Raw genomic sequence first — 64,528 nt, forward strand, 5'->3', positions numbered from 1 at the left:
ACTGCTTCATGCCGCGCACTAGTACGTGATGGAACCACCTCCCTGACTCCATCGCTGCTATCGGCGACAGTAACAACTTTAGGAAAGTGTGCCGCAACCGTGTCACATCTTCCCACTACTCTCTGTAATGCCCTTTGGGCCTTGAGAGTATTGACAATAAGTAAAGTAGGGGTCGTGCCATAGTCGAAAGACCACCTTCGTCATCCGTTTGTCGTCATATCGTCCTCGTCATCTCGCTGTCCTCACGCCGTCGTCCTTACATCATCATCATCATCATCATCATCATCATCATTATTCACTACTGCCATCGCACTGTCGTCATGCCATCAGCGTCAAACCGCTTTTGTCGTTCCATCGACTTCAATCCTTCGTCATCCCATCGTCTTGAATGTGTCGTCGTCCAGTCGGCTACAGGCCATCACGCTTACGGGCGATATTGGCTATCGAGTGCCATAACAGAGTGAGCCGATACCGGAGACGGTGTATGTCGGGTGTAGCCAAGGCACCGGAAATACAAGAGAGATCACCACAGATCTTTAATTATTGTAACTTCAGCAAGAAAGAGTGTCGCTACACTGCTTGAATGCTAATCGTATTGTGGTCGACAATCGTCGTAAGGCGGGTTCTGCCGTAATTTTTTAGTTTCTGGGCCCTTTCTTGCTAATTAGGGCCCCGCAGAACTGCGCTAAGACCATACTGCAATTCCTGGCCGAGGATGGTCTCGAGGCTTATATTAAAATGAAAAGCTAAAGCTTACGGCAGAGATGTCAAAAAATAAAAATATCCTTTCTCGGCAAGAGCTCCCCTTTTTTTAATATACGCTATAGAAGGTGAATTAGCTAACTCCGCTCGGCGCAACACATTTTCAGTTTTAGTGTTCCTTTGAACGGTGAGAGCACAAAGTTCATTTCCACTTCCAGGTTGCCAGCTTTATCGCCGCCATGCAGTACGAACAAGGCTTTCCCAACGATCCAGCTGCCTACGGCCAGTCGTACGACCCGACAGATTACGCGCCAACGCCGTACGGACAGACTCCGTACGGACAGACGCCGTATGGGCAGACGTCGTACGGCCAGGGTGATTTCACACAGGCGTGGCCCACCGATTATGTCCCAGTCGGTGTGTAAAGTGAAACATTGTATCATTGTGGTTGCTTGGATAGTTTACTCATTATTATCACTGTATAGTGCGCGGGGGACGCGCAACAATGTGAAGTAGGACGTCGTTTCCGGTCGTAATATTTTTTTCACATTGTTTCGGATCCTACTGCACCGTCGCGTATGTAAAACGCTGCCGCGCATTGTAAGATCTCATTGCTTAATGTTATGCGAAAGATTTGATTTTGAGAGAGATTTCGAGCGTCGTCGCACCATAGAAAGGCGACCTCGCGGAGGTCTCTAACCGTGCATACCTCGAATGTCCTACTTGCCAGCAGGTGACGTTGCGAACAGACAATGCAATGTTCTTAGATAAGTCAAGTTTGTCGAAGTATCCGCTCAGAGGTCAATGAGGACGTGATTGCAGAGGCCTTCGGCGTTAAGGACAACAGTGGAAAGATTACTGTATCTACGGCGGATAAGAGTAAAATACGGCCGCTGGAATATTAGTGGCGCAAAGGGAGGGAACGCAGACAATAATTTTTAGAGCAATACATTTCTTTAAGATTCCATAGTTTGTTAACACGAACCTCAATTAGCGCCGAAGAGATGTTAGCGAAACCAGCTTATTAGCATCTACCAGCACCCGGTTTAAAGGGAAAATGTAATATCCATCCATAAGCTAGGATATGATCTTTCGTGCAAATGAAGTGGTGTGGAGGTGGAGTAGCGTCTCCTTAATTTGTTGCATGTGGATAACATTGTTTTTGTTAGCGAAGAATCAGTGATATATTGAGTTTCTAGCATCTATATAGAGAAAGCATAACGGATGCTGACGTCATCATGATCATGATGGTGATTGTAAACTCATAATGGTGGTGGTGATGATAATCATAACAGACGGTGAGACAGCAGAATATTATATTCATAAGAATGGTTAGCTTCTTTATCACGGTCATCGTCTGTAGCTAGCTGTTTCACCTTCTGCACTGCGGTGACGACCGGGATGGTGGTGATTATCTTCGACATATTCTGGTGCTGCTTCATGCAAGCTACTTAGACTTTATAATGCGGGAAAGAATCTTAGTGTTGTCCCGCAGATTTAGAAGTTTCTCATGGTTTCTCATAGTGTTATGGAAGTTCTCTCAACGTTTTTTTTTTACTAAATATCGCGTGGAATTCTACGAAACATATCGAGTTGTAGTGAGGCAGAGCTGTTTCCAGTAACTAAATGAAGTGTGTCAAAGACTCACTTAAGTCCGACGTCGTTGCTTTTTCCATGTAGGTGCGATGGAGCGGTAGCAATATGCGTTTGGACTGGTACGAATGGGCACCAAACCAAAGCAAATGCTTATTTTGATTTGAGTGCCTTCAGTCGATGTCGTATTTGCTCTAGAACCGTAAAATTAGCATGCGGCGAATTCTCGAACTAGGTAACGGGAACACGGAACACGGGCAACTAGGAACACGGGAGTTGCATACAGGGATCGCTTGTCCTTGCCGGTCCATTTGTGCCGGTTGTTTTGCCTTCGCGCTGCAAGTAAAGTAGCAATCCAGCTACCCCGTTGCCATGCCTTGCTTAATCCCACGGAGATATCACGCCGAGCTCTTTTCCGTAAACGGCTACTTGTATGTCGATTAGACGTTTCCTTCTTGAATCTGCCGCTCTGTACTCGATGCCGTACTCTTATTGTTGATATAAAACTAGCACGCTGGTATCGCTACATAATGCGCTGTTTTAAATCAATGCAATGTTCTTGAAGAAAATATCTTGGCGTGTTATCTACACGTTTCCGTATAGGGTATGTCAGTGTCTAACCTATTTCTAACCTCTTTTTAACCTGTATCAAGCCTCTTGAATGGGCCGGTCCCGAAGTTGGGGTTGTCTGAACTTAAGTGGCACTGTGGTCACTGGGTACGTGATGACTGTGATGATGATTGAAATCGTAATGATGATTGGGTTTATTGATCATGACGATTGCAATAATGGTGGTTTTGGCAATGGTGATTGTGATGGTGATAATGAGGATGATGACAACTGACGACAAAAACTTGCGCAAGGCGATTCAACCTCTATTTCACGTCGATCAAGCATTGTCCCTCTGGCGCGGATCTCAGAATAAACCATAAGGTTCTACACCCCATTCTCACCTTAAACTCGCTCAAGAAGATATTGTAGTTCATCGACTTCAACATGACGTTGAGTCGCCATCCAGCGTTCTTAACAATGGCAAACAAGCTGCTCAAGCTACTATAGCAGGTCCCATTTCTGTTTCTAACTACGGGACCTCCTCCTGTGTATACTTACAATGTAATTATCCCCATTTTTGTCATGAATAAACTGATTCTGATTCTGAACTTCGCTGTCTTTTCTGTGCATTTTTCTCGCAGAATCGAAGGAGGCCCAACCGTTGTAAGTACATCGACTTATCGTGTACTGCTAAACCTACATCCGTCCGATCCATCTTGGCGATGCATCAGAAAGATGGTTGCTCGAAAAGTTGAAACGTGTCAGTACTTCTCGAACACTTTTAGCGTACTCTGTAGGATCTATGGAATAACGTCATCGCCATTGTAATGAAAGTAATTAAGATACCACCATGAATCCTGCAGGGGCTCTTGATTAGCTTATGGGGGAAAATACACTATCAACATGCGCAGGCGAGTCAGGAAACCTAAGTTACTGAAGACCAGCTAGAAACAAGATCGTCGCTACAGTGTAACGCTGGAGCATATACCGTTAACTTATGCGTGACAACTCATTCAGTGCTCATTATATTTTTAGTTATATGCCTCATAGGCTCCAGGAGTATCGTGTGAGGAGGCGTTTAGGTGCAACCGAGCACATTTTCTAATATGCTGAAAATATAAATAAAAGCCTGGAATAGGTAAATATATTCCTGTTAAAATAATCCTGATAAAGTTAAATTAAAACATTTTGAGCAGAAGGAAAGGTTAAATAGCTAACACCATAGTCACATATTTACATAAAAGTGAGTTACGCATGCCAGTAATAAGAACAAACACAAGCCCTCAGTCAAGGAAGAGACGAGGCAAATATTGCCGAGATATCTTTTTTTTTTACGTAACCTTAAAAGATCATAATTGTGAGTGGTTTTACTGCGAGAACCATACCAATGCATAATGGCGCTTAGCAGAGGAGATTAGGATTCGATCCCGCGACCTTGTGCTCAGCAGCCTAACGCCATAGCCACTGAGCAGCCACGGCGGGTCGGAACTTTTTAGGTTACTCAGCAAGAAAAACAAACAACCAAAAATTGCGAGGTCTGTGTGTGTGTTTGTGCGTGTGTGCGCGTGTGTCTGTGTGTGTGCGTGTGTGTGTGTGAGCGCAAAGAAAGAGGGACAAAAAAAAAGGACAGGACACCACGGACGCTAACTCACAACTGGTTCATTGGGTTGCCCGAGAAAAGTATTGGAAATAATAGATACACATATTATAGCGCATGCGTTCACGTTCTTCACTGCAAAAAAAAAGAGGAACATTTAAAAAGGTGTGCCTCGCTACCAAATAAGCAGATCGACGTGTCGCTAACGCAATCTGTGGCTCTTTTTCCAATGTGATAACCTTCCAAAAGTTCACGAGCAGTAGTGTCCTTACTTCTGCCTAAAGCTTTAAGCTTACGCAACCATGGTTTTCACTTGCAGGGCCAGGCAATGCGCAGGTATATGCATATTGCCTTTATTAATGAGTGACAGTTCTTGCTCCCGCACTCTGTCGTTAACGCACTTCCTGGTTTGACCTATATAGGCCTTCGTACACGTCAGCGGTATCACATAGACGACACCTGTGGCGCATTTAACCCTACGCCCTGGTGTGCTTCTTCTGGCAATCAACCCTTTTTTGTTTGCAAAGAATGCGCGGACGCCACCGGCCTGCTAGTTTGCGCGGCGCCGAAAGTAACCGCTGGTACACCGTATACCTACTGGCGACCTTCTTCATGGACCCCAGACGTACTTCCGGCACCTCAGCCCGAAAAGAGATAAGGGCCGAAGTAGTCCCTTATGTGCATGGGATGTCCCGCATCATGAAGGTCAAAAGTATAGGTACGGCGCACCAGTAGTTACACATCTTTGCCTGCCTGTCACTGTGGCAACCAGGTGACCATATTAGTGCGTTAAGAATGTACCTCAAGTTGCACAGCGTTTCATTGTATACCGCCATGTCGCACGGCTTGCTTCGCAGACGTCACTTTCCTGTGTCTTACGCGTGCTACCACGGGACCCGCGCCCACTTTTCGTTTTTCTGGCGCAGAGGCGGTGGCGCGTGGCTGACCACAGCTGTACTCTGCACCACCATCTTGCTCCTGGTCGGCATCGCACTCGTAGCCCTGGTAGTCACGGCGGGCTTCGGTGAGCGCCATTTCACTCGCCTGCGAGTTTCTTGAGGCTCCTCGGCGTGCTTTGACATTGATGTGAGGCTACAGACACTCGGAATTTGGACTTTGTCATCCTCGATCTGGCCCCCTCTCTCTCTCTCTCTCTCTCTGAGAACGGTGACAATTAGAGAGGAAGCTTTGGTTTGGTGCCAACTCCGATTTCTCTCTTAAAGCACACCTGACACGCAGAAACACTCTGGTTTGAGAACCGCCGGACCGATACGAATAAAATTTGTCGCATTTTAGAGAGAAAGACATTGCGCCAAGCAATGTCGAGGTCGCAGACGTAAGAACGAAAAAAAAAACACCAAATGCTGCTGCATGCAGTGCATGCACGCAGCACGGAGTGGTATGAGCACAACAGTTAAGTCTGGAACGCTACAACGCATGCACGCGCAATGCTTGGCCAACAGCCGAATCCGGAACACTGCCCTGACTGCGGCAGACCCGAATCGAAAAGTGAGAGATAAATAAATTGGCGGAGGCTTAGCTCGGCTAAGCCAGGATATGCGTAGCGAAAGCTAATACATACCATGGTTAGCCTTGGTTAAACTTGATTGCAAGTCCAGGTTAGTCTGGTTGTCTAGCTATGTTGCGGCGTTTAGCCAGTCGTTCGGCACGCGGTTCGTCGGTTTCCTGGGCGATTCGTTTCCTCTTCATCTCGTTCCGATGTCGATTCCAGGGATCCTTCTGCTTATCAGAATTGTCGCCATCCATACTGCCGCCTCAACTGTGGTTGCGGCGCACGCGAGCTCTGCTTTTCAATCCTCCGACATGCTATCAGGCATGCGACACTGCTGGCGAAGCGAGCGGAGGCGAGCGCAACGACGAGGAACGCGGTTTGACGTCATACCAAACGGCGGCGGCGGCAGAAAGGCGCGGCTATGCGTAACGACAGAGCACCTGTGGCTCGGTGCTACTAGTGGCGCATGTGCAGTAGTGACTACGGAGCGAGAGAGAGAGAAATATCCGCGGTGAGGCGCACGTTCTGACGTCAGGTGCCTCCTCGGAGAAGGGCGACGGCGAAATCGCAAGTTCCCCGCCAGTAAAGCTTTCGCTTTACTTTTCTCATTCACACTGCAAAACAACGAAATACAAGAAATAACTCGCCTCAAAAGCATTAGGAGTGCTGGGCTCGCCATCCGGACCATTTGTGGCTATCACGAGTACGTTTACCATAAGAAACACGAACACCGGGAATGCCATTGCAGTTGCTGCCTCAGCGGAGCTACGCGCTGTCTTACAGCACGATTGTCGCTTGCTGAAAGCGGCCTCTACAGTGGACAGAGACTGGTTAAATACAGCAGTTGGGTCCACGTCTCCTCAAATTAAGGTTATCAAATTGCATTGACAAAAGCAGACCGAGCACTCAGGCACTATATATGGTTCTTCCCTGAACAATACGTTTAGTATGGCGACTTCATTACAAAAGTTTTGAAGCCGATGTCCGGATGATGTAAAAGTCACAGTTACAATCCCCATCACAGTGGAGCACGTAAACTACCGATGCCTGACGTTTTCAAAGGCATACGTATGTGAACGGCTGACTCTAATCATTGCGCTGTGGTTCCACAGCCCAAGCTCCTTCCACAACGGAGACGGATCTCGTGTTTATCGGTGGTTCCCCACCTTTGAGACCGGTGGTTCCAGTGGCTATGGCCGAGCCGCCAACAGCGAGAACAATGACGCCTCCTGTCACTACGGAGCCTACGGCAAAGCCTCCCATCAAGGAGTTCACACCGGAAGTGGGCAAGTCAACCGCTTTAAAAAATCTGTGAAATCACGTTCAATTCGTTCGCACTGAGATGTGGCAAAGTGCAAAAACAACTGTGTGTGTGTAAAGTAAGGGAAGCCGGTCGCGTGGTAGAGGTATATATATATATTGCAACTGGCGGTGGTCTGCTCCAGATCATCCTAATTTACACAACGCTCCTCGAAGAGGCAGGACGACATGTGTCGAGTGAGCACCTGAGCAACACTTCTTGCGCTGTGATGAACGCGGTTTAAATCGTGGATCCTGGTCATCAAAGAGATGCGACTTAATACTAACGCATTTCTGTTGGATTTACGGCTAAATATCCGCTGAATGTTTCTACTAGAAATAAAAGGAAGTGAAAAAAATTAGACAACGCTCCTGGCGGTGGTAAGGCACACAAAAAGATATCCATGAATGAACGAACGGATACGTCATTCGGAACGATGATGGTTTAAAAAGCCAGGGTACGCCTCCAATTTTCAAAAATTGTTCAAGGCGCAGTTCTATGCAATTACATTGAGCTGCTATATAGCAAAATTGCTTAGATCTATCTAGCACTTACTGTTAGTGGTTCTTGTTCGTGCAGTTCGTGGCTGGTAAGTTCGTATATTACGAAGCAAACGCGCTTCTTAACTTTTCGTTTTGTCTTGTTTAGCTGTCGAAAAAGAAAAACGCTGACAACTTTAGTTTCTAAATCTGTGACTCTATATAGCGTGGTCACAATTGATGCGTGAGTTCATTACTCTATTGAGGTAGTTAGTTTTCACTGAAGAAGTGGCACTTGAGTATTGAGCCAGAGAGAGAAAATCAAAAGTCCAGAAAATGCAATGCAACTAGCCAATGGGAAGTGTGAATTTATGTTTATAAGGGGGAGTACTCTCCGGCGACCACTTTCGGACATCGTTTCACTTTCGCGAAATTTCGCCGCGCGACTACGACTGGACGCGCGAGAATCTGCCAAATTCTCCCATGTCGAAGTTTCGGACCAATCAGAGACGCCGCAGAAGCCCTCTGAAAGAATCACAGCTGACCAAGTGGCGAATCTTGCACAAGTGATCGCCTGAAAATAGCACCCCCATAACTTCTCTAAACTCTAAAAAGAGAAAATGAAAAGACCACAGAAGAGAGACAGAGATAGAGGGGGAGAGGGAGAGCAAATGATAATTGAAAGGCTGGGAGGTTAACGAAAAAGTCCGTAGGAGGGTAACGAAGCCCATTCTACGCTGAGAGTTACTGTGGGTGCGTTCCAATCCTGGCCGGTATTGGAGACAGTCCACGTTGCAGGTGATAAGACATATTCGAGCAAAAATAGTGGAATGCATCTGGAAATGTCTGGAAGACGTGTCTGCGCCATGGCGCCACCTCGCGTCGTTGAGAAAAAAAGCTAAGAAAACTGATATTATCGCTTTATTTTAACACATTCATGCGCAAATCATTGATACTATGCAGCTATGCATAGTGCGAAAATACTATGCAGCTTACGTTAAGCTCGTACCAAAGCATGACTACGTGGCCCTGTGAGCAGACGTACCTCCCTTCAAGTTTTTAAGGCTTCTCTCAGTCGCCATCTTGTTTTAGACAGCGAAGTTGCCTGCATCGTTTTTGACTTCAACGCTGTCTTCGCGAAGCTGCCTCTTTTGCCGGCTTCGTCAGAAGTGGAACGATACTTAAGATGGTGGCCGGACGCTAAATTGTCCATCTAGCCGTCTGCGGCGTGCATTTGAGCGCAGCCTGCATAGACTGTCTAAAATCTGCGTGAACGTTGAAGTTTGTCGTTGCCAACACTTTTCTTGCGCAGTAACCGACAAGCAGCCCATGGTGTGTACCATGGGCGATAGGATTATCTCGAAGCTGCAGTTCCCGCCCGACAAACTGTGCGATTTCATCTTCTTCGACTCGCTGTACAAGGGAGGCCGTAACGTGCTGACCAACCCAAGTACCTACAGCAAGAGCCTCGACATCTTCCTCAACGACCACCATGATTACCGAGTCACAACCCTCGGCGTCGGCTTCGCGTTCTAGTGAGTGGACGGGGTCATTTTTTACTCACTCTAAAGAGACACTAAAATCGTAGAATAGTTGTTTCGAGGTGTATTAGTAAATCACTCTTCGGCGATAAAAAAAGAAAATAAAGAAAATGCCAGGAGGCTTGCTAAGCCAGAGAAGACCCAAGATTGAAAGAGCAAGCCCCTTAAACTTCGTAAAGTATCGACACTCTCCTCCTCCACCTTCACTCCTCCTCGTTTCTCCTCTCTTTCACGCTCCCTCGTCGGCCGTGGCGCCGCCTACACTGCTCGAGCGTAGCAACGGCGCCAACGTGCGCTCCTCGTCATTGCGTAAACGATTCTCGTGCAAAAATGGCGCTGATGCACGGTGCGAGGGCCCACGTGATTCTATTAAGCCAATAGCGACGCGGCGTCGGCCTCGGCCAGAGCGCACGAAGAGGAGGCGGCGTTTCTCAAAGCGTGCCGCTACTTTACGAAGTCTAAGGGGGCTTTATTTAAAGATGGATCGCAACGCCACCTTGCGGATCCCTCAGCAGCTCTCCGTGAGGTCGTGGATTTTGACGCCGTCGGCCCTGGCCTGAATATTACTTTCCATCTGTAAAAATTGTTCACATCGTATTCAAAAGCGAAAGACTTAACTAGACGATTTGAAGGACTTCTACCGAGGCACTACGGCCCAAATTCGAACATACACCGTACTTAGTCGCTTAATGAAGCGCGACAGGAAAACTTTAATGTAGAATTCCCGATAAGCGCAATTCTCGGGAGCCACGCCTCTGGGCGTCTGGTCGCCAAAGATGGCGTGAACTTTTACGTCAACGTACGAGTAAACCCTACGCCGACGTAAAATGCACTGGAGGCGGCGTAAAAGAAAGTAAACATGTTAGTATTGCACCTAAATTAACGCGTTGCATTCCATGGGGATGTTATCTATTGTGAGGACAAATAAAAAAAAGTAAGTAAGTAAGTGAGTAAGTATGTAAGTAAGTAAAATCTCCGTGTCAGTCCCGCCCCTTTTGTGGCAGCCTATAGAGCGAGTCGTAGGTTCCACGGCGGTCCTGTGAGTGCTGACCGCTGGAATCCGCTCTTTGTAGCCGACGACCTCTTCCTGCTGAAGGAGTCTTCTAAGGCCCAAACAATGAAACGTTCCTTTCCTTCGATCACTTCCTAACCTTACGTGAGCCCTCCTTACAGCGAAGGACCGATGGAGGAAGCAAGCGTACTCTGAAAGCTCCCTTCGGCCGTCCTTGCGCAAGGAACAGTTGCCGCACGTCTGTGTTTGAGTGCATCTCTTGCGCTGTATAGCTTGCGCTGTAAAACCACAATTCCGTACTGGGACTGGTGAGGAGCCCACTATGAAACTATGCAGCAAGCTCTTTCGCCAATACTTTCGACGGAATAGAATGCGCCCGGGAATACAAATACCGAGCCGTTATTTCGCTAAGCTCGTATTCCATAGCGACGTCCTGTGGCGCGTAAGCTTTTAGACGTGAAACGTCTTTCGGTTCCGTCAGCACAGGTGGTCGCCTGCTAAAACCGTATTTCACAAAAAAATGTCATGCTGTTATCACTTACATCTTTGCAGCCGTACTAGCCGCGTGCTTTACTTTGATACCATTGCGTGGAGGAAGATAACACATTACGATACAATGCATGCTTAGCGCGTATAGATGGCGCCGTCGTCGCGCCATTCGTAATGCAGTCGGTGCTAAACTTACCCTCCTCCTCGGCGTTCAGAGTGGCGTACATCGGCAGTACGTTTGTCGGTACGAGAGGGAGTCCATGGTCGCATGTGAGGGAGCTCACTGCCGTAGTAGCTATAGTTCATCAAACTCAAACCTGTCCTCGTGAAGAGTTATAAGGCTTTCAAGTCTGCAATTAGTTGCAGAAATATTACGGTCGCTCGGCTATGGCTCCCATGTGTTCAAAATGCAGGCCCCAGAAATCTTGAAAAGATGTTCGGGCAGTGACACACACGGACGACGATTCGCGCGCCCGCCACCTCTGACCGCGGCGGGCCCACCGTAAGAAAAGGGAGCGAGCACGATTGGCAAGATTAGACTTCAGGACCTCGACAAACCGTGTCGTCAGTTAGGCATCTGAGCCTCATGTTGCACGAATAATTGACACTTGTGTATTTGGCTACGTCCATTTGTGTATACCTTGTGCCCATAGCCCATCCGCAGCACGCACAAGAGACGTTTCACGTACCTCACTGAAGAAACGCCCTGGATGCAGAGTACCCGATTTTTTTTTCTGCAGCTACTTGTCGAAAGTGGAGGAAGATTTGATGGTGAGGAACCCAAGCCCACTAGCACCCTTCTGGAATCGGGGCATTTTCCACGCCGGGATCATCGACACTGCCGCGTCGGCGGCTCGAAATCAGACGAGAGCGGCCATTGCCACACTGAAGGTACGATTCCGCATATCGCGATTCCGCTTGTGGGAAGCGGAAGAAAAGGCGCGATATGATTATGCGATACTGCAGCGAAAGAGTACGACCGTTATATCTACCGCAGGTGCATCGCCTACGTAAAATTATGCCATGTTTCATACTTAGCAGGCAACACTCCGAAATCGATGCAAGTATAGTCCGGTTTGTAGAAGCCTCACTGCGCACATTTCACAGCGAAATCGTTTTCGATCTACGGTGCAGTCTGCGGAATACCTACTTCATAAATTGCAAATAAATAGCTGCAATATTGCAAATACTTGCAAGAGTTGCTAATAGAAAATGTTTCGAAGGTCATGCTCTGCCTTACCCGAGACCATGGAAGACTTGCTTTTCTTCCCCTAAAAACGTAAAGAGAACGTTCTCGCGCTTGCCGCTACGTCGCTTTTACTCGAGTTTTTCAAGATTGCGATCTTCGATTAAAGTACCTCGCATGGTTACTTCGAGATTGTCAAGGAGAAAATGCGAATTTACTGTCGTGCAAGCCTCTGGCTGTAACGTCAAAATAATGGCGGCTATGATGTCGCCTGGCCACTTCCCGGCGTCTGTTGCACGGTAAAGCGTGTCCCGCCAGGTGTGACCATTCCTTGTCGAGGTGTTCGATGCGGACATCAAGACGGGCTGAGAAACGGCAAAGTCGCATTTTCTCCCTGACAAACGAGGCAACTACAGCGCCAAGTGTCAGAAGTGCCATCTTCGTGTGAAATGTCAGTAAAGCAAAAACGAGTTGAGTGACAAAACAGAAAAGAAAGGAAAGGATTTTGATCGCAATCGAGCACATTCTCAATCGAAATTTTCGATCCCACTCGGGCTCGATGCGGTTGCAAACTCAGTGTGTGGCTGCACGTCACGATTGGTCGGTGTGGTGGGACAATTCGTCTCGCGCCGTAAAAGTCGTGACGGAAGCCCCGACGTTTCAATTACGCCGAGCCGCCCGCAAGCGTTGAAAGACGTCTAGGAGACGTCTGGCGTTGAAAGACGTCAGCCTTTGCGCGCGGATGCTCGCCTCTTTACCCTAGGCACGCGAGACACCAACACCACGAGACGTCATGGCAAGACATCAGCGGGCGAGACGGTTAAGCTTCGTGCGTGCATTCCCGCCTACTCCTCCTCGGCGCGGTAGACGCCGGAGGTGTCTGTGTGTGCGTGGGTGCGGGTCAGTACCTTTCCCTCTGCTGCGCCAGTGGCGGTTGCAAAATCCGTTGAGCTTACTTCCACGAAGTGCCATGTGCCGAGATGGGGCAGCAAGCGTGGAGAACGTCCGCCCCATCCTCCTCGTCTGGACGAGGGCGTTTCGAAGAGGCTACGAAAGACGCCCCCGCCAAGCGGACTTCAGCCTTGAGCGCACAAGCTAGAGCGTTTGTGTCGCTCGCCGCCACGAAGCTTGTAAAGCTGACCGCTTCGTAGTGATGTAATTAAACGTCTTTTGTTGATCGTTACGTCGCTGCTCTGTTTTCTGCCTGGCCTCGACTCGTGAGCTACTGAAAAATGGAGTCAGCGGCACAATAGTATCAACAGGGTGCCCATCTTGAACGTGGGGTTAAGGTAGAACTTCAATGCGCCGTAAAATTAGAGTTGTGCATTTTGCCCTTTTTATCATCAAATAACGACTTCGCGCTCGCCGTTGTTCTGTTCTGGCTCAAATTTCACAGCAAGATCCAATTTTATGGCCCAGATTCTTCAACATAGTAATAGTCGCTATTACGCGTCTGCTTTGCCAAAGAAAGAACAATCCGCCTCCATTCTACCATGTGAAATTGGATGTCCAAGGAAGCTGTTGCCGACGTTAGACAATGTTAGACGAGCACCACCACCACAAGTCACGTATGTGACGCGCGCACGCACGCCTGCGGAAGTGCAGCACACATCCTCATTCTTCTAGGCCCTCCGCCAAGCGGAAGTGCCTTGTGGAACTAATTGAATTTCTGAAAGTAAGTAACGTCAGAAAGTTCGCACAGTGCGACTCACACGCAAGCTGTAGACATGGTAGATTCGGACTGTAATTCGAATATACGAGAAAAGATTATTTTGTTACGCAGAAACACAAAGACAAAGCCGCTTTCCAGCTGCCGTTTGAGGTGTGCCCGAGTGGCCGCGACCGATAGCTGGTGGTACATTTATTGGGTGAACACGAGCCCCCGTAAGATCCTGACCAACTAGAGGCTAACAGGTTCGCTGGAAAACTTCATTTTGCCTTCGGATGTGCCCTTCGTGATGTTCACTTCCTATCCGGTAGGCAGTGGACGCCAGTCTCGAAGGCAACGGTCTGGCGTGCAGTGAACGACAGGAATGACCACGTGACGTCATAGCCGCCTTTCTTGGCAGATAATCCAAGACCACAACCTTAGACGTAGAGTTCATTTCATTTCTGCTCTTGAAAACCTGGCAAGTAACAGTGTCAGGTGCTATATCGAGATCTAACAAGTAAAATCCGATCGTGCTGCGAAATTTGAACAAGAGCAAAACAAAAGTAAGGGAAATATAATTATTAATAACTTAATGATATCCAGGGACAAAAACAGTCTGTTTGCTTATTCTGGATTACATTGTAACTCATTGGAAACGACTGTGAACCTCTAAGCAGTTAGCTTTTTGCGGACTTTGTCTATGAGGTTTGGCTACCAAGAGTTGTATAGATGAAATTAAGTAAAAATCTTTTTTTTTTCAGATGGTAAACCGGCTGCTCGACACTCAAAGACAGAGGGGCAACTTTTCAATCACGGCGCTCGCTCTTCCCTATCCACAGTTCGACTGGAGCTTGGCCTTTGCCATGGATTTCAAGTCTGTGTCAAACCACACTTATGGATTTATACAGGGAGCTTATTTTGTTCCCTTCACTCACATCCACGCCCGCAAAGGGGCTCTGAAACACTTTTCTAACTAATAATAAAATGGCCTCACTATTAAATCGTCCCACGAATCTCAGGCCGCAAAACATTTTTCGTATCCCTGAAGTATAAGTGGAGTTATCGCACCGATACCTGCTTTTCTCACTTTTCGTCTACACAGCTACACAGCGGGGAAGCCACGAGGGCAAAGCCCCGGTCAAAAGTGTCGCGGCGGTGACAGTGCTCGTTACGGCACCCCTTGGCGACCGCGGTAGAATACGCTGCGCAGCACCCCGCTGTCATCTCAGAGGTCACGCGAAGCAGGCGCGCCTGCGCCAATTACAAAGATGACATGCCCCTTTTCTTTCTTTTTGAGAACACACACACACACAAACACACACACATATATATATATATATATATATATATATATATATATATATATATATATATATATATATATATATATATATATATATATATATATATATATATATATATACGACGGCGGCATTACGCTCCGGCAGCAGCTGCGCATTTCGCGACCGGAAGGGAGGTGAACTGACGACGCGGCTCAATCTCGCGCACGCCAGGGAGGAAAGCGGGGAGGCTGCGCAGGAGGGACGGAGGGGAGGGGGACGGCTTGGGTTCCGCCAACAAGTGCGTCCTTTGCACGGTCGCGCGCGCCGATTCTTGAAAGGGATCTGCAGACAGCTCACACCTTTGTGAGCGCTATGCTCTCGCCGCTCTTGCATTGAAGCGATTGACAGCACGAAGGTCACTTCGCTCGCTGCGGCTGCCGCGCTTGCTCACACCAGCTTTTTCACAGCGAGTGTCCGCGGTCATCGAGTGTGACGTGTTCATGTTTGCCCGTGCACAATGACACCATTGTCGTACAGTTAGTAAGCGAATCTTTCTAAGTTTATACGGCCGATAAAACTACTATCGTTACTTCGTATAGCTGGCTACTAATTTGCAATCGCAATCGATGCTTCGCGTTTCGGGCGATAATGGGACTTCTTTTTTGCAATGTTGAAAAAGTGTTTCAGGGCCTCTGTAAGAGTCAAAGATTGAATCCCTGATGGGGACAAGGGAAATTTTCTGTTATCGTGACGTTTTCTGGCGAGTGAGTCTGATCGTAGCTTCGACACACGGCATCAAAAATCCACGAAATAAATGTTTATTGTCATCGCTGTCAAACTTCGCTTCAGATATTTAGGTGCGCACCAGGTGGCTGGCATTAACACACTATTCACGGTGGTGTTTGCTTTGCGCACTCCATGAATGTCTTTAGTGAAAAAAAAGGTACAGAGGAGAAAGGGCGCGGAATTTCAATATGGCTCGTTGCAATGGCTCACAGCCGAAATAGGCGCCGTCTAGTCCAGTGATGCGAAAAATATTATCAGGAATGGCTCGCACCCCCGTAAGCAAGCACATATGCAGTGGCTGAATATTAGTGAAGAAACGATAGAAAGAAGGAACGAAAGAACGGAATAAAGACAGAACGAACGAAAGAACGAAGAAAAAAAGAAGAAAGGAACGGAAGAACCATTAGGTAGTGCATTAGGTGCTCGCATGCTTCGTTGAGCAGGTCGACCTACAGCGCCATACGTTTACTTCACACTGCGGCTCGTTATGTCTTGCAAGAAGCTCGACACCTCCGACGGAATAACTTAATGCATTACCACGTGTGCAGCAGGCTTTCGCCTTCACGTGTTACAGGTGCGTAACATGCTGCCGATATTTTCGAAATTCCGAATACCAATCCACTAGTCGTTGGTATACAATTCGTATTCGATTGGGAAATGTGTTATTTGAACTTGCGGGAAATTCGTTTCGCTTAGAGTGTGAGCGATGACAACACTAAAGCGAGTCTACAGAAAGAAAAAAAAAACCTATGCAGGTGGTGACCGTTCCGAGTGATTCTGCTGCAGGGAAGAGTTGCTGCGTAGAAGCGCCAGTTGTTGGGCAAATGCATAGAGCCAGCTAACTTCTCAATAATTTCCTGTCAGTTATTGAGGACGCCTCGCCTTTAGGCAGCTTACAAGTTTTCTTTTCAATTTTTTTTCTCAGTTTAGGCGATGCAGTTTAATACGTTTGCAATGTCGCTGTGCTTGCATCTTTTTGAAATGATGTGCGGTGCTCTAGTAGTACCCTTTGTTTTTTAAACAAGCGCACCACTCTGCTGCGTGCATATGGTGACGTGCTGTTCCTATTTTGTTACGTCACAGCTACTGCGCGCCAGGTGCGATCGCGTGTCCGTAGTTTCGCATTGACAGACGCCTCAGTTCATCGCAGGTCCGGTTGTAAACGGTAGCGCATGTATCAGACGATGGATATAGGCGTTCTTTTTTATTATTTTTTTCAAGTGATTACCACCTGACCTTTATAATTTATACTGCTAAGAAATGGTAAAATATTGTGTGTTTGATTCGATATTCGACGGTAGTTCTTATTGTTTATTCTTACTCGATTCGATTGGGAAATTTCCCTATTCGAATACTACCCGACTTGGTTGCTTAGTGACTATGGTGTTGCCCTGCTAATCACGAGGTCATGGGATCGAATCCCGGCCACGGCGGCCAGATTTCGATGGGGGCGAAATGCGAAAACAACCGTGTACTTAGATTTAGGTACCCGTTAAAGAACCCCCAGGTGCTCCAAATTATTCCGGAGTCCCCCACTACGGCGTTCCTCGTAATCAGATAACGGTTTTCGCACGTGTAGCTCCATAATTTAATTTTTTTTTCTATTCGAATACTACTAGGTATGAAACATAAGGCAGAATAGGGAATTTCCAAATCGAAAAACACATGGCGCTGCTTGTCTTGTTTCTCAACTTGCGTTAAGGATGTCCCGGACTAAGTTCTCTTCGTCTTTATTTATTTTCATCCGTCCTCGCGATACAGTGATCTCCGTTTCACCCCGTACCTGCTTATCGCGTTCGGTCACTACCGGGTCGGCGACAACATGGCCGCGCACTGCTTCGTCATGCCGCCAACGCGTCACCCGGACGACTCGCCGCCGGACGAAATCGCCAGAGACTACAACTTCGACCTGGTTGGCACATGTTTCAATCTACTCTTACGCAGTGCCCAACTGTCTCGTAAACAACGGCGTCAGTTAACTTGAAATATTCAGTAAACTTTTACCGTTTACAATTTACCCGGTTCCCGGAGCTGGCAAGCGCTGTGGCTGCTAGTGACACAGTGACGCTTTGTCCAATCACAACGTAATTTACGTTGTGATTGTACGCAGAAGGCAACAAGCCTCTGTGCATATGAAGATTTATTGTGAATTGTCACTGCTTACAAAACTCTACTTAGAGCAAATATTGATTATAATAAAATTGTTTGGGACCTATACACCATAACTAACTGTTCTAAACTTCACCGAATACAGAGGCTAGCTGCCAGGTTTATATTTAACTGATATCGCCGCATCCATTCTCCGACGGAGTTATGTCAATTAGCTGATCTAGCACAACTTGAGCTCAGAACTAAATACCACATATTTAAATTCCTGTTCGATGTTATTCACAATCAAGTATATAATAAACCAGATGAATATATTGAGCTTCCTATGAACGCGTCAACGGGGCATCGTCATAGCATGTACATTCCTCCTCCACTCGCCCGCAGTGATTGCTTCAAGTTCAGTTTCTTTCGTAGGGTGATAAGAGAATGGAACTTGCCCGACTCTCTTGTAACCTCGATGTCCTTAACTGCCTTTTTGGGAGGTCTTAAGAGCAAAATTTTTTGTAATACCACATAGTGAATTGCCAAATATTTACATGTGTGTCTCTTATTGTGTCTATGACAACGTGGTTCCAAATTGTGAATGGTTTCTTTATTACCTTCCCATGTATGTTGTATTTCATTCGTCTTTCCCATTCTAAGACAAGCTTGGTGAGTCGAAGCTTGTAACTCAGTCGCATTCTATGTTTCTTTTTGTTGTTTTTATTCTCTACTCCTGCAGTAGCCCTATGACAACATGGTGCCAAATTGTGAATGGTTTCTTTATTACCTTCCCATGTATGTTGTATTTCATTCGTCTTTCCCATTCTAAGACAAGCTTTGTGAGTCGAAGCTTGTAACTCAGTCGCATCCTATGTTTCTTTTTGTTGTTTTTATTCTCTACTCCTGCAGTACCCTAAGAAGGCTGACGGTATAAATAAATGAATAAATAAATGCATGTTGCATTCAACGCAGTGTTCAGTTCAACTGTAATCAATTTCTGATCTCGCAAAGCCGTTGTAAGCCATAATGACGAAGTTTAGGCCAGATTCGTGCAGTAACCATCGCGCGCGTGTTGACTGAACCGACATGCTTGCAGCTCCAGTGTAGACACTGTAACTACACAGTTCCCGCTAGTAATTTTTTGTGGTAAGCTCAATGGCCCCTCGCACCCACTGTAAAATGAATTACATCTTCAAAAGTTAATAAGGGCGTCAAGTAGTCTATATTTCACACCGTCAAACCTTTGTGGTGTAAGGCTGTCAGTTATAGACCGATTTACACCGTTATTCACCTTTAAATGTGTAAGTGATTTTGCAGCACCGTGGCCCCGCGGGTGCCCCCTACTCTCGGAGTTTGTGTCGATGAGCCTCGTCGATGAGCCTCGCCAGGTTCGCAACGATCTAGTTTCTGTCGTTTCCGGCGAGAAGTAACAGTGACGCTTTCATCAGATTCGAAATATGAAAACGTTCTCCTTCTGGGAGCTTGTCGTGACTTGCCTACTCGTCTTCCGAACTTAAGATGTTGCGCGGAGATTTCGCTATGTCTGCGCTATCTGAAACCACGGTTGTTCGGTCTAAAATTTTGTTGTAGTTGACCTGTCGTGACCTAGTAATAAATCCACCAGGAATGTTTAAGGAAAACTCCACGTGTAACCATCCCATTGCAAAGGGACGCTCACATCATCATCACCAGCAGCTCTCGGCAAGACCCGCTTATCGCATCCAAAAAAACATTGTGAACGTTGTCGCGATTGTGATAGCGCGACGGACGTGACCAGCCAAATTGGACATTGCTCGGGTAACGTGTGAATAGTGATGCACAATCCTCAGTCTACATGGGTACAACGCATTGGCCTCGAATGTAACGCTGATGCACGTATAAATATGGTACCCACTTGTCCCTCCTGATTAGGTTCGACGAGGGCAGATTAGGCACGCCGGAATTGCTGCTACTTCAATGTTATTTTGTACTCCGATCGCGTGTTCACCGAATATAGATTCTTTATGCCGTCTTTTTTGGCAGCCCTACTGCCTGCTTAGCATCGCTAAACCGTGACAAAATTGTTATGTGAGATCGTGCACAAAAAGGCGTGTGGTCCCAAATAAACCCATTCGATCGATCATGATATAGGGCATACCGTTACTCTTTAATATAGCACAGCTGATGCTACATACTTTCGTTCATTTAAAGAGCCACTAACGCCTTGGAATCGCTTAATTGACTCATGCTTCGTTTTTTGACGCCGAAGGATTATATGCCCAATTGAGCAAGAATCTGTTGAAGTCGGCGTGGCCGAAAGATGGCCCCAAAACATGCTAAAACGCGCTGCTAACCAAAGATTCAACATTACCAACTTGCCCGTTCAGCCACCCTTCAGAAGGATTCAGTTACAGTTCTTGGTTCTTGGGAAGAAGCAAGTTGCAGCTTTGCTTCAAGTTTCACGCTCTCTGAGCCCCAAATAAATATTGCAATTCTTTTAGCCGCGGAATTCAATCACTCCTTCATCGTCTACGTGATAACATGTGCATTATAATTGAAACAATATAACAATTAAATATGTATACACAAACTATGATTCAACTACTCTGCAGTCGACCGCCGTGTCCAGCCTTCGCGAGCTCTACACCATGGGCACGAACACCCGAGGCCTCGTGTCTGTGACCCTGAAGGGGCGTTGGACAGAGCCCATGTTCCCTGATAAAGTCGACTTCTACATGCGATGTGTATCTGACCCAGACATCGAGCCGTTCGGCAGCTACACAGAGGTAAGCGAGCGCCGCGTAGATTTGCCAATATGAAGTGCTCCAACGTCTATGGGAAGCACTCCACACACCATTGTTGACGACGTGGTGTTCTGGCGAAGACACTGGACATTCCAGGGGAAGGTGTCCCGCCTCCTCCTGGAGCGTTTAGTTGACGTGGGCTTGGCCTGTGACGGATAGCGTTTAGCAGACTCATTTCAGGGGGTGGGCGGAGTTCTAGATTAGGAGAGCGTCGCGCGCGGGGTGGTTCAATGGCTCATGTAGTTCACGTGGTTCATGTGGTTCATGGGGCCTGTGGTGGTTCACTGGCTTCTGTCGTGCGCAGTCTCAGTGTGCGAGTCGTCTTGTTCACCCGCTTTCCTGCTCCTGCTGCTCCTCCTCCTGTTCCTCCTCGTCATAGCGTATCATGAGCCATTGCGATAGCGTGGCCTCCGATGGCTTCAGCGCGCCCGCCTACGCCACCGGATCTAGAAGGCCGTGACAGCAGCAACGTTGGAGCAGAAGTATATCCCCTTTATTAAAGGACTGATGCGCTTGATGGGGAACATTTGTTGCAGCGGGAACATTTAGATAACGTTTGTTGGTTCACTGCATAATTTCGTGGAGAACAGAACTAGTCACCAGCACATCAGTGGCGGTCGTGCAGTCAACCACAAATGTTCACGGACCATGGGACATCGTAAAACGTTCTATTTCCGAGGAGCGTCTAAGAGTGGTCAGTAAAAGCGAACATCACAGTGTTATTCACATGTGCTGAAAGAAGCTGTAAATGCGAATACTATAAGTTGCGGTGTGAGGCTGCCCAAATATTCAGCCTTTTGTTTTTTTCTCAGATCACGTGTTCCGTAAAATATTGAGGTTGAGTGTACATGTGGCTATAAAAGCCGGTTCATTACGTGTGCTGCCTCTGTAGAGGCGTGGGTGGCGGCGTATAGAAGGCGACTGCCCTCCTCCCCTCCCGCAGCCGCTACAGCGGGAAAGGGCAGCGACGGTGAGAAGGGAGGATGCCTGTAGCCGGTGTTGCTCCATTTTCTTTAGGCAGGATACCCAATCCAAGAAAACGCACGGTAGCCGAAGTTAGCTATTCCCTCGGAAAACTACACGTTATCCGTGCCTCTTGCGTTCTCCCCGTCTGGATAAGCGCGGGTCATTTCTTAATTCTGCTCTAAGGCTTTCCTGCACACTCAATGCTCGCTATATAGCTAGCGTTGCTAAAGGGGCCGAAAATATTCAGGTTCACTTGGGCGCTTTCATCCTAATCTGTTGAAACACATGGTTTTGTCATCAATGCCAAGTGCGCTTTAAGGAATTTAACCGCCCTTTAAGACGTCGAGGCGAACAGTCGATTCCCAATAATTTGAGCCTTGCCGGAACGCAAGATTTCATCGCATTATCCGAACATTCGATTTAAGAAATATGAATCCCCAAAAGAGACAAAATAAGTAGCACCGTCTGCTGTATTTTCTTTTTTTTCAAGGTTATAAGCAACCGTAGATGCGTGCATGAGTGGGCACCAGTGGGGGTCAGTGGGCTTCGAATTAACCGAAGCAGCACGCTTTCGCGTTCGAACTAAACGAGTTTTTCTTCCATAGTGATGTGTGTTTTATTGCCGGGAATTTTCAATGAGGTCGAATTAAGCAGAAAGTCGAATTAACCGAGGCAGAATTAATGCAAGCCAACTATGCTGTCACCCATGAATAATCGTGTTCAATTTTGCGCGCTTCTTTCTTTTAACGCTGTGGTCTCACTGCTTTGTGTTCAGGATCTTGCGTTACGCTGAAGACGCTCATGTCGCTAGTGACCTAAAAGTACGAGGAGCACAAGCGTGTATGAAAGTAAAATGTTCACAAGATAGATAACGAATGTTGCTGGGGGTCAAAGGGTAAACCCGAAAGCATGCAAATTTCACTTAGATTGCTTTGGAGCTTCGATAAGCAACGCTTGCGTATCTGATGCAAGAAGTTGAATGTCCGTCCGCAAACAGGTAACTTGTCCTACGGAAGACGTTGCCGTGACAACTTCCGTAGCAAGGTAATGAGAGGGCCCTTAATCGTACATTCCTTAAGAGGAAGTTTTAGCTCGAAGACAACTCCGATTTACCTATCCGAACACATTTAAGACACAGAAATACTTTCAATAGATAACCACTTGAACAATTTTAAATAAATGTGTTGTATGTGAGAGAGAAAGCAGAATCCTATCGATACCAGCATGGACACTGATCTTTGATTGAGGTGTTTGGAATGTTTTACCAAAATTGTCTGAAATTGATAAGTTTGATGAAAATTAAAGCGCGGAGTATACCAGCCCGTAATTCTGCACACAAGCAAAAAACATTCCACAGTTATGTAAGTTACATTTGTTAGAACATCTACAGCGGGCAAACATGATATTGCATAATATATATAATATAATATATAATATAACATAATATATCAATCTTTGTTTCCGTTTTAGGTGTCTCAAGAGTTGCAAGTTATATGATAATAATATCATTATTTCTTACTGAATTGTTATTTCTTTTTTCAGCTTACTAGATTTTCTTGAAATTTTTCAGAAAAGGTTTGCGGCCTAAATAAAAAAAGAATCTGCGTCGTGCACTCCGGATCATTAATGCCGTAATGGCCCTAAAGGTACGATAAATAAATAAATAAATAAATAAATAAATAAATAAATAAATAAATAAATAAATAAATAAATAAATAAATAAATAAATAAATAAATAAATAAATAAATAAATTAATTAATAAATAAATAAGGTATTGTCTTTTAAACACAACACCCCGCAGGGGCGTCTGTGCAAGCAGGCGTTTGGTGTGTTGCGACACCACGGACCCGAGCACACGAGGGTTGGACCCTCCCGCGTGTAGCCGTGCGCGGCTTAGCCGTGTCTGGGGAAAAGGGGATCCTGGGGGTTGAGTCGATGCTGGGTGTTTAGACCTTTAAGGCCCCCCGGCGGAGGCAACACACCTCTTCGGCCTCGGCTTCACACAGACGGCACCTCCAGGCTGACCCACCTGGAGGAAATCGGCAGTCGCCTTTTCCTGTCTCTCCCTCCTCGAACCTTCGTCTTTATCTCTCACTTTTTAATCTTTCCTGTCTTCTTCTCTTTTCCATTTACTTCCTTTCTCCACGGCGGCAAGGGTTAACCTTGTGTATGTGCCCTCCCTTGGGTATAATATATTAGGTTATAGTGACAATGTACGGTTGGCGCCTGCAGCCTTACGCGTTAAGTCCTGCAGCGTCCCCATGTTGGGCTCCGTGGTGGGTGGCCGCCATTGCCGCCGAAAAGAAACTGAAATACTATGGGAACACCCGCATTTCCCCGCCTTCTTGATCGTCACCCTCAAAAGAGGGGACGCACCGATGACCTAACCATATGCTTAAAGAGAACAAGAAAGACATATCCGAAATACCATGTTGTGCACAGCGAGAACTCCGAAAAACAGGCCAGATTCATTTCCTCTTTCATAGTTGCAAAATCTTTAACCGAAGCCATAGGGTCAGGTTATAAAGTAACGAAAATGGCTAGCGGGGACCTTCTCCTAGAGATCCCCCAGAAACATCAGTACGAAAAGCTTGGCAGTCTGGTAACATTTGGTAACATACCAATTTCTGTTACACAACACCGAACAATGAATAGCTCACGGGGGGTCGTGTCAGAGGCAGGCCTCCTAGACTTGACAGAAGCTGAACTCCTGGAAGGATGGAAAGAACAAAATGTCACTGATGTAAAACGTACTATAATTAGACGAGACAACAAGGAAATCCCCACTAAGCATCTCATCCTAACATTTGCATCCAGCGTACTGCCAGAAACCATCGAAACAGGATACATCAGATTAAATGTTCGACCATATATCCCCAACCCTAGAAGGTGTTTCAAATGTCAGAGGTTCGGCCATGGCTCGCAGAGCTGCCGTGGTCAAGCAACTTGTGCAAAGTGTGGAGTGCAGGGCCACCCCTCCGAGAACTGCAGTGGCACACCTCACTGTGTGAACTGCAGTGGTGACCATCCAGCTTACTCACGCACCTGTCCGAACTGGAAGAAGGAAAAAGATATAATCACCCTTAAAGTAAAGGAAAATATTTCGTTTAAGGAAGCCCGTAAACGGTGCTCACCTTTCCACAGCACACCTCATGCTGATGCGGCGCGTCGGGGGGCAGCGTCGCAGCGGCCATTGCCAAGTACCCAGCCCGCGTACAGCGAGCAGGTACCTTTGGCTCCTGCCCCCAGGGTGGAAGTAGGTAAGCCTACTCCATCCAACCAGCAACCAGGCCAGGCTACCCTTGGGTTGCCGGCCCCACAAGAGTTATCTGCGGCAACCTGCGCTACACGCAGCGATCCCGCAGGACCGATAGCGGCCACGAAGGTAGGCGCAGCTGAGGCTGCCGCGACCTCCCCGCCCCCCCCCCCCCCCCCCCAGCGCTGGCAACAGCCGGCGCAGCCAAATTCCACAGGGAGCCCCATCGACCTCCGGGCTGGTGGGCGCAGGGGTCTCGCCTTCCGAGGTGAGACTCTCCCGAAAAACTTCTCGCTCGCAAGAGCGCGTGTCCGGCGCCTCACAAGAGGCAATGGACACAACACCTATCCCCACGGCGCACCAAGCGCCTAAGGAGCGGCGAGGCTCCCTCGAACGCTCCAAAAAAGGCAAAACCCCGGTTACAGGGCCTCGCAAGAGCCCTGTAATCTAATTAATCATTTGTTTCCGTATACACAGCACCAATTTACATTAAATATGGCTACACAAATCATACAATGGAATATCAGAGGTCTTCTGAGAAACCTTGATGATGTACAAGAACTCATCCACCAACACAATCCAAAAGTGCTGTGTTTACAGGAAACACACCTGAAATTAAAACACACAAACTTTCTCCGACAGTATATCATCATCATCATCATCATCATCAGCCTGATTACGCCCACTGCAGGGCAAAGGCCTCTCCCATACTTCTCCAACTACCCCGGTCATGTACTAATTGTGGCCATGTTGACCCTCCAAACTTCCTAATCTCATCTGCCCACCTAACTTTCTGTCGCCCCCTGCTACGCTTCCCTTCCCTCGGAATCCAGTCCGTAACCCTTAATGACCATCGGTTATCTTCCCTCCTCATTACATGTCCTGCCCATGCCCATTTCTTTTTCTTGATTTCAACTAAGATGTCATTAACGCGCGTTTGTGTCCTCACCCAATCTGCTCTTTTCTTATCCCTTAACGTTACACCTATCATTCTTCTTTCCATAGCTCGTTGCGTCGTCCTCAATTTAAGTAGAACCCTTTTCGTAAGCCTCCAGGTTTCTGCCCCGTACGTGAGTACTGGTAAGACACAGCTGTTATACACTTTTCTCTTGAGGGATAATGGCAACCTGCTGTTCATGATCTGCGAATGCCTGCCAAACGCACCCCAGCCCATTCTTATTCTTCTGATTATTTCACTCTCATGATCTGGATCAGCAGTCACTACCTGTCCTAAGTAGATGTATTCTCTTACCACTTCCAGTGCCTCGCTACCTATCGTAAACTGCTGTTCCCTTCCGAGACTGTTAAACATTACTTTAGTTTTCTGCAGATTCATTTTTAGTCCCACCCTTCTGCTCTGCCTCTCCAGATCAGTGAGCATGCATTGCAGTTGGTCCCCTGAGTTACTAAGCAAGGCAATATCATCAGCGAAGCGCAAGTTACTAAGGTATTCTCCATTTACTCTTATCCCCAATTCTTCCCAATCCAGGTCTCTGAATACCTCCTGTAAACACGCTGTGAATAGGATTGGAGAGATCGTATCTCCCTGCCTGACGCCTTTCTTTATTGGGATTTTGTTGCTTTCTTTATGGAGGAGTACAGTGGCTGTGGAGCCGCTATAGATATCTTTCAGTATTTTTACATACGGCTCGTCTACACCCTGATTCCGCAATGCCTCCATGACTGCTGAGGTTTCGACTGAATCAAACGCTTTCTCGTAATCAATGAAAGCTATATATAATGGTTGGTTATATTCCGCACATTTCTCTATCACCTGATTGATAGTGTGAATATGATCTATTGTTGAGTAGCCTTTACGGAATCCTGCCTGGTCCTTTGGTTGACGGAAGTCTAAGGTGTTCCGGATTCTATTTGCAATTACCTTAGTAAATACTTTGTAGGCAACGGACAGTAAGCTGATTGGTCTATAATTTTTCAAGTCTTTGGCGTCGCCTTTCTTATGGATTAGGATTATGTTAGCGTTCTTCCAAGATTCCGGTACGCTCGAGGTCTTGAGGCATTGTGTATACAGGGTGGCCAGTTTTTCTAGAACAATCTGCCCACCATCCTTCAGCAAATCTGCTGTTACCTGATCCTCCCCAGCTGCCTTCCCCCTTTGCATAGCTCCCAAGGCTTTCTTTACTTCTTCCGGCGTTACTTCTGGGATATCGAATTCCTCTAGATTATTCTCTCTTCCATTATCATCGTGGGTACCACTCGTACTGTATAAATCTCTATAGAACTCCTCAGCGACTTGAACTATCTCATCCATATTAGTAATGATATTGCCGGCTTTGTCTCTTAACGCATACATCTGATTCTTGCCAATTCCTAGTTTCTTCTTCACTGCTTTTAGGCTTCCTCCGTTCCTGAGAGCTTGTTCAATTCTATCCATGTTATACTTCCTTATGTCCGCTGTCTTACGCTTGTTGATTAACTTCGAAAGTTCTGCCAGTTCTATTCTAGCTGTAGGGTTAGAGGCTTTCATACATTGGCGTTTCTTGATCAGATCTTTCGTCTCCTGCGATAGCTTACTGGTATCCTGTCTAACGGAGTTACCACCGACTTCTATTGCACACTCCTTAATGATGCCCACAAGATTGTCGTTCATTGCTTCAACACTAAGGTCCTCTTCGTGACTTAAAGCCGAATACCTGTTCTGTAGCTTGATCTGGAATTCCTCTATTTTCCCTCTTAGCGCTAACTCATTGATCGGCTTCTTATGTACCAGTTTCCTCCGTTCCCTCCTCAGGTCTAGGCTAATTCGAGTTCTTACCATCCTGTGGTCACTGCAGCGCACCTTACCGAGCACGTCCACATCTTGTATGATGCCAGGGTTAGCGCAGAGTATGAAATCTATTTCATTTCTAGTATCGCCGTTCGGGCTCCTCCATGTCCACTTTCGGTTATTCCGCTTGCGGAAGAAGGTATTCATTATCCTCATATTATTCTGTTCTGCAAACTCTACTAATAACTCCCCCCTGCTATTCCTAGTGCCTATGCCATATTCCCCCACTGCCTTGTCTCCAGCATGCTTCTTGCCTACCTTGGCATTGAAATCGCCCATCAGTATAGTGTATTTTGTTTTCACTCTACCCATCGCCGATTCCACGTCTTCATAGAAGCTTTCGACTTCCTGGTCATCATGACTGGATGTAGGGGCGTAGACCTGTACAACCTTCATTTTGTACCTCTTATTAAGTTTCACAACAAGACATGCCACCCTCTCGTTAATGCTATAGAATTCCTGTATGTTACCAGCTATATTCTTATTAATCAGGAATCCGACTCCTAGTTCTCGTCTCTCCGCTAAGCCCCGGTAGCACAGGACGTGCCCGCTCCTTAACACTGTATATGCTTCTTTTGGCCTCCTAACTTCACTGAGCCCTATTATATCCCATTTACTGCCCTCTAATTCTTCCAATAGCACTGCTAGACTCGCCTCACTAGATAATGTTCTTGCGTTAAACGTTGCCAGGTTCATATTCCAATGGCGGCCTGTCCGGAGCCAGGGATTCTTAGCACCCTCTGCAGCGTCGCAGGTCTGACCGCCGCCGTGGTCAGTTGCTTCGCAGCTGCTGGGGACTGAGGGCCGGGGTTTGATTGTTGTGTTCATATAGGAGGTTGTGGCCAAGTACTGCACCAGGGTGGCCAATCCTGCTCTGGTGAGGGAGTGCGTTACCGGTTCTGGTCACCGGCATCAGGCCACACTCCAGGCCTGTTTATGCAATTTTATCAACACGCGGATTTTTTTTTTTTTTTTTTTTTTAATCCGGTGGAAAATTGCGCGGCACCGGGATTCGAACCACGGACCTCTTGCACGCGAGGCGGGTGTTCTACCTCTACGCCACCGCTGCGCTGCTGCGACAGTATATAACCTTTCGTAAAGATCGCGATGATGGTGTCGCATCATCGGGCGGTGTTGCCATTGTCATACATAAAAGCATCGCGTGTCAACATTTACAGCTACAAACGCCTCTTGAAGCAGTGGCGGTTCGAGCTGTTCTCCTAAACAAACTCATCACTATTAGCTCTGTTTACATACCCCCACATTACAAATTAACTAAACATGATTTCCAAGCCTTTATAGATCAATTGCCAGAACCTTATGTTGTTCTGGGTGATTTCAATGCACACAGCAGCTTGTGGGGAGACTCTCGAATCGATGCGCGAGGTCGTCTCGTTGAACAATTCCTTTTTTCGTCCGGTGCATGTCTGCTGAATAAGAAAGAACCCACCTATTACTCTCTTGCAAACAATACCTTTTCTTCAACTGATCTTAGCCTAGTTTCCCCGTCAATACTGTCTGAACTCGAATGGGAAGTTATAAAAAATCCTTACGGGAGCGACCACTTCCCCATACTGCTGAGAACATATAAAGAAAACAAATATCTACTACAGGCTCCTAGGTGGAAGATCGATACAGCCGACTGGGAGAAATTCCGAACTCTCACTAGTATCTCCTGGAATCACATGTCTTCTTTAGAAATTGATGCTGCTGTGGAGTATATTACAGCGTTCATAATAGATGCCGCATCAAAATGCATATCCGAAGCAAGCGGTTTGCCATGCAAACGACGTGTACCGTGGTGGAACAACGAATGTATGATCGCCCGTAGGAAACAGAACAAAGCGTGGGGATCGTTACGCGCCTCTCCCACTGCAGAGAATCTTATTAACTTCAAAAAAGCAAAGTCTCAAGCCAGGAGAACGCGCCGACAGGCCAGAAGAGAGAGTTGGCAGAAGTTTTTATCGGGTATCAACTCTTATACAGATGAGGCGAAACTCTGGAACAGGGTTAACAGGATAAAAGGACGACAAACTTATTCACTTCCCCTGGTAAACACACAAGGCGATGCCCTGCTTGAACAAGCAGACTCACTTGGGGAGCACTTTCAGAGCGTGTCAAGTTCCAGCAATTATTCCAAACCCTTTCTCAAATATAAACAAATAGAAGAATGCAAGCCACTCATAAAAAAGTGTCGGCAGAATGAACCGTTCAACCGCCCCTTTAGTATTGCAGAGTTGAGAGCTGCCTTGAGCGCATGCAAGAGCTCTGCACCGGGATCTGATAGAATCATGTACGAAATGCTGAAAAACTTACACAATGACACGCAAGTTACACTACTTACACTTTTCAACACGATCTGGGACGCAGGGTACCTTCCGACCGCATGGAAAGAAGCCATTGTCGTCCCTGTTTTAAAACAAGGCAAAGATCCTTCCTCAGTGGCAAGCTAGCGCCCGATAGCCCTCCCAAGTTGCATGTGTAAGGTATTTGAAAAAATGATAAATCGGCGACTCATCCATTTCCTTGAACAGAACAAAATGCTTGATCCCTATCAGTGTGGCTTCCGAGAAGGGCGCTCCACTACCGACCATCTTGTACGTATTGAAGGAAATATCCGGGACGCCTTTATACATAAACAGTTCTTCTTATCAATATTTCTCGATATGGAAAAGGCGTATGACACAACGTGGCGATACGGGATCTTGCGAGACTTATCGGAAATGGGCATTCATGGTAATATGCTAAAGGTAATAAAAAGCTACTTGTCCAATCGCACTTTCCGGGTAAAAGTTGGCAATGTCCTGTCACGTCCTTTTACACAAGAAACTGGAGTACCCCAGGGTGGCGTGCTCAGTTGCACACTCTTTATTGTTAAGATGACAACACTTCGTGCATTCTTGCCACCGGCCATTTTGTATTCCGTCTATGTGGACGACATTCAAATAGGTTTCAAATCCTGTAACCTCGCAGTGTGCGAGAGACAGGTACAGCATGGTTTGAACAAGGTGTCAGGGTGGGCAGAGAAAAACGGATTTAAAATCAATCCTCACAAGAGTTCATGTGTTCTTTTTACACGAAAGAGAGGCCTGGTCCCGGATCCTTGCTTAGAACTGTGTGGTCAACAAATTCCTATCAACAAAGAGCACAAATTCCTAGGTATTATACTTGACGATAGACTCACTTTCATTCCGCACATCAAATATCTGAAAGAAAAATGTTTAAAAACAATGAACTTAATGAAACTTCTATCCAAGACTACGTGGGGTAGTGACAGAAAGTGTCTAATGAATCTCTACAAGAGCCTAATACGGTCACGATTGGATTATGGGGCTGTAGTGTATAACTCTGCCGCCCCGAGCGCGCTAAGGATGCTGGATCCTGTCCATCATCTAGGTATCCGCCTAGCCACTGGTGCTTTCAGAACAAGCCCGATCGAAAGCCTGTATGCCGAATCGAATGAGTGGCCGCTCCACTTACAGAGATCATACGTCAGCTTTGCTTATTTCCTTAAAGTGCACTCCATTCCTGAACACCCATGTTTAAATACCATTACCGATATGACGTATGCTACACTCTTCCGCAACCGTCCGTCTATAAGACAGCCTTTCTCGCTTCGAGTGAAGGAGCTTAGTGATGAGATACACGTCCCACTCCTCAAGCTTCCCTTAATGCACCTAACCAAGCCCTTACCTCCTTGGGAGTGGCAGGTGATAGAATGTGACCTATCTTTTCTGAAAGTCACAAAACACGCTCCAGAGGTCGAAATAAGAATGCATTTCCTAGAAATTCAGTGCAAGCACTCGTGCACAGACTTCTACACAGACGCTTCTAAGTCACATGCCGGAGTGTCCTATGCAGCCGTCGGTCCATCCTTCTCGGAATCTGATATACTACATCCAGAAACAAGTATCTTTACGGCAGAGGCCTACGCTGTATGGTCGGCTGTAAAGCATATAAAGAAATCAAAACTCCAAAAAGCTATTATATATACAGACTCCTTAAGTGTGGTGAAGGCCTTAATGTCACCCTACAAACATAAAAATTCTGTGCTTACTGAGATCTATTCCGCCCTGTGCAAAGCTTATCTATCTAACCAGCAAATCATCATATGCTGGGTACCCGGCCATAGGGGAATCGAAGGTAACGTTTTGGCAGACCAGATGGCTACGTCAATTACACTCCCTGCTGCTGATAATACTGCCTTGGTGCCTCTCACAGATCTGAAACCTTACATACGAAAGAAATTGCGAAACCACTGGCAACGCATGTGGGACGCAGAAATAAATAATAAACTGCACGTTATTAAGCCGCAGTTAGGTATTTGGCCCTCCCCAACAAAATCTCGGCGAACAGATGTCCTATTCTGTCGCCTCAGAATAGGAATCACATTTGGGACCCATCATTTTCTACTTACTGGAAGTGAACCTCCAACCTGTGGCAGATGCGGTGAGAGGCTGACCGTCCTCCATGTCCTCTTGGAGTGTCGGAAAGCTGAACCTGAAAGAAAGAAACATTTTCCGCTAGCATACCGTTATTACATCCCTCTGCACCCGGCTATGTTTCTTGGTCATGAACCGCTTTTTAACACCAAGGCAGTCCTCGACTTCTTAAAAGATGTAGTTCTACACGTTATAAGCCCATTAAATTCGTAGAGCATCCTCGCTCCAGAGGATGCCGCTGCGATAATTGTTTCGAATAGCACATGCCTCCAGGCCCTTGTGTTTCAAGGGCTCTAAGGAGGCAGTAGTGCTCTAGCATATCTTATATAACCTGATATATCTTTAGACATCATATCATTCTTTGTAAATGTGTCTTATTGTTCATAGTACAGTTCATAAGTCATCGCCATAATCTTATTATACAGATTTTACGCACGTTAGCGCTACCATTTTTAAGGCCCCTCTACAGCCACGTCACACCAACTTCATAGTACTCATGATTTCACTGCCAACTAATTAACACGGACATGGCGCTCTTTGGCCATATCTGGCCCTTGCGCCACTAAACCACACGCATCATCATCATCATTTTAAACGCAACATAGCTCATCGAATTTGGCACAATGGTAGTGAGGCCGTAGCGATCTATGCGTCACTCTGCATTCATAGAGGAGCTCCAGGGGTAAAGCTACCGCTTAAATGTCGTATTCGTCTGTGATGAGGTTGTTGGCGAACACCTCAGACATGGGACAAGTCAACAGGGACAGAAGCTGTCAGTCTCGTTCTGTGCCGCCTTTGCGATGTTTACCTCAAAGTAAGTCGGCGAGGTGAGCGGCTACTCACTCTTCACTCGCTCTCCAATAACTTTGCGGGCTGCTTACTCACTCATAGTCGTGTACACCTACTCACGTTCCTGCCGGTTCATACTCAGGTTAGGAAAGGTTAGGTTAGTATAGGATAGATTATGTTAGGTTAGGTCGCGTTTATAGTCGCTTCGCTGGCACCCACTTTCACTTTCCACCGTTCACTCACATATGTACGCACGTACATTTACGCTCGCCGACATCACGCTAACTGTGCGCTCTGAATACACGTCACTAACTTTGTTCGTGCACTGCCATTAGCGGGCGCTTCACTGTTCTTTTTATACACACTCTCGTCCGTTCACGTTTACCTCACACTCACCGTCACTTAGTCACGTTGCTCTTCGTCCAATCACACCCTTCGTCACAGAGTAGCGCTATTTCGCGCGCATGCAGTGAGAGTCGAGCTATAGTGTGAGTCTGTGTGTACTCGTGATTGAAAATGATGGGATATGCCTATCACGCATATATATAGGTATGCAGCGACCGGCCTAAATACATAGACCGTCCTGATGAAAAAAGAAAAGAGGACACCGACTAAGCAAAAAAAATATTGTATGGTGAAAAATTAAAAGACGTTTCCGGCTCTCATGGAGAGCCGGTTCACAATCACGATGGGGAACAAGGCTCCCGCCTGGTAGCCGGAACGTCTTAATTTTTCACCAGGCGGCATTCCGTGAAACCTTGGATTTCATATACCGCCTTGAATGTCTTTTGTTCGCGTTTTTTTTCTCAGGTATGTCCCGGTGGTGGCTCCGTCCTCAGGGCTACGTTAAATTATTCGGAAAAGCACTACGCCGTGATCACCACCATTAGGATCATCAGGCGGACATTCGTCTACGATGACGAGAGGTCGTTTGCTGCCAAGGTGAGCAAAAGAATTTCCGTCTCTAGAAACTTCTTACTCGCTTGCGCCCGATCCACGCAGGCGGCAACCACTATAGAGGCTCATTGATCATAGTGTAATAGGCGGCGTCCACATCCACGTCGCCACAACGGTTGCTGCCGAGTAAGAGAAACGGATCTCGAAGGCTACGATTTTGCAAACTGTATGTGCCAGAGGAGATTTCTGAGCCGGAAAACACGTCATCAATGCCGTCTTTTATACAGTACCCATTGCCAAAAGGAGCAGTGACTCATAATTTCGAAGTAGTAGAGAATGCCACACGCTTCTCTCGAACGTAAACGGATAACAACTGCTAGTATGAAGTTTGGGAAACTGTATCTTAGGTTGATTATAAATTAGTCCTCGATAGGCCTGGCCTATCGTCGACCCTCGCGTGACGTCGTGGTGCATTACCAAATTTCCTGAGAGAGAGAGAGAGAGAGAGAGAGAGAGAGAAGGATGCATCGAAACACAGGGACGTTAAGCAGAGGCAGTTCCGGTTGGCTACTCTGCACGGGGGCAAGGGTGAAGGGGGGATAAAAAGAGAAAGAGAGCGGAAGGGGGAGATAGAAACAGATAGAGACTAGCACGACCAAACCGCGTACACTGCAGAACGGTAGGGCGCGGCGTTGTTACAGTCTATCGTGAAGCACCGCACACCGCAGGAACCTTAATAACGCGAGTAAGACCTTTAACATGTATATATATATGTTCTGTGGGAGTACTGACCTGAAGCTTTCAGTTCTGATCGTGGTCGATTGTCCAACTGGTCCAGTACTCTGCACAGCTCTTGTCTCTGAGCACTATACCGCGGGCAGACACAGATAATATGGGCGAGCGTCTCATCGATGTTGCATGTTGCGCACGTGGAGCTGTTGGCCATTCCAATAAGGAAAGCATACGAGTTCGTAAATGCAATGCCTAGCCACAGACGGTACAGCATGTTCTGTTCACGTCGTGGTAACCCAGGCGGTAGGTACATCCGCATGTCCGGAGACAACGAACACAAACGACACATGGTGAAAGCGTTCGAGTTCCACAGAGGCAAAGTACATTCACGGGACATCAGAAGTTTGCGAAGGTTGTGTAGAAGTAATAATCTACGTATGATGCTCCTGCTCATAAAATAAATATTCTGGCGGCAAACGGGGAAATCCAGTGCGTAGTTACGTAGCGACGCATCGACTTTCATCATCATCATCATCATCATATCATCATCATCAGCAGCAGCATCGTCATTCTGTTTTATGACCACTGCAGAACGAAAGTTTCTCCCAGCGATCTTCAATTACACCTCTCTTACACCATCCTTTCTTACTGTTAGAATTACCCCCGTCTTGCGCTTGTATTGTGCCCTCGTCTTATGCATATAGGACTGCCACCTTTCCCGAGAAAAATATGCAAATTTAAAATTAAAATTCAAGTTAATTTACAAGACAGCATGCTCGAAGGTCGAGTTCATATCATCACCGGGAAGGCAGGCGAGCGGGGTAGTGCCGCCTTAGTAATTTTTAGACGTACTGTGTGCAATAACACACAAAACAAGAACAAAACCACGCGGTGATACGCCCAGCTCAATCTCTGCAATGTTAAAGTAAGCTGAAACGGGCTCATGCAAAATTCAGTGTGCTTTTAGGATGCTGCTCACGCTGCTGTTGTCGCAAATAACTAATTCGTAAGCAGCCACTAGAGGGGCTGTGGACTGTCGAGCTGCCCAGTGGCAGCCTTTATCCGTGGCGCCGTTGTCCGTTTGCTGAAGTAGCCGGAAATAAAATGGCTAATTAGTAGATGTAATAATTACCGGCCTGGGAACAATACAGCGATGCACGGAAGTGTAGATTAGAACAAAATACATGCTGCTTTAAATAAGTACCCCTTTTCTGCTGCAAGGCTTCGCCTATTAAATGCAGAAATCAAGACGTTTAAAAAAATGTTTGCAACAGTTTAGCTGTCTACTTTGTGTGAATGACAGACAGAGTGCTTTGCAATGCAGCCTACAAATTAGCCGATTGACTGACAGCCGGGGAACGCGACAAATGGCTCGTCGATGTTGTGGTCGAGCATGAAGCACATGACCTGGGAGTGATGGGGTGGAGAGAAGAGGAGGCTGTCAAGCCTAGTTTTATGCCGGGCATCCTGCTTCGCAGGAATTTCGGGAGTGATGGAGGGGACACGTGACCGGCGTAATGCCCTCCCCCGTCCCATTTTCGTCCGGTCTTATGGCTACGCCCCTGCTTTGAGGTAAAGCGCAGTGAAGGTGTCGCCCACAGATAGGTGAAATAGGTGGGTACATAAACAACCGAATAGGAAGGAAAAAAGTTAAATGGACAAAATCAGACGAGGGCATTCACTGAACGAAAAGGGCTGAACTGCACGAAGGGACGAAGTGAACTTCAAAAACATCTTCGATCGTCGCCAATTTGCAAACATGCGTGAGAGCGGCCAACTTTTTTCTTTCGTATTTTTAATTTTCTTTTATGGCTAGACTTCGAGATTGTCACGCGACGCCTTCCTCGTAGTGTGTGTCCTTCCTCCGTGATTGCTGCCCTGCCGGTGCATCAGGCAACAGAGAGGGGGTCAGCGACGGGACGGAATAGGTGGTGTTAAAACATGGAGTCTATGACTTCTTTGCGAATCCGCAATCGCTTCCGGCGCATGCGGTTAGAAAACGCACGGCATTCGAGATTCGCTTCCTGTTGCCCAGAGCGAGCCGTCACTGGAGCGCGTATTTGGACAGCACTTTTTGAAAACTGACAGGGCAATTTGCTATGGCGCGTTAACAAAATACAAGAGGCAAATTGCACACTACGAGTGTCATTGTGTTTATACAGCCACAGTTGCTCATTTTCGATGTTCAGTAATCTAGCAACATTGGCCATTACATAAGAGCCTTTCTTCAGCTGTGCATCTAACCTATGTATATATAGCCAGCGGCGTGTTCTCTTGATGCTGCGACCATCACATAGCGTGAAGCCCTGTATCGAGCTGCCTCCGCTGGTAAAGCCGTGTATCCGTGGCTATTCGCTTGGGAGCGCATGAGTAACGGCGCGCGAGCGCGTATCTATTTCGAATTTTGGATGTTTCGAGCGCTTTTGTTGTTTCTCAGAAAAACCAATGAGGCAAAGCTGAGCACTAAACAAATGCTTGATTCGGAGGTTATTTGAGGTGCCCAACAACTTGCCAGTTGATATGTTTGCAATTCAAGCAATAATTTAAAGGTTCACTAATTAAAAGTAATCATTAAGGTAGCACTTCGTGATAAAAGAATACTGGCCGTAAGTACATACGACTACGGCTACTATGCAGTCGGCACGAGTTCGACAGAGCTGATGGGTATATTTAACATCTTGGTCCAAGTTAGCTGGGACACCCTGTGCATATATATATATATATATATATATACATATGCTTTCTGGCGTATGTTACCTTCCTGTCCGTATTGCTCAGCTACCCTGAAGCGAATAGATGGTATCCCCTTTATTAAAACCCATCTGTATTACACATTCGGCTGTAATTATATATATATATATATATATATATATATATATATATAGTGAGACTGAGGGTGCAGGACGCGTTTCTAGCGAGGTCCTCAATAAAACTTGGCAATGTGGGGAAAAAGCTTTCCATCGTGGATTGCGGACCTCAAACAGGTTCGACGTAATGCTAATGGATTTGTCTCGCATTTCACCGCTGAATCCTCACTGAATTTCTTTCTTTTCGTTTTCACGTGCAGTTGTGCAACGTAAAGGCCTTGGACTCCACCGTGCCGTATGGCATCGCTGTCTACGATATCGACTACGACGACTATGAAAACAAGTGCTCCTCCCTGAACAGAAACAACCGCAACAGTCGCCTGAAGGCGGTGAAGAAGGTGGTGGAGTCCTTCAGGAGGCAGAGTTTGCATTTTGACGAGGATACCTGTAGAGAGTACGCGTTGTCCTAAGAGTGGCCACCTGTTCTTGTCCTCGGCCCCGACACAGACTGATCGCGCGAGGAAAGCCGTGAAATATAATAGTCATAGTCGGTGCTGCCCGACTTTTTTTCAGCGAACAGCTGCTGACACAGGTGTCGCGATAACTAAACTTATATAAATAAAGAAAGTTATGTCTAGCAGACCGTGCGTCACAGAAAAACTCTTCTCGCATTTGTTCGTCCTTTCGTCACACTTTGAATGCGTCACGCTCGCTATGACGCAGGACAATGGAGAGAATATAGTCCCTAGTAAAATTACTATAGGGAATTCTCGTGCTGTGGTCGTTCACTTGCACGGCAACTGTGGTTAGTAAATGTCTGATTTTGACGCCTGTGGCTTCAAGCATTCTTGCGGTGTTAATTACTGGGCTATATCTGTCTTTATTAAAGGTGTTAGCATTTCTGTGGTTACCCAACGAGTAAACTGTCCGTCCGTCCCTTCCTCGCGTAAGACGGATCAATATAGAGCCAGCCAGCTGTGGAAGAAAGAAGTCGACGAACGCGCGCCCAGTGGCATGAAAATTTGTGGCTGGCGCTACTTGAAATTTGGGAATAGGCGAAGTTAAATTTGTGGGTAGGCCAATTGGAAATTGGATTTCAGGCCAACCTAAATTTGCGCATTTGTTAACTTATATTTGGCGATTGACCAAGTTGAAATGTGTGTGTGTGTCAGTGTTTGTTGGCTTCTTATGATATGACTAATAAAAATCGGGCCCCTCGGTTAACCCCCTTTCTTCAACCTTAATTTCAGAAGCAGATAGTATAGGGACGCATGGTTTAATCTTGCAAATCATGTGCACTTCCTTATTCGTAGTAAGCCCGCTGGCGTCGAAGGTGGTGCGCGCAAATTGGCATCCCTCTCTCTTGATGCCAGAGTTTCTCAATGTCATTTCTGAACCCTACCTGTCGAGCGAGGGGGCCGCGTATCCGATGAACCGCCTGATTTCATCAGTACATTGCACACTTGTACGACTTGCAACTCTTACTGAGCGCTGGTTTGAGTTTCACGAGATACACCTAGTATTACAGATTGTCTCAGACGCGACCATTCCTGCTCGGATGGCCAAAAGTACTGCCGAGATGTGGCTTCGCGAATGCTAAACAAGAGGCAAAATTTAGCTCCGAATGCGTCATCTGTGCACGGCACACGTGCACAGATCGAGTAATAGCTTCTTTTCTGTGCACAGCGATAGCAAAGTAAAGTGCATGTGTTTAAGGAAATAGTACGATAATTTACACGTGCTCCGTAAAGTACGCCAGGTGCACCTCACCATGACTGATGGCCGGTATGTATACACACGGGATGCGTCCGTCCCCGAAATTTACCGCGAGTCGCTCATCGCGGTGCGCCATATTTTTTTTTTGTTTCACTGGTCTATCAAAGCTTCGCTCGCACCGATTTACATACTGCACGAGACCTGGATGCACGTTGTGACGTGAAACGCCTTTCGTTTCAATTAACGCAAGTTCACTTGCTAAGTCCGCACGCAACGATGCTTATATTGTAACGAAATGTGTCGAAAACATGTAATGCTAACACTTGCCTATATATTTTAGCAGGTGTGCACTATGTCGCCATACCTATGGCACGATGGTGCGACAGTTGTGACCTTCACGTTTGCTCGTTGTAGTATGAAGATGAAAAGATCAGGCAAAGCAACGCGCCGTCGTGAGAACCGAGAATTGGAACAAATAAATTTATTTCAACGGGCAGCAGTGGCTGGACGCAAGTGTCCAGCGTCAACGTGCTTAATTCGACAAAATATTGAACGCATTGAACGCGAAAGCTAAGCTGTTACGTATTACTAAGCTGGATAGAGTTTCATAGATTACGAATAATTCGTGCTGGAAAACGAATTCAGTGTTCCGTCGAGTGTAATGTATACGATTGTAGTTTTAATCGTTGCTATATGGTCGTCGAACAAACGCTGAAAAAAAGAATCCTGCGTAGACGTGCAGTATAGTAGCACGTCTACAGTTTACGAGCTGAGTTGCATTCGTATGGGCCACAAAGCCCGGGAAGAAAACGGTCAGAGAACCTATTGCCGGCGATATCAGCACCAAATCTGCGATTGGGAAGTATGGAGGAAGGGAAAAAAAAACACGAGAAGAACACCGCTCAACTAATTCTGATAAACACATTTGTAATCACCTGCTTCTCGGCCAATCCCGCACAGTGGGTATGAGACGGCATTTGAAGACAAGACAAGGCAACATAAGACGATTGAAAACAAACCGACCGGCACGACACAAGATCGAAACATCAGGGTGTGTATGAGTTTCTTTGGACTCCCGCTCTGTAGGCAGAGGAGCGGCACGGTAGCCGAACAAGTGCGTGTCGATTGAGAACTACCGGGGCCCGAACATTCTCGGCCAATGCGCCGAGCCTCAGAAGTCACGTGGTTGGGCCGTCACAGCGAGCCAAAAAGCGAAGGGGATGGGTTTACGGAAGAGTCCGCTTGCCAACGTTGGCAGCGGGACGGGATGGTGTCTCCCGTCCCCGTTAATTTTGCGCTGCCTGCCACCGTGGTTTGTTCCGTACCTCCGCGTTGAAAAGAAGTCTCGAAGGAAACGCGTCTTCATAGAGAAGGAGGCGGGGACGAACAACAAACGAGCAAACGACCAAATTTTGATACCTGCAAGGATAGAAAATAAAGCGGCTACTGCATGATCCACAGAAATATTTTATGCTGCTCTGCTACAGCGAAAGAAATAAAGTTATTAGAAGAAACGTCACACCAGTTTCGGCGAGTATTTTCTGCCCCGATAAAGTAGCAACACCGGGGATACGTCGCTCAAAGTCGTCGTTCGCGTGAGGTTCGACTTGCAGGTGACCAGTGGACGCGACAGTTAGCTTCATCGCGTCGCCTGTCGCCATGGCCCCCCTCGTGGGTACGAGCTATGTTTTGAGGCAACAGCAACAACAGCATCACTTACATGGGCTTGGGCTTAACTGTGCTTACCCTCGGTAGCTCAAGGAAGCTTCGTGTCATTTTGATTCCAACATAGCGTTCGATCTGCGTGTTTTCATTTTTAATTTGAAAGCGAAATAGAAACAATATGCATTTTTTTACTTTGGTAACTTATTTTATTTTATATACATATCTTTCTTCTCTCTGTCTGATTCTTTTCACTTCTATTTGATTCTACTGCAAATCGTGCCCAACCCTTTATTGCTTATTTTTTAACATCTCAGTGAGGGTTAAGAACGTCAATTACTACGCGCTATGGCATTGCCTTTTCGCACTCACCTTTTACCTTCGTATTTCTTTCTCCTCCTAGTTCTTGCGGGTATTATATTTCCTATTTGAGGTTGAATCTAATCCTCGCGCTCGTGGCGGGAACGTGCTCTAGTTCTGGGCCATCATCACCATCATCGTTTCCTCGAGACACGCCATGCAGTTTCTGTGAAGCCAGCTCCTGCTAGTCCTCGAACACTGCTTCAGTCTGTATCGGTGAGCGGTTATTCTGTGTCGTACGCCTCGAAAAAATTATCACTGTAGCGTGAACGAAAAATCAAAGCGCCAAGCTAAAAACTGCGTAACCACTCAATAACAGATTGCAATTGTGAAGACGGCCTGCATCACTTAAAGGGACGAATATGACAATGTGTGCGAGAATGTTGGTGTTTGCGCGGGTTTTCAGAAAAGCCCCGTTCACTATGTTTGTGGTGCGTTTTCGCAGATGCGTTTGCGATGGCGCGTTTACGATGGCGGCACAATGCGACAGTCATTGTATACCGAATTTACTTACCTCTACGGTGTCCTTCCCATTCAGTGCGTCGCTTTGAGACGTCGAAGCAAATCAATCAATCAATCAATCAATCAATCAATCAATCAATCAATCAATCAATTAATCAATCAATCAATCAATCAATCAATCAATCAATCAATCAATCAATCAATCAGTCGATCGATCGATCGATCGATCGATCCAGCAAGAACGCGCGCGTGCTTTTATGTGTGTACGTACTTAATCTTTTGCGCCCGCAAAAATAAAAGGTGCTCTGTTCGCCGGACTCCATTGAAGCCAGTGGGAATGTTGAAAAGCTGGATGGATGTGGAAGCTGGTGCGACTAATCGGCCGGGTATTTCGTGTGCATACGTGTTTCGTACGAATTACGAAGCACACGGTTCGGCGTGGCTCCTGACACGATGCGCGATGTGTGTGTACGGAAACAGATTGAGTCCTCCAACTACGGGAACCTGCGCTGGAAAGGTTTGTGACGTGAAACTGTTGCTGCGACAGGTCAAACGAAGGATTACGCGCTCTGTACTAACATGTGTATTGCGGTTGTTCGTGATGAAAAGAATACGCTAGAGACTCACCGTCTGAGAAACCGCTAGAAAGAAGGGAGCGGGCACTCTGGTCCTCATTGTCAACGACATGCTGGAATACGAATGAAGGATTGTTCAGACTTCATACTTCTTGAACCACCTTTGTGAAGCGTAGTGGTTATAACATAGGGCGTACATGCAAGTTCTTTTTAGCTCTAGAACTAGGACGTGCTACAGCACTCAAACGCTTTGATGCGTCATAGCACGCTTTCAGCAGTAGTAAAGCAGGCGCTGTCGCGAAGTGACCCTGTCTAAGCGCTCGGTCCGGGCCTATGTTTCCCTCGTTTGCCTACTTTTGGTCACTTGTGCTTTGTAATGACAGATTGTGCTGATGCCCCATTTTGTTAGATATTCAAAAAACAATAGCATGCACTGGATGTTTCTTCACCGTGACTGAACTATCCTTATCACGAAGAGGTAAACAATAGCTCAGTTTAGATTGCTAATTTATTCATTCAAAACTCTATCGTCGTTAATTTTTCCGTAAGTAGTTCATTGCTAGAAAAAAAACGAAGACGAACTATATATATATTTTTTATTTCACGGCAAAATTCTGTGACGTCAAATTGACGTCACGGCGCATTAACCGTTTTATAAATGGACTAAGCTCAGTGTCTGGCTCTTTTGGAAAACGTCGTAGCCCGTCTTCATCAAATAAGAACTAATATATATGTCTGAGCAGAACCGTGAAGATCCATGACGTAAAGGTGCACCGGTGCTGAAACATCAAGAGGGCGTCGTCACTATTAAGTCTTCAGTTTCTGCGCGTCTTTTCTTACTAATTTAGTAGCCGCAGAAGTGCGCTAAGCCACTACTCCCATTTCTGCGCGAGGAAGGTCTCGACGCTTCTATGTAAGTGTACATCTAAGGCGTAGGGAAAGCTGTGCATAAAAAAACTATACTCTCACTATAAAAGCTTCTCCAATATGTATTACAGTAGGGAAATTTGCTAATGCGGTTCAGCTCAACCTATACCTTGTTTTTACGCTTCGTTTGAGCACTGCATGTCAACAGGAATTTTCTTTCTCGTTCCAGTTTGCCAGCTCTGTCGCCGTCATGCAGTACGAATCTGGCTATTACAACGATACAACTGCCTACGGACAAGGTACGTATGGACAGGCTCCGCATGGACATGCTCCGTACAGACAGGGTCCGTACAGACAGGGTCCGTACGGCCAGGTCGACAACATGCAGAAGGGTCCCGGCGATTACACGCCAGCCCCCATCGGTATGTGATGTAAAAAAACATTGAATCACCACTGGTTGTCGGGGTAGTTGACTTGTAATTATTGCGGTGTCATATAGCACGATGCGTAACAATGCGAACTGGGACGCTATTGTATGTCTTGGTCTTCACATCGTTCCACGGCCTAATACATCGAGGCAAGTAAAACGTTGCGGCGCATTGCAAGATATCTTTGCTCATAGTTGAGCGGTGGCTTCGACATTAAGTTATTTAGAGCATCGTCAAGGCGGAGAAAGGCGACCTCGCGGAGCGCTGTAACCACGCATTTCTGAAATTTCCTGCTTGCCAGCAGATGACGCTACGGACAGGCAAACCTGCCGCCGTATCCATTCTGTGATAAATGAGGACGTCCTTGCCGAGGCCTTTGGCTCTAAGGATGACAGCGTAAAAGTTAATGACTCAGCGGCCGAGAATTGTAAAAGACCACAGCTAGAATAGTGTTCGCGCTAAGGCAGGGAACGTAGACCTATTAGGCCAATAAATCTATTCGAAATAACAGCGCGAAAGTCACAGCAGACTGAGATGCAGCCAACACGAGAGTGCTGCCTGAATCACGGTCCGTTGTCCGTTTCGCGTTATTCGTTCGAAGATGTTCCAACTCGTCCAGCTTGCTGATATGATCCCATAAATCTCTACTAGGACCGATGGTTCGTTTACCACGAACCATATTAAGCCAGCAGAAAGGCAAACATAACGAGCTTGGAGGTATCTGCCAACGAACCGTTTGGAAGCAAGTGGTTATAGTATCCATTCTTAAGTAGCATCAGATTTTATGCAAACGTGATGGTGAGGCGGTGGAACAGCGTCTTTCTTGTTTTGTGTACGCGGATGACATTGTTTTTATTATAGGAGAGTGGGATATATATTGAGTTTATAGCATCTATACAGCGGGAAAAGCGTCTTACATTTAGTGTAGAGAAACTAGGCTTTCATCGTGTTTTAAGGTACGATTGATCAGCCGGTCACGTTGCAGTGAAACACTAAATCAATGGTAGGTAAGTACTTATACCTAGAAGTATGTGAAAAAAGGGGACACATTGACAAGGATGGTTTAATCAGCGCTCAACGGTATAATGACGTGGCCATGGTGGAACATATGAAGGTACAACGTATATGAAGTAGCTGTAGATGCATGGAAGAGAGTGTTGAGGCCCGGGCTAACGTTTCCTGACTCGGTGCTGCTCTTAAAATCAGAAAAATAGTCAGAATTGGACGTTAACCAGAGAGCTATCGAAAAAGTAGCTGGGGAGATGTGGAAAAAACCGCGAAGGAAACAGTATAAGGCGACACAGCCTGGACGTCCTAATTTCCGAAGGCTCAAAGCAATATGTACTTTGAAATTGACTGGGCGCTTGGTATGGATCAAAATGGACAGCCGGAAAGGATATTCGTATATTGCCAAATTGCATATATGTGGACGTCTAGTGCTACGCAAAGTACCGGGAAAGTAACTAGCGAGTATTACGCTATAGCGCTACAAATAGTGGCAGTTACAAGTGTATTAAATGTAAAGTCGGGGATGTAGGAACAATATACCGGTTAGACGCACTGCATAGAAAGCCAGCTATGAAAATATACCAAACAGCCAAAACTAAAATGAGCAGAGAAAAAAATATTTAAGATAATTGGAGGAGGAGTGCTGTACGTGCGGAGAAAGAGGCAGCGTGTCTCACAACGCAAAGTTGCATGGAGCTGTGCACGGAGTTGTCGAAGAATACATCGTGCGTAGCATTTGGCAATGGATTAGAAACCATCTATAGTACATTGTGACGTGTAGCTGAAGCCCAATGCAATATACAATTTATTTACAGGGACGCTAACGGAAGGCCAAAAGGGCGATGCCAAATCAAGTGAGCCCACGTCGTCTTCCTCCTCCTCAGTGCAGCCACACTGTGGCGGCTATTCCGTAACATCACCCCCGGCAGTAGAAGCACCATTCCGGTGCTTAATCTACACATCCGCGGTTAAAGGTGTGTGGTATGGCTTTAGTCTCGCCACGTGAACGATGTCACTTGCAGCCAATGATAACGCTGAGAGGCCGGCGGGGATGACTTCATACGTGACATCGGTCACTTGTCGCACCACACGGTATGGGCCAGTGTAGCGCGACAGCAGCTTTTCGAAAAGGCCCACATGTCGAATGGGTGACCAGAGAAGCACCAGAGAACCAGGAGTAAAGTGCACGTCGCGATGGTGGCAATCATAGAGGCATCTCCGATGCTCCTGTGAAGCCTCGAGACGGGTGCGGGCGAGCTGGCGAGCGTGGTCGGCGTGTGCGATCGCGTCGCGGGCGTATTCAGTGGCTGAACGTGTGGCCGAGGGCAACAAAGCGTCTAAGGGCAACGCGGGTTCTCGGCCACATAGGAGATAGAATGGTGAATAGCCGGCAGTGTCGTTACGCGATGAATTATACGCGAACGTCACATATGGTATGTGAAGATCCCAGTCGTGGTGGTTGGTCGCGACGTACTTCGAAAGCATGTCGGTGATGGTCCGGTTGAGGCACTCCGTGAGGCCGTTGGTCTGTGGGTGGTAGGACGTGCTGAACTTCTGCTTCGTCGAGCTGGAGCGGAGGATGTCCTCGACGACTGCCGACAGAAGCTGCGGCCATGGTCAGTGAGTAATTGGCGCGGAGCACCGTGCACTAAAATTATGTCATAGAGCAGAAAGTCAGCAACGTCAGTAGCACAACCTGTCGGGAGGGCTCTGGTGATTGCTTACCGCGTAGCATAATCAGTAGCGACGGCGACCCATTTATTTCCGCAGCACGAGAGAGGAAACGGCCCAAGCAGGTCTAGGCCAACACGAAAAAAGGATTCCGGTGGGATGTCGATCGGCTGAAGACATCCAGCTGAAGGTGTGGAGGGCTTCTTCCGGCGCTGACAGAGCTCACAAGCGGCAACGTAGCGCCTCACGGAGCGGGCGAGACCCGGCCAAAAGAATCGACGTCGTACACGTGGTGCGTCGCATGTGCGCGAGAGGCCCAAGTGTCCAGCCAAGGGGGCGTCGTGAAGTTGTTGGAGGACAGTCGAACGCAGGTGCGATGGAATTACGAGCAGAAGGTCAAGGCCGTGTGGATCGAGATTGTGGCGGTATAATGTCCCCTCCTTAAGGAGAAACATCCGGAGAGAGGCGTCGCCAGGCGTTGACTCCAGATGGTCGATGAGGGCTCGTAATGAAGGATCGCGGCGTTGCTCGTTGCCGATTTCAAGCAACTGGGACACAGAGAAAACGCAAGCGATGGCGTCCGCACCAGTTGGTTCGTCGACGGGGTAGCGGGAAAAACAATCGGCATCCTGGTGCAAGCGTCCGGTCTTATATACCACGGAGAAGGTATATTCTCGCAGGCGTAACGCCCAGCGAGCGAGTCGTCCCGTGGGGTCCTTAAGCGAGGATAGCCAGCAGAGCGCGTGGTGATCAGTGATGACACAGAAGGGGCGTCCGTACAAGTATGGACGAAACTTCGCAAAGGCCCACACAAGAGCGAGGCACCCGCACTCTGTGATTGAATAATTGCGCTCGGCGGGTGATAGAAGTCGGCTGGCATAGGCTATAACGCGATCATGTCCAAGCTGGCGTTGTGCTAACACTGCTCCTATGCCGTGACCACTGGCATCAGTTCGAACTTCCGTTGAGGCAGACGGGCCAAAGCGGGCCAGAATTGGAGGCGTGTAAAGGAGAGTAGTGAGCTGCGAAAAAGATGCGGCATGGTCAGGTCCCCAAGAAAATGGGGCGTCTTTCTTCTAGAGGTCGGTAAGGGGACGTGCGATGGTCGCAAAATCCTTCACAAAGCGTCGGAAATAAGAGCATAGTCCTACGAAACTACGAACGTCCTTGTCTAGTTTTCCGGTCGGAGGTGCGGCGAGTAGGTCGGAGAAAGAGCACGGCGACACGGGGGCGAACGAGATTGACGACGGGAGGGAGAAGGCGAGCGGGAGTAGCGGGGTCGTGTCATAGGTGTCGCACGGTCAGATGATGGAGCGGGCATAGAAGGGCGTAGGAAAAGGATGCGCTAGAATGGCGAGGGTGGTAATTAGGAGAATAGCGTGTCGGAGAAGTCCAGCGGCTGCGGCAGTGGCGAGCGACATGTCCAATGCGTCGGCAGTTAAAACAGATCGGCTTGTCGTCTACGGTTCGCCATTCGGAGGGGTTGCGCTGTCCATAAGAGTAAGAAGGGCGCGGTGGGGCCGTGCGTGGAGAGAGAGGTTCCGAGCATACCGAACAAATGGAGCATACCGAGCGACGTAGGTCGGGGCTGCAGGCGGAGACGGTTGTGCAGATGAAGTGCCGCCAGCAGGAGCCGAAGTTGCACTGTCGCCGTTGCGACCGCTGCGAAGCTCCATGGCGGTTACGGGGAACGTCCACCTCCACCAATTAAATGTTACGTGTAGCTGAAGCCCAATGCTATATACAATTCATTTACAGGGACGCTAACGGAAGGCCAAAATGGCGACGCTAAATCAAGCGGGCCCACGTCGTCTTCCTCCTCCTCAGTGCAGCCACACTGTGGCGGCTGTTCCGTAGCAATATTATGGTGCACTGTGACTGTAACCATCCATCAATAAATGTAGAACTGGTTTCCTTGCTCAAAGCAAGGAAACCAGTTCGGGGAAGATCGAGAAGTTTGGTGGTATCAGCCGCCACCGTGTTTCAAAATAGATGCTCATGTCATAACAATTATCATGACGGTCATCAACTCATGATAGTCAGGACGTTCATGATAATCACCGACAGTGACAGAGGAGCAGCCGATAATTATAAAAATCATCTTCTTGATCACCATCATTCTCTGCTGCTGTGGTGACGATCGTGATGATCATTATGATCATTATTACCATCATCGTCTGCTGCTTCATGCAAGCGCAGCTCTTTATAATGCAGCGGAGCATCTTAATGTTGTTGTCCAGGAGTTTCGAAGGGTTCTTCAAGTTGGCACGGAATTTCTCTCAAAGCTTCCCTGGCGTACTGAGCAGGATTGCTCTCAAGATCACGTGGGATTCTACAAAACATATACAGTAGTCGTGAGGCATAAATATTTACAGTAACTAAACGAAGGGTATCAAAGAGTCACCTAATTACGGCGTTTATGCGCTTCCCGTATAAGTGCGACAGAGCTGTAGCAATATGCATTTGGACCTATACAAAGAGGTACCAACTCGAAATAGAATTCTTATTTTGTGCTATATAAGGACCATCATTCTACCTTTTCGTCACTGTGGAATCGTGAAATTACCGTGGCAGAATACTCAAACAGGATAGCTACAAGGGCATGCATACACGGTGAACGCACGTCCTTATACGTTGATTTGTCTCAGTTTATTGTATTTTCTTTTTTGCATTGATTCTTCAAGTCCAGTAGTGATCGAATACCAGCTGGCCCACTCTAATCCCTTGATTAATCAGACGGGAATATTTAATCGAACTCTTCTGCAGTTCTGCAATTAAATGTTTCCTTCTCGAATCTACTACACTCTACGCGATCCGTTTTCACGTGTGCTTGTATCGTGCAGATAAACACTTGTGCGCCAGATAGCACTACTGAATGCACTGTTCTAAATACGTACGATGTTTGCTTTTTCTTTATTTTTTTGGTGGGAGAGGCATGGCACGTATGCTACCCAAACTAGCCGCTTTTTTTTTCTTGCCCTTTCTTCTCGCAGGACCTGTGGAGGCCCAGCCGTCGTAAGTAACCCTATTTATCGTACAGTGGTCAACACGTATGTTCCCAAACTGTTCGATCCGTCTGGGCAATGCGTCGGAAAGGTGGTTGCTGAAGCAGCTGAAATGTGTGCTTCACATTTCGGGCGCAACTGCAAATTTTTTGTAAACACACACACGCACACACACGCGCGCGCACGCACACTTTCAAGCTCTCCCATCCGCTCTGTACCTCTACCACGTGACCGGATTCGCACACTTCCCACAAGTTCACTTTTGTACACATTGACACATCTTTTTTGTATAATTATGTTCCTTATTGTGCCAATTTCGCTATGTATTTAGGTGCCTATTTACTTGTTTTCATGACTTTACGAATGCTGTCACTTTTCTGCCTAGTATTGCTGAGATGTGGGGCCAGTCAAGCTGCGTTTATATCGCAGCTTTTTTCCCGCATTCCACACCACCCATCGTATATTTGCCTCATGTATAAATATACAAATGTGTGAACATTGAAACACTGGGGTGAAATAAACTGCAAATGCAGACGCATTAAATAATGTATTTAATATGAGGGCGACACTAGGCTACAAAGGAGCTACTGCTAACAACCGTTCTGGCTATCTGAGCTAAGTCGTCTGGTCCAGATAGGCGGGCAGCTTCACTCGGTTCGATACCTTGCTGCGGCGGCTGCATTTCGAAGGGAGTAAAGTTCAAGAAAAGCGCGTGCTGGCTGCTCATAGCATGCCGACAGCTAACAGATGGCACCACTGCCTATGGAATCTGGCGGCATCCGCGAAAAAAAAAAAAAAAAAAAAAAAAAATATATATATATATATATATATATATATATATATATATATATATATATATATATATATATATATATATATATATATATATGGCCGCCGTTCCTGCGACCCGGTCGCAGGAGTGGAAAGGGGGGGTAAGCGTTATAGTGCCCTGGTCGTTCGAACGCTTAGGGCCCGAAAGCGTTAGGTTCACCCAAATAGACGCTGAATAATGGTTTGGCTTGGCTCCGTATATTATTTTTAAATAGGTGGCGCTAAAGCGACGAACGCGACGATCGAGCCCTGAATCGGTGCTTCCGTTCTGTCCGTGCGGTCTTCGCCTGTGTCCGTGGCTGTGGAGAATTAAGTGATTGTAGCTGTTTGATGTCGTTAAATGTGAGAGCTTGTGGCGAAGTGATTGAGTATGGCCGTAGTAGTTCTGCCCATGTAGTGTTTTGCGGACTTCACCTGTGCCTGTGACTGATCGTGTTGCCCAATAGCTTTGTGGAAAGCGACGTGGTTTGTGTGGATGTCATCGCAGCGTTTGCCAGCTCCTGGGTGGCCCGTGTGCCAGTTATTGATGGCGTTGCCCAGTAGCTTTGTGGAAGTTGGTGTACCTTGTGTGGAATTCGTTGCCGCTTATGACTGCCTTAAGTATAGGTGGTCACGCTGCCTTTTGAAGCGCGTCGAGCGCGAGAAACTTCACCGATTGTTTTTGTAAACAACGTGGACGTCTCGAAATGTTAGCTATAAATCAACCAGCAGCAAGCCAAGTCTTTATTTTGTGTTTTTTCGAGCTTATGCTCGTGCGAGCAGCAGAAGGACAAAAGGTCCGTTACATAATGTCAGTTCCATAAAATCAGCTTTGCCGCAAAACAGTCATGTTATGCCGTGAAGCACATGTAATGTATTGCGGTAAAGTATATGAAAAAGTAGGCAGGGACCACTGCGTTACTGGGGCGATTTTCTTGTATCATGGTCATGGCCGTGCGCGAACAAGGAAAAATCACGGTCGAAGCGCATGGCACAAACCTTGCCAACGCTTCAATTGGAAAAAGAAAGAAAACGAATTGGAGTGGGTGATGCTTGGAGTGGGTGATGCCAAAAACAAAGCCTTGACTTCTGTATTATCAAAGCAGTTCCGAGAATAGTCAACCATATTCCAAGCTCCTGCATTATTTATGATTGATTAAAGTATATTCATATATTGTGCACCAGCCTTAGCGCCAATTCTGATGTACTTTAATGATGTAAGTTTAATAACACGTGGCAAATATATAATTTGTGCTGTATGGTGTTGTGCTGTTTATAAGCTGCTGCTTTCATGTGGTAATGTGTAGATTGGCTGGAAGAGTTGATGCATCCTCCTTATAGAACTCATTGAAAGGTGAACCACCTGTCAAGCCATCATTGTTCTTGCTGTTGTACACCAGATTTCACAAACATGGGGATAGTTATGATACAGAAAGAGTAGTTGAGGCTTAATATATCCAGATGCATGCACAGGAGTGCGGGAGTCGACCATCTATCTCTCTAACTCAGGTTGAATGTGCCTACATGAGTAACATGTAACACTTGTTAAGTGCCTGGTTTCTTTTATTGTTAGCTTAGTTTGTGTTTTTTCTCCCATTTGTAGGTTTTAGTGTGTGTTGCTGTGTATGTATATAATTGCTTCCAGAGTGGCTTTCTTGTTGCTAATAAATTTACAGAAGGCAGCGTTCTTCATTTTGTGCATCAGACAGCAAGTGAGCATGTTTCAAAGGATGTTGGATTTTATTGCCATAAGCAACAAAAAGGCATAAGCATATAGACTGCTTGCTGGAGGTACTCTTTATAGCATTAAGGATATTATCATGCTGATAACTCTGTGCACAATAATTAGAAAGATCACATCATGTCTGACATGTCTTCTTGCCACCATGAAATCTTGTCAGATGCATAACACGGGACATACACCACAGATCTTGGCCAGCCATTCTCATTTGCGATCTCGACCTCCTACCACTGAGCAGACTGGTCCAAGAGACCAAACATGCAACTTTTATCTGATTAAATGTAGTGTATGTTGCACAAAATTAGATGTCAGGTGGTGTTGTTGACACAGATACATATCTGTGAGCCTCATAAACTAATGTCAAAAGATAGAGAATAATACCCATGAAATGCCCTCTTGGTAGGATGGCAGTACCATTCTCTTGCAGAGATAAATAACAACCATGCAGTAGTATCATGATATCAAGCTGAACAATAATTTACTCCAACAATAGTTTCCTTCGTGGAACATTGCACTGATAGTCTTGAAATACAATACCCATTGCTAACAGAAGGCCTTCCAAATTATGCATGACAGGAGGGCATATTTTAGGAAGCAAGAATGAAAACGGAGCCGGTTAACTATGAAACTTGTGAATGCAACTCTGCAGAAGTTAGAAAAATGAACCAAATGGAATAGTTTAAAAGTAAGTGGTTTAGAGACAAAAGGCCATTTTATTCCATGCCAGAAAAGCAAGCAGAGGTTGAAATGCTTTCCACATACATACCTTCAAGGTGCATGTACAGGGTCTGTCCTGAGAGTAATGTCAGTAAGGCGATTAAAAATCATTTATTGATTTTGTTGTTACAAAAAGTTTAAAAATCTTCAAAATACTCTCCTTTTGCGTCAATACATCGGCTCCAGCGAGACTTCCAGCTCTCGAATGCGTTGTGGTAGTCCTCCTCCGGAATGGCATTTAATGCTGTGGTGCTAGCTGCTTTAATCACATCCGCTGTCCCAAAATGATTGCCTTTCAGGGGTGTTTTGAGGCATGGAAACAGAAAAAAGTCGGGGGGGAGCCAAGCCCGGGCTGTACGGGGGCTGGGGGATCGTTGGCCCCACTGCATTAACCAGGTAGTCGGTGACGATGAAGGCACTGTGGGCCAGCACATTATCGTGGTGCAACTTCCAGTTGTGTGCAATGTCCGGCCGGATATGTTGAACCCTGCGTTTCAGTCTTTCGAGGACATCCACATAAAATTTGGAGTTCACAGTGGTTCCAGGTTCTTCAAACTCATGATGAACCAGTCCGTGGATGTCAAAAAAAAAAAAAAAATGAGCATGATCTTGATCTTTGATTTGCTCATCCTGGCTTTCTTCTGGGGAGGGGACGAGTGTGTGTGCCACTCAGATGATTGCCTTTTGGTCTCCAGGTCATATTCAAATACCCAAGTCTCGTCTTCTGTAATGACGTTGTCCAAAAATTTTCGCTCACATTTGCACATGTTGAGATTTTCTTGGCATGTTTCAACGCTGTGTGACTTTTCGTTGTCAGTGAGCACTTTTGGAACCATTTTCGTGCACGCCTTCCGCATGCCGATATCGTTTGTAACAATTTCATGAACTTGAGTTTTCGAAAGGTTTAACATGTCGGCCATTAAACGAACACTTAATCGCTGGTCTGAGTTCAACAGTTCCCTCGCTCGTGTCACATTGTCAGTCGTAGTGGTCTGGATGGCCATCGAGCGCAGTCCTTGTCGTCGCCCTCTTCTCGGCCTTCCAAAAGGCCTTGTGCCACCGAAACACTTGCCGATCTGACCATGCATGTTCTTTATAAGCAGTCTTGAGCATAGTAACAGTTTCCGCAGCGGTATTGCCAAGTTTCACACAAAACTTGATCGCAAATTTTTGTTCTAATGAGCGCTGCATTTTCACTTGCACAAGAATAAAAAACAGCTCTCATGGACGGGCCCGTCCGACACTCTCTGATGTTCGGAGCACACTGACTGACGGACCGCTGCTTAGCTGGATTCCGTCACTACTAGTTTCAACCAGTTAGACCGCTCTGACATACAGTCACATCACAATAAATTTACTGACATTACTTTCAGGACAGACCCTGTATGTGGTGATAGACAAGCTTTTTAGATATAAATGTTGGGAACCCGGATGGAGGTGAGGGACATGTGCAGTAAAAACAAGATGTATAAGGTCAAAAATTAATTCTTTTAGTCAGAAATTGGTCAATGGTGTCTGGCTTCGCTTGTTCCCTGGCCCTGGATGGTGAATACAAAGTTATATATATATATATATATAATTTTCTACAATCAAGCATAGAATCATTGCCTTCTACCTGAGCTAACGTATGGGGCAGAAACTTGGAGGTTCCTTGGAGACAAAAAAGGGCATTGTGTTGTCATGTTGGAAAGCACTTTTCCGGAGGAGGGTGTGTCAGCCACTGACAAATTTTAATGAAATTTATACCAATATAGCTGACATAAAATGTTGAGCTGTCACGAAGTTGAATCAGTTTGGTTTGACAACAGTCTCAAATGATGTTAAGGTGGAAAAAGATCTTCTTTTATGTGCCTTCTTCAGTGCAAAACACACAAGCTTAGGGAATCCATTTCAGAACCATTGTGTTGGAATGTAAATCATGGCTTCATGTTTCAGAATTTCTGCAGACACACCTTGACAGGCTGGGAATCAACAACGAATTCCTTGCTGCCAGCTCTCAGACTGTTGTACACTTCCTGCAGGAGCATAATCTGGGAAAATGGGCAGGCTTTAGTATAGATGCAGAAGATTTATACAATTCTTTGCCGCAGGTGCGTCTCTTGCAGTTTGTTAAGGACTGCATACACAAGCAAATAGGTTAGCTGGAATTTGCTGAAAGGTGTAAAATTCTTGTTGCAAACATTCTGGAGCTTCTTGATTTGTATTTAAGGTCAATTTGGTGGGAAAGTAAAATATGTGTCCAGAATGCTGGCATCTGCATAGGTTCCAGTGTTGCACCAGTGCTCAGTAATATTTTAAGTTATGTTGACCAGAAAATAATCAAAACCTGAGTGGGCTTGCTCTTAAAATTTTCAGATACGCGGATCATTATTTGTTTTTCATGAGCAAATGATAACTTTCGCAGAGCTGTCATCGAAGTACTTAAGCTATTTAAAGAACAATAGCAAAGTTTCAACTTCACTTTAGAAGTTCCAGAAAAAAAATGTGCTGCAACTTCTTATGTCAGGCTTACTTTTATGTGGGATCACGTATGCTGGGGATATCAGTCGAGAACTTCTAAGCTCCTTCTTGATTATAGGTCTAGCCATTCAAAACTTATTAAGTACAGTATTGCCACTCACGCAATTAGAGATGCCCTAACCAAGAGCTATCCTCACCTTATCCTTGAAAGTGTAAGGAATCTGGAGACAAGGCTTAATCAGGCAGGTTATTCAGTTTCAGTGGTTTTTTTATCTTGAAGCACGTTAATTAAGAAACTTAAGGTGCAACCAGGGTGGAAGAAGCTTAAGGAGCAAGAGCGGAAAAAAGTTGCCATTATCCCCTCTATTAATTGTCGCACAGGCAGAAAAAGGTGGCTTCTAAGTTCCAGGAGAGGATTGGGTTTTCATTTAAAGATAAGCTGAAGGGAATATGTGAAGCAATAAACAAGCACATTCTTCACAACGGGTGTCTGAGCAGGGAGGACTGCAAAGTGAAATATAGCATACAGTTTGTCTCTTGCACACGAAATGTTGTTTATTCGATTCTTTTTTCTTGAAGCCTACAAAATATATATCAGTCAGACTGGAAGGTGCTTAAACATTCGACTAAGGAAGTACCATAGTTTTTTAAGGGTTTTTGCACATCCACACCTTTCTGTGCATTGTTGCAGCATTGGGCGTCATCCAGTTTTTGAAAGCACTATTCTGCTGTTCACACACTGTGAAAAGCTCTCACATGAATTAATGGAGGCTTATCACATTAGAAAGAAAGGCTCACTATGTGTTAGCCAGCCATCCATCTCGCTGTAAGATAGCGAGGTTGCCGTGTTAGATCTTAAGTAAAGCCACTGAGTTGCATTGTGCCTTAGTAATTGTTTTTTTACATTGATTAATCAGCCGTGACATGTGTGTTGCCGTCAAAACATGTGCATTCGGTGATGTGAAGGTTGTTTTGGTATGTATCTGCATATGCTAGGGGGCCGGGTGTTGGTCACGTGATGTGTGTTATATATTGGTTGTTTTCTTTCAATAAACTTCATTTGATAGTGCTGTATCCTGTCCCATTCTATTACTTTTGTCGGCATCTGTCATGCAGTAGCTGCCATGAAGCTTCAACAACTTGCCCAATTTTCTATCGTATTTTCTATCGTATGGAGCATTAGAGTTACGGAATGGGTGCCATGGTATATATATATATATATATGTGTGTGTGTGTGTGTGTGTGTGTGTGTGTGTGTAAAGGTAAAATGGTGGTAAGGTGGGGTGGTAAAAGTAAAATGAAGAGATTTTCACATCATGACTAGTCCTTTTAACACATTTACCTACAAAATTAAACACTCTGTTCTAATTAAGCACCTTGTACATAGGTATTCATATTACTAATAATCTTTCAATGCAAATGCATATCAACTTTTTGAGTAATGCTAATAACTGAACACATGGCTTTTTGTGCTGCAAGTTTTCTTGGGACTCCTGCTTCCCTTAAACTTATACTGAATAATATGCTTGTAAGATCAAAACTGGAGTATGCTTCATAAATCGGGGTATACCTACAAAAAACACAACTCTCATATTTAGTTGAAGCCATACAAAACCAACCTGTACATTTTATTGTAGCTGCTTATTCCCACACCGCAAGCATATCAACAATTAAAGGTTGCCTTGATTGGCTAGGCAACAAGAAAACTTACCTGTTTATTTCACAAATTCTCAATTGAAACATGTTTTTATTACCTCCTTGTAGCTCATTGATATATATGTGTGTGCGTGTGTGTGCGTGTGTGTGTTCTGAGGCTGCCTTTTACAGGAATAGTAAAGATTGGTATGGCAAGTTGGCACCTGTACCTTGAGGTTGTAGTTCACTCTCAATGAGATACAAGGAGGTAATAACATATGTTTCAATTGAGAATTTGTGAAATAAATGGGTAAGTTTTTTTGTTGACAAGCCTGGCCAATCAAGGCAAGTTTTAATTGTTGATATGCTTGCAGTATGGGAATAAGCAGCTACAATAAAATGTACAGGTTGGTTTTGTATGGCTTCAACTAAATATGAGAGTTGTGTTTTTTGTCGGTGTATCCCGGATTGATGAAGCATACTCCAGTTTTGAACTTGCAAGCATATTATACGGTATAAGTTTAAGGGAAGCAGGAGTCCAAGAAAACTTGCAGCAAAAAAAGACATGTGTTCAGTTATTATAGCATAAGTCAAAAAGTTGATATGCATTTACACTGAAAGATCACTAGCAAAAAATCTGATAGAGCAACCTAATAAAAATTATATCAGTTTTTTTCTATTGCATTATGAAACGATACAACTGATACACTGATAAAATTACTTTTAGTTCTATTCCGGACGTATCTGTGCTATTCTGCTTGTACAAGTCTACTAGTGTATTCTTTTTATTAGTGTAATAGTGTATTGATATTAGTTTGCCAGATTTATAGTCTATCAGTATCTATGTGTGTTGTGTAGGTGTAATGTGCTTCAAGGAGAAGCAAGCTTCCTCATTTGCCCAAAAAATGCGTCAGAAATAATGCATTTATATTATCACAAAAGACAATACATATAAATCAAATATGAAGCCCAGGATTCAGAAAGGAAAGATTGTTGGAACAAATATACACCATACAACAGCTTAAAAAGAATAAAAATGTGATCACATTTAAAAGAGAAAAGATGTTTAGATTGGTTCACAACAAAGTTTGCCTCTTTAAAAACGAGGTTATTGGCAATCAAGCCACCGAATTGGTTCACACATACACCACAAAGATTATTAGACTTCACAATCTCAAAAGCTAGTGAATGGAAGTGGTGGGTTCTTCATTATTCATTACCATGCCTTCATGGCTTTTTGCCAGATAAGTATGTCAGACATTCCAGTTTGCTTGTGGAAGGTGTCTATATACTTCTACTAGACACCGTCACTTCAGATGACCATAATGAGATCATCTGATCTTCTCTCGGAGTTTGTTGTGAGAGCACAGTCTTTGTTTGGATTGGGTGCAATGACATACAATGTACACCAAATCCTGCATCTTCCTAAAAGTGCAGCTAAACTAGGACCTCATTGGTCGCATTCTTCATTTGTATTTGAAGGCGGAAATGAACTTCTTGTGAAATTGGTCAGCGGAGCTAATGATGTTCCTTTACAAATATTGGAATGTTATGTAGTTGCTCGAAAGTTACAGGCAGCTAAAGTTAGTTTAAATCTTTCACCAGAAGCAGTGAGTTTTTTTGGTGTACAGGAGAGGAGAGCTGGTCAGCAGACAGTTTTGTTAGGCACTGTAAAGCTGTGCCTGAACTTGGATGAAAGTGAAAAACAGGCTGCAGTCCACAACCATGGCTGTGATTCAACAAGTGTCACTGAATATTAGCGAATGGTCATCAACCAACAAACATTCCACTCTCTCCAGTACACTTGAACTATAAAGACTAAAAACAGTGCATTTGTCAGCTTCTCAGGTGCGTTTTCTCTCATTTGTAGAATTCTTACTGGAGCGAATTCTTGTATAATTCTGAAATGCAAGGAACTATTTCCTGTTGAAATTCTCCATGCAAAGCACCTTTCAGTCTGCGTCAGAAGAGAGGAGCCACTAGTTTACTTAATACCCAGCGAAGTTATGCGCCTTTATGTGTTTATAGAAATAGACAGCAATATTTTTGAATGGACAATACAAAACCTTTATGAAAGAGACTAATTCCCATGCTCAAGACATGGCAACGATGAACAGTATGTCTTCAGCCATGGTACATGAATGTCTGGTAATAACAGGTTATAGCTTTAAAAAACAACAGTTGGTAACAGTGCACCACACTTTATGGCGTTCTGTAATAATCAGCTTTTTGATGTTTGAATATATTAACCAAGCCAGAGCCGTCAAAATTCTAGAGTGTTTATTTTTTCTTGCGATAGCTTCTTGTTTTCCTAATGAACCAGCTAGCCCAATTTGCCACTCTTCATTATTGTACTCTTGTTGATTAAGTGCTTGGGGAATTGCATGGTCTGCATGTTGGCAGTAGTGATGCAGCTGCTGATGAACAGCTGCAGTAGCCAAAAAATGACAATATTTTACAGGACTTATGCACAGTTTCGGGTCGGTGTCCTTACATGTAGCGAAGGGCCTTACTTAACCACGTGACTGCCTTGAGTGGGTGATCACAGTGAACAAACACTGCTTCATTAGCAGATGGTGAAGAGGTAAAGTTTCTCAGTCTGTATGCAGAGGCATGGAAAGCAGCTGAATGTTAAGTGAGCAGTTATGCTACTTGATACAACAGCATCATTTTCACACCATGCATCCTTCTGCCTCACTTTATTTACTCCTTTGACTCAATGTAGCTGGTGCAAGTTTATCCGTTAACTGTGGCGGCATGACTAAGACACTATCTTTTTTCTGAATCAAACAAGCAAACTCTGAAATTTTATTTTAACAGTGTATTATGGTTTGAATCAAAGACTCCAAACACTATATATGAAGCCTGTTCTGATAGTCTTCTTTGCTTTCGCATGCTGAAGGCTACACAGGTTAAACTACTTTTACACATTTCAACGTGCGGTGGTTGAACTAGCACCCAGTGAAGAATTGTGTCTTCTGATTTTGCAATATGTTCACTGATGTTTAGCTGTTTTTGTTCATGAATGTGTGGTTTTAAAAATGGTAAATCCATGTTCTTACTTGAATAAGTTCTCAGATCTGTACTCACTTTTGCTTAAATAATATTGCTGCATTGTCATGTTCTGATATATTGCTGTAGATCTTGTACCAGTAGCAATGCTTGTCCTGTTTCCTTGCTTCCTGTCAGTGTGCCATGCCAGTTTGTTCTTTTTGCACAAGCTCACTTGTGTTCTGTGACATATCACAACACTTTTGGGGTGAATGCAAAAATGCATAGTCTAGAGAAAATAGCTTCATATGAAGTTGTAATATTATAAAAGCATATGCCAATTAGACCTGGTGTTCTATACAGCATCTGTGAGCACAAATGGGCATGGTGAAGTTGGTACTTCAGTCTGTGTTCTTCCTGTTATGTGTTTGTTTAAATGTGGCTAAAGTTGCTTGCTTATTCTTTAGATAGTGGAGTGTAAAATAAACCCTAGTCATGTTTGTAGTCATGTTGCTTGTGTCTTGTCCTTGTTCCTTTGTGGATGGATGCATTAGCATTGTTCTAATTTTCAAATCAAGTATGCACAAACTAGCCCAGAAAGTAGCTTTAATGAAATCACGTTGGTAGTATCTAATTTATGGCATTCACAAACTCAGCCGGACATGTTAGAGCTACAGTTAGTATCCACAGTCTTGAAAGTACTTTGTTTTGCTTTTGTAAATAAACTTTATTACAACAGTAGGAAGATACCTATGAAGAAAGGAATCAGAGAAGTAGACACAATCTCTGCAGTGCTATTCACTGAGTGCTTGGAAGAAGTATTCAAGCTATTAAACTGGGAAGGTTTAGGAGTAGGGATCGACGGCGAACACCTCAGCAACATTCGGTTTGCCAATGACATTGTTCTATTCAGGAACACTGCGGACGAGTTAGAACAAATGATTGAGGACCTTAACAGGGAGAGTGTAAGAGTGGGGCTGAAGATTAATATGCAGAAGACAAAGATAATGATAAATAACCGGGCACATTGAACAAGAGTTCAAGATCGCTAGTCAGCATCTAGAGTCTGTGAAGGTGTATGTCTACCCAGGTCAACTAATCACAGGAAACCCTGACCATGAGAAGGAAATTCACAGAAGAATAAAAATGGGCTGGATCGCATACGGCCGGCATTGTGAGCTCCTGACTGGGAGCTTACCATTATCATTGAAAAGGAAAGTATACAATCAGTGCATTTTATGGGTGCTGACATATGGCGCAGAGACTTGGAGACTGACAAAGAAGCTTGAGAACAAGTTAAGGGCCGTGCAAAGAGGGATGGAACGAAGAATGCCAAGTACAACTTTAAGAGACAGAAAGAGAGCAGTTTGGACAAGAGAGCAAGCGGGTGTAGATGATATTCTAATAGACATTAAGAGAAAGAAATGGCGCTGGGCAGGTCATGTAATGCGCAGATTAGATAACCGTTAGACCATTAGGGTGACAGAATGGGTACCAAGAGAAGGGAAGTGCAGTAGAGGATGCCAGAAGACTAGGTGGTGCGCCAAAATTAGGAAATTTGCGGGTGCTAGTTGGAATCGGTTGGCGCAGGACAGGGGTAACTAGAGATTGCAGGGAGAGGCTTTCGTCCTGCAGTGGACATAAATATAATGATGATGATGATGATGACAGTAATCCTGTTTTGGATATGCATTAAATGTTGCACATCCGTCTCGCAAAATTTGTAAATGTAATTTTGTATTAAAAGAGCTGGAGCACACCTGCTACAAAGATGGACTGATAGTTTTCTCATGCAACTTCCCCAATGTAGTTTCACAGGCTAAGTAACGCTGCTGTGCTTTGAAAACGTGTGCTTTAATTTATGTTGAAACATGTTTAGAATAATATATCTGCATACAAGCTGTAAAAAGTTTTGATAATTGCACAGTTTACACACTTCATTTTTATTTGATACTCCAATATCCCAACTGTGTTTGTTAATCTGTTCACGTGGCAGGCAATGCATTCAGGGTTGTATATTCAGTTCATTTTAAAAACGTCTCTTCAGGCATGTGGGCACCGGCATGTGTGCTATTTCTAACATGCTTTATCAGTGCCTCAATCAGATTTCTGTATGTCATATGATGATCTCTATCTGGGTTTAAAAGACTGATACGTACATCATGCTATTTGGTCTTGTAGGCAGCACAGTGAGATCTATCTGCTGCCTGCCAGTCTGGTAAAGAGTTCTATGGGTCAGGTAGGAATGTATATCACTCTTAGAAGGACCCGTACAACCTATACATATTCCTAAGAGACTATAGAAATTTCTATCAGTTTTTTTTGCTAGGGTACATATGTTAGGTTTTTAACTAGTGATGGCACCCCGGAGAGACATTAGTGTAGACATTGCCCCACTGGACTTGTGCAGCAGCTAAGCCCAGTGGGGGGGGGGGGGGGGTGATATGGACTGGGCGCCGGCTTGCGAGAGTAAGGATGACGTGGCATTGCGGCGGTGCCCTCTCCCCTCACACAACACCTGGCGCGCTAGAGCGACGGCAGATGTACCCTTTCACCCGCTCTGCTCCGTAGAGGTCACAACCAATGGGATTTGAGGTTCCATTTCGCTGAGACGACTGACGCTGCCTTTTTTACTGATTGGGCCATTTGTTTAGTCTGTTTGAACAGAAACGGACCTGCCAGAGTTCGGTTGTTTCACGACAAAAGACACAGTCATCAACAGAAAGTTTAGTTTTCTACGTTAAGTCCATTGCGAGATCTAAAATGAGAAAAATCAAGGGCCTAAACACTCAGCATTGTGGCATGCCAGAAGTGACAAAAGACAGATTTATGAATTGGAGTTGTTAACATACAAATTGTGTTTAGTCATGAAGAAAGCACTCAGTGAATTTTAGTAATTGCATGTGGATCAATATTAAGTTAGCTTATTCAGGAGAAGGAGGCAGTGGCACAAAGTAGCAGAATTTAAAATGCTAGAAGCATCCATTCAACGCAAGAACTAAGTTCAATGGAGGAGATCAAGTTAGTGAACATGACAATATAGTTGTGTTTTTCATGAGAGACAAGGTCTTATGGAAACCATGTTGACATTTGTTGTAGAAGTTTTGTGACACAATTTAAGATTATTATGGAGATTGAAATAAATGATGTCACAGGGAGGCTTGGCAATTGAGGCCAGCAATTGTTCCGCCCAAGTGTCTCTCATGATATTACTGCGGTAGATCACCACGTGCATTCTGTTCTAGAAGCTGAAAAGGTAATGCTAATTTGTGTAATGCATCTGTCGAATGCCGACAACAGTATGATGCTGATGCGGTGACAACGATGGCATGATCAAAGATGGGATGACAATTCTAGAGTCATCACGATTGAGGCATAACGACTTTGGGATGATGAGTGCATGCATGGCAATGACTGCGTATTTACTACACAGCGTGAAGGCGGCAGCATCCGACGGCGTGATATTACAACTAATTTGAAATGACAATGCAATGATGACGACAGATTGAAGACTGTGAATGGTGAACAATGCTGCATCCACTTGGCAACTAAAGAAAAACATATGAGGACAGCTAAGCATGTCTTATCTGAGTTGTGATTGCGAAAGCATTAATGCCCAATTGAATGCGGCTGAGCAGTCCTTCGAGTTTTACGCTGCAAGTGATGCACCCTAGAGCTACATTGGGCCCAAGCTAGCAAGCAGCAGCAGCCTGCGGTGCCAACACCACATGCCACCGACGTGCTGCACGACCAGAGACCAGGAAACAGCAGTGGCCACCAAGGCCGGCAGGCACGCGCAGCAGTTAAGCCCAGTGGAGAGGGGAGATACGGACCGGGCGGCGGCTTGCGAGAGCAAGGATGACGTGGCGTCGCGGCGACGCCCTCTCCCCTCACGCAACACCTGGTGCACTATAGCGACAGCAGGTGTACCCTTTCACCCACTCTGTTTCGTCGAGGTGCGCTTGTGACGTGGTCGCAGCCAATGGGATTTTAGGTGCTGTTTCGCTGAGACGACAGACGCTGGCTTTTTTGCTCAATGGGCCATTTGACGCTTTCGCATAAATAATCGCTATAGAATAATGACGACGTGCTTATGTTGAGCTCGCGTTCACGCTTCGTCTACACGGACCACCCTACCTGTGTACTTTTGGTACTGGGGCCAATTCTGTACCATGCAATACACTCAGCCATGGAGCACCCGCAACGATCATGCGATAGGCAAAAAACGCTGTGCTTTAAACATGCACCCATAGAGTGCCCCAATATTGCAACCAGCCGATCGATCCGTGCATAGTGAAGCGTCCGCATGGCTGCGTTTGCCACGTGGCCGTGCTATGCGAGTGTGTGGCTGATGTATCAATTGAGTAATCGAAAGACTGGTTCCGAATGCATTTACCAACCAATTTGAGTCCGCGGCACTTTAATGTGCTGCTTTGAATAACTGCATGTGGTACCACAGTTCCCGCAGTTGCCCAATGCATGTGGCGCGTACTTTAACAGCAGCGCTCGGCGTGTTTCGACTAAAGCAATTTCATTTCAATTCTGCTCGCCACTCTTGGCGGCTGTAGCTGCTTATAGTTATACAGTACTTTGGTTATAAAGTACAATAAGTCTAGTTAATAAATTTTATTGGGATGTGAGGTTTTATTTTGTTAAATCGAGAACTTCGTCAAATTCAAACCACTTGATTAGATCACGCAACATGCCATAAAATTGATGCAAGAGCCAGAAATGTCGTTTTTGCCTACATTCACACTTATTGTAGCAGTTGAGCATGTACTCTGCCTTAACAGAAGAAACGATTAAACATTCTTAAAAGCTACATGTCAGTGATACTAAAATCACCAGAACTCAATTAGACCTACTATACCCACATTTTTTTTTAATTATGGCAAATCAGGCAAGATATTATTTGATTCTAGGTTTTCAGTGCTCATGAATGTGACAGTGAAAGTATTGAATGTCATGTAGTGTAATGCAACGAAAACAAGGACACAAGAAAAAGCAAAACACAGACATAATTAGGCGCTTGTGTCTGTGTTTCACTTCTTCTTGTGTTCTTGTTTTTGCTGCGCTACACTACATGCTGTTCCATGATGATCAACGAACAAGCCCACATTGCCGCCCCCGTGTAGAGAACAGGAAATTTCGTTATACACTTAAACTTTGATATAACAAAGTAGG

General features: G+C 45.7%; 1 protein-coding gene across 1 annotated transcript; it reads left to right on the top strand.

Annotated features, from left to right (window-relative positions):
- Nucleotides 1–8,978: 8,978 nt before the first annotated feature.
- On the top strand, nt 8,979–37,827 carry LOC129383353 (uncharacterized). The gene is made up of 7 exons (XM_055067811.1): nt 8,979–9,271; nt 11,519–11,669; nt 14,377–14,489; nt 17,446–17,596; nt 20,367–20,540; nt 33,611–33,742; nt 37,497–37,827. Exons 1-7 carry the CDS (start codon nt 9,066–9,068, stop codon nt 37,704–37,706), a joined length of 1,137 nt encoding a protein of 378 aa, XP_054923786.1. The 5' UTR covers nt 8,979–9,065; the 3' UTR covers nt 37,707–37,827.
- Nucleotides 37,828–64,528: the final 26,701 nt, after the last annotated feature.

The sequence above is a fragment of the Dermacentor andersoni genome, chromosome 8 (genome assembly GCF_023375885.2).
Source record: "Dermacentor andersoni chromosome 8, qqDerAnde1_hic_scaffold, whole genome shotgun sequence".
In the NCBI taxonomy this organism is placed as follows: Eukaryota; Metazoa; Arthropoda; class Arachnida; order Ixodida; family Ixodidae; genus Dermacentor; species Dermacentor andersoni.

Coding starts and splice junctions, on each gene's coding strand:
- LOC129383353 (XM_055067811.1), top strand. CDS start 9,066: ATGGTGTGTACCATGGGCGATAGGATTATCTCGAAGCTGCAGTTCCCG. Junction 9,272..11,518: donor GGCGTCGGCTTCGCGTTCTA/GTGAGTGGACGG, acceptor TTTTTTCTGCAG/CTACTTGTCGAAAGTGGAGG. Junction 17,597..20,366: donor GAGACTACAACTTCGACCTG/GTTGGCACATGT, acceptor ACTACTCTGCAG/TCGACCGCCGTGTCCAGCCT.